The sequence below is a fragment of the Panicum virgatum genome, chromosome 1N (assembly GCF_016808335.1).
Source record: "Panicum virgatum strain AP13 chromosome 1N, P.virgatum_v5, whole genome shotgun sequence".
In the NCBI taxonomy this organism is placed as follows: Eukaryota; Viridiplantae; Streptophyta; class Magnoliopsida; order Poales; family Poaceae; genus Panicum; species Panicum virgatum.
In genome coordinates, this window is record NC_053145.1 from 13,045,949 (window position 1) to 13,117,649 (window position 71,701).

At 45.8% G+C, this 71,701-nt stretch overlaps 3 protein-coding genes and 1 long non-coding RNA gene across 6 annotated transcripts; all 4 read left to right on the forward strand.

Moving 5' to 3' along the window:
* Positions 1-22,805: 22,805 nt before the first annotated feature.
* On the forward strand, positions 22,806-24,384 carry LOC120655217 (peroxidase P7-like). Its single transcript, XM_039932967.1, has 3 exons — positions 22,806-23,140; positions 23,278-23,469; positions 23,569-24,384. The coding sequence occupies exons 1-3, from the start codon at positions 22,928-22,930 to the stop codon at positions 24,130-24,132; spliced, it is 969 nt and encodes a 322-aa protein (XP_039788901.1). The 5' UTR covers positions 22,806-22,927; the 3' UTR covers positions 24,133-24,384.
* Positions 24,385-31,883: 7,499 nt separating this feature from the next.
* On the forward strand, positions 31,884-33,644 carry LOC120655219. The gene is made up of 3 exons (XR_005667374.1): positions 31,884-32,513; positions 33,010-33,085; positions 33,330-33,644. It is a non-coding gene; the product is annotated as an uncharacterized LOC120655219 (long non-coding RNA).
* Positions 33,645-33,844: 200 nt separating this feature from the next.
* LOC120655220 lies at positions 33,845-36,511 on the forward strand. 3 transcript variants are annotated; one of them, XR_005667375.1, is made up of 5 exons: positions 33,845-35,617; positions 35,708-35,818; positions 35,887-35,918; positions 36,045-36,189; positions 36,263-36,511. XR_005667375.1 is itself a non-coding variant. In XM_039932968.1 (5 exons), the coding sequence occupies exons 1-5, from the start codon at positions 35,445-35,447 to the stop codon at positions 36,280-36,282; spliced, it is 522 nt and encodes a 173-aa protein (XP_039788902.1). In that variant the 5' UTR covers positions 33,845-35,444; the 3' UTR covers positions 36,283-36,511. The 3 variants fall into 3 exon arrangements, 1 of the variants encoding a protein (XP_039788902.1); XM_039932968.1 differs by having other exon boundaries at positions 35,887-35,959; XR_005667376.1 differs by lacking the exon at positions 35,887-35,918.
* Positions 36,512-40,087: 3,576 nt separating this feature from the next.
* On the forward strand, positions 40,088-42,576 carry LOC120655221 (peroxidase 70-like). The gene is made up of 3 exons (XM_039932969.1): positions 40,088-40,343; positions 40,420-40,611; positions 41,808-42,576. The coding sequence occupies exons 1-3, from the start codon at positions 40,131-40,133 to the stop codon at positions 42,369-42,371; spliced, it is 969 nt and encodes a 322-aa protein (XP_039788903.1). The 5' UTR covers positions 40,088-40,130; the 3' UTR covers positions 42,372-42,576.
* Positions 42,577-71,701: the final 29,125 nt, after the last annotated feature.

Below are 71,701 nucleotides of genomic sequence, written 5' to 3' on the forward strand. Positions count from 1 at the left end.
GCCTGTCGCTCCCCCGCGGGCGACCGGGGTCTCCCCTTATAAAAGCCCCAGCCCTCCCATTCCCTCCTCATTTGAGCCCGAAAATTCCACCAAAAATCCAGAAAAAAAAGAGAGGAGTGAGGAGAAGGAAAGCGGCGAAGTCCTGCCGGATTCAGCACTTGTGATCTGCAGGTTAGTACATTTAGTTTAAATATTGTTATATTTAAGTACTACGTATTTAAATATGAGTAATTTAATTTAATTAGTGCTATAGTAGATCCATTTAAGTAGGAGTTCAATGATACTTTAGTTTGTAGTTACGTAGTAGTAAATTAGTTTAGAAAATTAGTTCTACGCTTGCCGTGGTCCACTTTGTAGGTTGTCAAGGAGTGGCTTGCCGTGCTCTGATGATTGGCTCACCAAGATCCAGCCGTGGGTGGACCAATGGGAACAGGCAGACGAGCACTTGGTCCATCCAACAGGACCACACACAAATAGCTCCTTTAGGGCTTACCTCACCTGGTACTTACCCCGGACTCGGGCTCGTCTAGTTTTTGTTGACACTCACCCGCAGCCACACCAGGCGAGGCCTCAGGATGGCTATGCCCGGCACCACGTGGAGGCACTAGCTGGCGCGGTGAGTCTCTTGATCATATTTGCATATATATATAATCATATTCATAAGATAATTCATGTGTTTGTAACTTTACTGAATTGATGCAGTTTCGCCTTTGCAACATGATGGAGACGGACTGCTCGACTTACCTGACGAGGGTACGTGCCGGATCCCCAATGACCCAGTTTGAGCAGATAGAGGCATGGTCGAGGCAGCGTGATCAGTTGCGTCAGGTAACGCACAACTTCGGAAGCCGTGTGCAGTACGAAGACAGCCACAGGTCGTCTCAGGCGTCGTCGTCGTTCCCGTGTCCAGTCGACCATACACGGGCCGACGTCGCAGTTCTTCCCAAGTACAGGTAACGTACATATCTCTTTAAAATTACATCAAGTGTTCCTACATATTTACTAATATCACATACATAATACGATCCAGCTACTGCGTTCGGCCATACTGGAATGTTTAGAGGGACAGCACCAGTTGGCGGACCGTATCCAGGGATGGTACCGGGGCCACAGATACCGGCGTGCACAGGTTAATTTATGTTTCGTATTTCGGTTTTTACATGTCATTACGAAATATACGAGCGTACGCTAACATCCATATTTTTTGCGTAGGATTCTACCCCGATGCGGGCGCAGACCTTCTTCTTCCTCCTTTCGACCAGATAACGAGACATTCACCTTAGACGACTTCGACAGCTTGAGTCCAGAAGAGCCTGCCGCGCAAGGTGACCCCGATGTCTTAGGGTATTCACAGTTAGGAGGAGCACCACTTGGGATCTCTCAGCAGCAGACACCGCAGCCCCTTGCGCGTCCTGAGCGACAGGTGAGGTCTCCGGATGTTCTCACCTACTCCGAGGGACATGTCCGTGCCCAGCAGAGGGCTAAGAGGGTCCGACGCCCTAGGGGTGGTTAGATGTATATGATGTTTATTTGTAATGAGATAGCTGTGGACCGCTTATTTGTATCCGATGTTTATGATTGTGGTAGGTTACTTGTCATTTGTTTTTATAGATATTATTTATGTGAACTTATTATGTTTGTGGGTTCCATAATGCTCGTGAAATAAGGGAAGTTCTTGCGATTTTTTTCCGTGATTTAATGAAGGACAAGTTACGTGCGGTAGGAGTTAGCGGCCGAGATCTTGCCGACGATGATGACGAATACACGCTCGAATAGCTCAAAATAGGTCCCTGCAAAAATAAAAGTCCGAGAAAAAAAAAGGGGGGGGGGGGCCAGTCGCCCCCCCAACGGGCGACAGGGCCCTGTCGCCCGAGGGGTGGGCGACAGGCCTCTGTCGCCCGTTGGGGGGGCGACAGGTCCCCTTTTTTTTTCTCCAGAGACTTCATTGCAAATTTGAAAAAAAAATTACACATTGGGCCTGTCACCCTATGGGAGGGCGACCGGGGTATATTTTTGAAATATTTGAAAACAGACATATATTTTTGAAATTTTAATTTTTAAAAAATATAAAAATGAAAAAACCGCTGGTTTGGGCAAGTTTCGGCCAGCGGAGAAACACGAGCTGCTGACAGAACAAGTTTGCGGTCCATGTGTGGATAGCCGACGGGCCAATTTAAGCTTGTATTCCGCTTTAGCACGAGAGATATATAGCTACGAATTTCGATGATAAATTTGGACCACAGCCTGACAGCCATTTCTTTGCTCAATTACTCTCACTCTCACTTGTTAATTTTCTAACACAAATACTCAATATCCATATAGAGATACACTGTACTTTTTACCCGATTGTGATACCCCAGCTCAGTTGTAGTTTTTTTTTTGCCATTTGCGTTATAGTGTAGTCATTTATTTTTTTTAAAAAAACAAAGAAGTCGATACAAGTAGAGAATCAATGTAAGCATATCACAACTTACCACTCTGTTCGCTTGGCTTGTCAGTCAATCAGCCAGCAATATTTTTCTCTCACGCCAAATCAGCATCAGTCACCAGCCAACCAGCAGTACTTCCATAACAAATCAACACCAGCCACTAGCACAACCAAGCGAACAGAGTGAATATTTCGTGCAAAATATACTAAACTTCTCTAAAATAACAACCTACATAATCATTTTTTATGTAGTATTAACATTTTTAAGTGGATTGTTATTGTAAATTATCTGGTCCATATGTGACTCACTAAAAAGGAAACATCTTTCATACTTCATAAACCATGAAAATCGATAGTGCTCGTCATTCCCTGAATGCATGCACATATGGCAAGTATGCTAGCTAGCGCGCATGATGCATGCATATATACTTTGATGGCGTGTTTAGATGAAACAATTTTTTTTTGCGATGAAATCTTGCTAATTTAAAGTACTAAATGAAGTCTATTTATAAAACTTTTTGCACAGATAGGTTGTAAATCGCGAGACGAATCTAATGATACTAATTAATCCATGATTAATCCATAATTAGCAGATGGTTACTACAGCATCACTGTTGCAAATCATGGATTAAGTAGGCTCATTAGATTCGTCTCGCGATTTACAGCCCATTCATACAAAAAGTTTTGTAAATAGACTTCATTTAGTACTCCATGCATGTGTCCAAACATTCGATGTGATATTTTTTTTTGCGTTTACGGGGTTTACGGGTTGTGATCTAAACAGGGCATGAGTTACTTTCTTATATATACATTTATAATTATAGAAGTGAGTAATTAGAAGTTTGTATATGTATATGGTGCTTTAGGTTATTTTCATATATAGTATTGAATGTTGATAGTTTAGATTTAAATTTAGAAGGTTAGTGTGTTATTTTTTATAAGCTTGCATGCATTAAATTGATAGGTGCCTATTATCATTTGTTATTTATTTTTTTTCTTGAATAGCCGGGTAACTTTTACAAAATCTTTTGGGTAGTTTGTTTAGTTGTTGAATACTGGTTATGGGTGGTTTATGAAAACAATACTTGAGACATGATACAATACTTTTGGAACAATAAGATGTATTGGTGAAGTTAAATAAAATCAACTATGGAGAACCACCCGAAAAAACAACGCAACCACAAGGACAATATGGTTCTGGTCTTGGCTATAGTTAGATATCTCTAGCTTGTTAGTAGCTTACCCAAAAGTGCAATAGGGGGGACTAGGTTCGAGAGGGGTATTCTGTCTGCCAAGGGTGCATGCATATGTTTGATTTTTATCACGCTTTGGGAGATGTACACCCACCTAGCGGCTGAAATCTTGGAGGGCTATTACTTGTTAGAGAGTCTGTGTAAAGACTTTGTAGTGAATCTGTACTACTCACCTAAGAAAGTGTTTAAAATAGCTACCTACCTTGGGTATCAAGGAAGACATGACTTGTGGATAAAGTAGGCATAAACTAGTAGATTATAATTTCTATGGGTTGATATATTGCTGCTCACCGGCTTACGGATTGGCACTGTATGGTTTTCCAAATGGGCGGCACGGCACTAGCCCAGCCCGAGCACTAAGCAGCCCGACACGATCAGGCACGTCACTATTAGGCGTGCCGTCGTGCCTGGTTCGCGGCCCAAGCACGGCACTAAGAGCAATTTTTCGTGTCGTGCCGGCACAAAGCACAACCAGGCACGACGGGCTGTCGCTAGGCTAGTGCCGTGCCAGGCACTATCAATATGCCACAACTCATTCTCATCACCAATTCACAAGCAAGAATAATATGATCATGGAAATAAGATAAGAGACCCAAATATTTTCAAAAGTTTGAGCTGGTGTAATGGCTGCCTCATTAAAAACCTATCTAGGTAAAACTCACACCTCGTGAGAAACCCTGGATAGGAAAAAAAGTACAGCCTAGCTTAATCAATTCAAATATAGCTCAAAGTTATTATAGACCACGTTCATGTTCAGCTACAAGAATTAAGTTCAGCAGGCACATCTAGATACAACTCAGAGTAGCATTCTTCTTCAAGGGCAAGGGACTTGTCCTCCACTTGTTGCTGAAGCCTTGCAGCCTGCCAATCCTTGGTGCAGGTGAGGATCTCCACCATCTCCGAGCTCAATCGTCGCCTCCGCTCCTCAATGATCCTGCCTGTAGTACTAAAAGCAGATTCTGAAGATACGGTGGAAACAGGCACAGTCAAAACATCTCTAGCTAAGATTGAAAGGACATGATAAGTAAGTTTGTGTTCATGCCACCAGTTGATGATGCTGAAGCTATCATCAAACTGAGAGACAGTGTCACTGTCTGTAAGCATCTAGGCCCTCAAGGTATGTTTCGGTGATTAATGACAACCATTATTGTGACTAATGAGTTTGTGCAGCTTAATAGATCATTATCGCTCATTTGGTCATATGTCAAAAGAGGCCCCTCAATTTCGGTTATTCTAAAAGGCGATCTCGGTTTTCAACTTATATATGTCAAGGCTAAGGATCTTTCTAGTCCTAAGTGTCACAAGGTTGAGAAGGACACTTAGGTTAGTATAGGTTTTATAGTTTTGTAGTGATCGCACTATTAAGAGGGGTTAAGGCTTAGTAACTTGAGCATGGACATGGTCATTTGAAAATGGATGCACACTATGGTCACTCAGGTTTCTAGAAGTTCAAATAAGTGGTTCTCAAACTATATCTCAAGAATATTTGGATTTCATTCAAGACTCAAATCAGAAAAGACAAAATCATAAAAAGTCTATACACCGGTTTAACCGACGCTCTCAATTTTCTATACGTCGGTTAAACGAAGTCAGCAGAGTCTGGACAAATTCAATACACCGGTTAAACCGACGTGTTTGAATTTAACGTCGGTGCATTAGTCCAGAGTTGGTTTTTCCAGGGAAATTCAAGTTCTATTCACCGGATTAACCGACGCTGTTTGAATCAAGACGTCGGTGCAATTGACCAGTGAGATGGTTTTTCAGAGGAATTTAAAAGTTGTACTCACCGGTTAAACCGACGATAGGTTTGAGTTAACGTCGGTGCAGTTGTCCAGAGACTTGGTTTTTCAGTGGTTCAGTGGACAACTACACTCACCGGTTAAACCGATGCTACGTCGGTTAATCTGCCCCAGTTGTAACGGCTAGTTTTCAGAAGAGGCTGTTTACATTCACCGGTTAAACCGACGATGACAATTGGAGGGACGTCGGATTAACCGACGCTACGCAGTTTTCTGGCAGCTTTTCTCCAACGGCTCTATTTGTGTGAGCTGCATATATATACCCCTCCAATGGGTCATTTCACCCACTCTTGACACCAGGCAACATCCATACACTCATACTATAGTCAAGAGCCACCTTGAGCTTCATCATTCACATACTTGTGCATTCAATCAATCAAGAAGCAAGATTAAGGACTTGGGTAGAGAGAAGCTAGTGTGCATCCGTTCTTGGTGATCGGTTCTTGCTCAAGTGAAGGCCTTAGCTTGTTACTCTTGGTGATTGGCATCACCTAGGCGATCTTGGTGATCGAGGTGTTTTCTCGCGGAGCTTGCCAAGGATTGTGGGAGCCCGGAGAAGAAGATTGTACGTGGCTTGATCTCCACCACGCCGGGATGGTGAACGGAGACTCTTAGTGAGCGCCCTCGTCTCGGTGACTTGGGAGGTGACAATACTCTTTGTGAGTGTCACAACGTGGATTAGGGGTGTGTGCCAACACATCGATACCACGGGAAAAAATCCGGTCGTCTCTTGTCCACTCTCTTTATTCAAGCATTTTCTTTCATGCAATTTACTCATGTGCTTGACTTAGAGATCATAACTTAGCTCTACCTTGCTAGGCTTTACTTTGTTTTTATCTCTCTTAGCTTGTGTAGGTAGCTTAGTTATCCGGTTGGTGAATTGGTGCCCTACTAGTATTGCATAGGTTAAGGTTGCTTTACCTTGTTTTAGAAATTGAAAAAGGCCCAATTCACCCCCCCTCTTGGTCCATCGATCCTTACAATTGGTATCAAAGCCTCGTTGCTCATTTGGATCATTAGGCTTCACCGCCTAGAGCTATGGCCAAGATGGGTGGTTCGCCGCCCCACTTCGAGGGCAAGAACTTTGCTTATTGGAAAGTTCGCATGGCCGCATATCTTGATGCGATTGCCCCCGAAGTGTGGTTGGCCACTAAGACCGGATTCACCGGAACTCCCACCGCCGAACAATTAAAATGGAATGCCAAGGCTAGAAATGCAATTTTCGAAGCCATTAGTGAGGAAGTCTTTGCTAGAGTTAATGGCATGGACTTAGCAAGTGATATTTGGAAGGAGCTCATTGAAATTCATGAAGGCTCCACTAAAGTTCGTGAGCAAAAATATCACTTGTTTAGAGCTAAGTATGATTCTTTTAAAATGCTAGCTCATGAAAATTGCAATGATATGTACTCTCGCTTGAATGTCATTGTCAAGGACATTAATGCACTTGAAATATCCAAAATTGACAGTGCCTCCATCAATCGCAAGATTCTCATGCTCCTCCCGAAGCCCAAGTATAACATCATCAATGCTATGCTTCAAAAGGAGAATCTTGACACAATGGAAGTAGGAGAACTTGTGGGCGAAATTCGCGCTCATGAGATGAGTATCCTTGGTATGTCCGAAGAGCCAACTTCAAGCAAATCAATTGCTCTAAAGACCAAGGCAAACAAAGCCCGCAAGCTCAAGATGATCAAGCAAGATTCAAGCTCAAGCAATGAAGAAGATGATCATCATGAAAGCTCATCCGATGTTGAAGATGATGGAGAGCTTGCTCTCATGATGAGGAAGTTCACCCGCTTGAATGACAAGATCAACAAGAAGGGTTTCAACTTTGACTCAAAAAAGGGAATGTTCCGGCCAATGGATGTCAAGAACAAAATTTGCTACAATTGTGGAGAAAAAGGTCACATCCGTCCAAATTGCCCCAAGCCGGACAAAAGAAACAAGGACAACAAGAGCAAGCATCGCCATGATTCAAGCGATGATGAAGAAGAAGAAAGGAAAAACAAGAACAAGAGACTTGGGAAGAAAAAGAGCCATGACAAGAAGACCAAGCTCTTCCCAAAGAAGAAAGGGCACACCAAGAGAAGCTTCTTGGTGGAAAAACAAGAGTGGGTGACCGATGTCTCGTCAAGTGAAGAGTCAAGTGATGAAGAAGACATAGTCACCATCGCCCTCACAAATGAAGAACCATCACTACCTCCACCTCCAATGTGCCTCATGGCCAAAGGTAACTCTAACGTATGTGAGAGTGAAGATGATAGTGATGATGAGCTTGACCCTAATGAGTTTGCTAACCTCATTAATGAGTATACATCCGTTATCAAGAGGGAAAAGGGCAAAGTCAAGGTTCTTGAGAGCACTCGTGCCAAGTTAGAGCTTGCCCACTCCGATTTGCTTGGCAAGTACAATGACTTGCTTAAAAAGCACAATGAGTCACTTGTACTTGCTAAGCAAGTTGAAGAGAGCCACAAAAAGCTTAAACAAGAGCATAGGGAGTTGGCTCACAAGTATCAAGAACTTGAATTTGCCTATGAAGCAATTGACCCAAGTCTTGAAAACTTTGCTCATGAAACTATTGAGAAGGTCAATGCTTCTACTTCATGTGATGACCTACTCATTAATGCAAATGCTACTAATGCTTTGCCCGAGCTTGCACCTTCTAGGGAAAAGGAATTGATGGATCAAGTTGCAAGCCTCAAGAGTAGTGTGGAGAAGCTCTCAAAAGGAGAATACATCCACAAAGAGATTCTCTTCAACAATGCCCGTGACTATGGCAAGAGAGGTCTTGGTTCATTTCCGGAGCCAAACATAGCTACTACTCCTTCTCCGGAGATCAAGATTAGCTTCATCAAGGAAGTTGGATCATATTGCCAACATTGCCAAGTCACCGGGCACCACACTAGGGAGTGCACTTTACCATCACGTCCTCTTCCTAAATTACCCAAGAATTACTCTTCAATGTTTCAAAATAACCATTTTCTCTTGAGTAAAGTGAAGGGCAAGGTGAAGGCCAAATTCATTGGTAAACTCACTAAGGAGTCAAAGAAGAAGCTCCCCAAGCAACTTTGGGTCCCAAAAGCTCTTGTCACACATGTGCAAGGCCCAAAGCTTGTTTGGGTTCCTAAAACTCAAAAGTGAATTCTCATGTGTGTAGGTGAACTACAAAGCCGGTGGAAAACATTGGGTACTTGATAGCGGTTGCTCTCAACATATGACCGGCAATGATAGCATGTTCACCTCCCTTGAAGACCCGGCGATCATGAACATGTCACCTATGGTGATAACTCAAGGGGAAAGGTTTTAGGTTTGGGTAGAATAGCTATCTCTAAAGATTTATCTATTTCTAATGTTTTGTTTGTAGAAGCAGTTAGTTTTAATCTCATTTCTATTGCTCAATTGTGTGATCTTGGACTAACGTGTACCTTTGACAAGAATGGTGTTGTAGTAACTCATGAAAAAGACAAGTCTTTGGTATTCACGGGGTTTAGGCATGGCAACATCTATTTAGTGGACTTCTCTTCAAAGCAAACAAGCACCATGACATGCCTCTTCACCAAGTCTTCTCTTGGGTGGCTTTGGCATAGAAGAATTGCTCATATTGGCATGAGCAACCTCAAGAAAGCCCACAAGAGAGGGATGATCACCGGCTTGAAGGATGTCACCTTTGACAAGAACAAGCTATGTAAAGCATGTCAAGCCGGGAAGCAAGTTGCAACACATCATCCCATCAAGACGATGTTGTCTACCTCCAAGCCGCTCGAGCTACTACACATGGATCTCTTTGGTCCAACTACATACAAGAGCATTGGTGGTAACCTCGATTGCCTAGTAATCGTTGATGATTTTTTACGTTACACTTGGGTTATGTTTCTAGGCGATAAGGGTGAAACTCCGGAACTCTTCAAGACATTTGCAAGAAGAGCTCAAAGGGAGTACAACTCCCCAATTGTGAAGATCCGGAGTGACAACGGCACCGAGTTCAAGAACATGAAGATTGAAGAATGGTGCGATGAAGAGGGCATCAAGCATGAGTTTTCCGCCACCTACACGCCTCAACAAAATGGAGTGGTGGAAAGAAAGAACAAGACACTCATCACCCTAGCTAGAGCAATGTTGGATGATTATGGCACGTCCGAGAAGTTTTGGGCGGAAGCAATCAACACGGCGTGTCATGCATCCAACCGAGTATATCCTCACCGACTCCTCAAAAAAACTCCATATGAGCTCATCACCGGGAAGAAACCAAATATATCATACTTTCGAGTCTTTGGTTGCAAATGCTTCATCTACAAAAAGAAAAGGCTCGGTAAGTTTGAAAGTAGATGTGATGAAGGTTTCTTTCTTGGTTATGCATCAAACTCCAAAGCATATAGAGTATTCAATCAAACCTCTGGGTTAGTTGAAGAAACATGTGATGTGGAGTTTGATGAATCTAATGGCTCCCAAGAGGAGGTTGTTGGCTATGAAAATATAGGTGATGAGGAGATTGATGAAGCTTTGAAGAATATGTCCATTGGGGATATCAAGCCGGAAGAGGTGCATGAAGACAATGATCAAGGGGGAGGACCTTCCTCATCTACACGAAGCACCTCCACGGCGCCCCAATTGGATGAAGATCAAGAAAAAGATGATACACAACCTCAAGAAGATGTGCCAACGCCAACACCCCAAGTTCAAGAACAAGAAGAGCAAAGTGTTCCACCACAAGCACAAGTCACCCATGATCCACCCCAACAAGCATCCACGCAAGTACCGCTAGTGAAGCATAGTCGCATCTCCAAGGATCATCCAATTGGTCAAATCATTGGTAGTCCATCAAAGGGAGTAAGAACTCGCTCTAAACATGTTTCATTTTGCGAATATCACTCGTTTGTTTCTTGTATTGAACCCACTAGCGTAGAGGAAGCGCTTGAGGACTCGGATTGGGTGATGGCCATGCAAGATGAGTTGAACAACTTCACCCGCAATGAAGTTTGGGTCCTCGAAGCTCCTCCGAAAGACAAGAACATCATCGGCACCAAGTGGGTCTTTCGAAACAAGCAAGATGAACATGGGGTGGTGATACGCAACAAAGCAAGACTTGTGGCAAAAGGGTTCTCTCAAGTCGAAGGTTTGGATTTTGGTGAAACTTTTGCTCCGGTCGCAAGACTTGAAGCTATCCGTATCCTTCTTGCTTACTCTTCACATCATAACATTAAGTTGTATCAAATGGATGTGAAAAGTGCATTCTTAAATGGCGTTATTAACGAACTTGTTTATGTTGAGCAACCTCCCGGGTTTGAAGATCCGAGGAATCCTAACCATGTTTATAGGTTGCACAAGGCACTCTATGGGCTCAAACAAGCTCCAAGGGCTTGGTATGAGAGGCTTCGTGACTTCCTAATCATGCAAGGCTTCAAGATCGGGAGGGTGGACACCACTTTGTTCACTAAAGACGTCAACGGGGATCTTTTTATTTGTCAAATTTATGTTGACGATATTATCTTTGGCTCAACTAATGATTTACTAAGCCATGAGTTTGCTACCATGATGTCTAGGGAATTCGAGATGTCCATGATTGGCGAATTGACCTTCTTCCTTGGTTTTCAAGTCAAACAAATGAAGGAAGGGACATTCATCCATCAAGAAAAATATACCAAAGATATCTTGAAGAAGTTCAAAATGGATGAGTCCAAGCCAATCAAGACACCCATGGCAACCAATGGGCATCTCGACTTGGATGTGGACGGTAAACCGGTTGATCAATCCCTCTATCGTTCTATGATAGGGTCTTTGCTTTACCTTACCGCATCTAGGCCCGATATAATGTTTAGTGTGTGCTTGTGTGCCCGCTTTCAAGCTAACCCAAAGGAATCACACCTTTCGGCTGTGAATAGGATCCTTCGGTATCTCAAGCACACCCCTAGCATAGGCTTGTGGTACCTCAAAGGCGCTAGTTTAGATCTCTTGGGATACTCGGATTTGGATTTTGCCGGAAGCCGTGTGGATCGCAAGAGTACCTCCGGGGGTTGCCACTTGCTTGGGCGTTCTCTAGTTTCTTGGTCGAGTAAGAAGCAAAATTCCGTGGCTTTGTCCACCGCGGAAGCGGAATATATAGCGGCCGGTGCATGTTGTGCCCAAATCCTATATATGAAGCAAACCCTTTTGGACTTTGGTGTGAAACTAGATAGGATCCCACTCCTTTGTGACAATGAAAGTGCCGTAAAAATTGCCAAGAATCCGGTTCAACACTGTCGCACAAAGCACATTGATATTCGCCATCACTTCTTGCGCGATCACGAAGCCAAAGGAGACATATCTCTTCAAGGTGTGAGATCTGAGGAGCAATTGGCGGATATCTTCACAAAACCTTTAGACGAGAGTACCTTTGTTAGGCTAAGGAATGAGCTTAATGTGTTAGATGCGGCAAACATCATGTAAGTTGCCATGTCATATAGAAAAATGCATACATATAGGACACTTGTCTAACCATGGTAAGATAGTGATGAGCAAGGGTTTAGCTAGAGGTGGTGGTCCACTTGTTTTCCTCTAGGCTTGTAGAAAGGCTCATCATGAAGAAGCTTCCCGTGGGTTCAAACTTGACAAGTAGATCTTAATTTCTTGTTATGCATTTCTTGTCATATAGATGTGCACTTCATGTTTACTTTACTTTCGCATGTGGTTGTAGCTTGCATTATCATTGCATGCGTAAGGGTCACAAAGGAGGTCACTTGATGAAAATAAGACTTGTTTCATATACAAGATCTTAATTCATGAAAAGTGAAAAGAGCAAAGTATTAGGTGCGTTATTGCCTAGTGAGCAATGTCATGATGAGTTTGAAGTTTTCTATCTTCAATATTCCTATGACATGGCTCATACATTTTATTTGGCGCTTTGTCTCTCTTGCGGCTTTTCCTTGTGTTTGAAAAGAAATTTATTTAAGCAAGTGTGCTATCCTATTTATTTTGAGGGGTAAAGTCGCCTATACAAGTCCATTAACTTGAGTTTATTTGAATCTTATAAGTTTATTGGACTTAGCATAGAAGAGTGAGTTGAGTGTGGGGTTTTTGGCTTCACCGGTTAAACCGACGTTCAAAGGATCTATACCCATCGGATTAACCGGCGTTACTAAAGTTTGTCTCAGCTCAGTCAAGTTTCAGGCGTTCAACCGGCGTATACAAAAGTCAGAGCATCGGATCAACCGGTGATAGTAAATGCAAATCAGACCTAGCAATCAACCGGTGTTTTGATCAATCAACCGACAAGTACACTCTTGACAGCATCGGTTCAACCGGCATTCAGTTTCAGATCTGCAGAAGCCTCGGGTGAACTGCACCGACGCAATCAACCGGCGTTCAAACCCTACGCGTCGGATCGACCGGTGTTAAAGAAAATCGCGGGTCCCACCTGTCATATATGTGTCTTGTGCGGGCCGCGGTTTCTTCTTCTTCTCTGTTTTCGCCCGACTTCAGCCGCCGCCGCTTGCCCTCGATCGCTTCACGCCGCCGCCTTCACCTCAAGCCGCCCCCCGCGCCGCCACCACTCGCCTGCAAGCCGAGCCGCCGCCGCCGCTCCTTGCTCGCTGCCACGCGCCGCCGTTCCAAGCCGCAGCCGTGCGCCCTCGCGCCCACCCGGCGCCGCTTCTCACCCGCGCCCGCACCGCCATCACGCCAGCCGCGCGCGCCGCCGTGCTCCACGCCTTCCACACCGCAGCCGCAGCACCACGCCGCAGCAGCAACTCCACGCCGCAGCCGCATCCGTAGCATCCTTCTCGCCAAGTGCTCGCCAGGTGCTCAACGTTTTGCCTGTGCTGGTACTTTCGCGCCGCGTTCGTGTTCCGCACACCGTCAGTCAAGATGGGTCGCGAAAAGAGGAAGGGGAAGGAGGTCGTAGTCGAGAAGCCCGCTCGCAAGCGGACTCGTGCAGAGAAGGAGGCCGAGAGGGCCGAGATGGTGGCCAAGGCCGCCGAGGAGCAGGCATCAGGCCGTGCTCGTCCGTTCCAGATCAGGGAGGACCCCAGAGGCAGAGGCAGAGGCAGAGGCAGGGGCATGGGCAGAGTGAGAGGTGCCAGGGCCACCAGAGCCGCGACGGCAGCAGCAGCAGAGTCAGATCAGTCAAATACAGCTGCAGATTCAGATTCAGAGGCAGAGCAGTCTGAGCAGTCTCAGGGGCAGAGCACACAGGAGTCATCGACTCTACGACGGTCTGGCCGCACTCGGCAGACATCCCCAGCAGCAGAGACTTCACCAGCGACCGAGCATCGCACTGGACCGAGGACGCGAGGAGGTCACCAGCCACAGGAGCCTCGCAGGTCCACAGCTGCAGCACCAGCAGCTCGTAGAGCCGAGGCCCTAGAGGCCGAGCGCGCAGTGTTCCGTATGGACACTGTTGTGCGTCTGGAGCCAGGTGTGCTGCTCCAGAACTTGACCAAGGCCAATGCGGCAAAGGTCAAGAGGCTCAGGTGGAGTGTTCAGGAGGAGGACTGGTTCCCCGTGACCCGTGACAGTCGAGTCGACCGTAGGTTCTGGACGCTTCTTCAGGCCAGTTTCTACGAGACCTACCAGAGGCGGGGTCACAGGATCTTCCCGCACAGAGTGCTTGACTGGGTGTCTCTGAGGACAGCCGCAGGGGGAGCAGATGTCAGAGAGCACTTCGCTCACTTCAGGGGCCTGCCCAGGTTACTCCAGATTGAGCAGAACAGATATATTGAGGACTGGGTCAGAGTCTTCTATGCCACGGCCTGGATTGCTCCCGAGCGTCGAGCAGTACACTTTGTTTATGGAGGCCAGGTCTTTGGTTTGTCGAGAGCGACGATAACAGGGATTCTTGGAGTTGACTTAGTTGACGTCTCCCTGCACGAGATGGTTTACGGAGATGCAGATCCACCGCGCAGAGCGATGATTGGCGGGATTGCACCTTCTCATGAGGCGATCTCTCAGTGTTTCCGCCAGCCGTTCCCTGCCTCCTACGCCAGAGTTCCCAGCCTGCTGACCCCAGAGGCATACGCAGTACACATGGCACTTCGGAGGACTTTGCTACCGAGGAGTGGCTACCCAGAGGGGTTTACAGGACTGCAGCAGCTCCTGCTTCTACACATCCTCACTCACGAGCCGTTTGACATAGTTGACTTTATTCTGGCTGAGATAGAGGATGTGATCACAGACGGGATGGGTGTGGTGCGACAGTTTCCCTTTGCACACTGGATCAGCTATATATGTTCTATGATTGTGCCAGCAGAGTCACCCATCAGCGCTCCCTACCGTCACGACGAGGCTCCCCGGTTCCCAGTTTACCGACCGACAGCTCCACAGGACCGGAGGAGGGGCAGACAGGCAGAGAGAGCTGCCATGGCACAGTTGTCACCAGAGGCACAGGCCCGTGTGGCACAGGAGGACGAGGCACATGCTTGCCGCCGAGGCACAGCTTCCCGGAGGAGAGGATGAAATACACTGGTCTGAGCTTGAGTCAGACTCCTCCGAGGACGTAGAGTACTTCCCTGCAGCAGCCCCAGCTAGTCACGACCACGAGGCAGGGGGGTCTAGAGAGCCAGCTCCAGAGTCACCAGCACCTGCTACAGTCTCTGAGTCCCAGGTGTCTCAGCCGTCCGAGCTCACCGCACTTCTACAGCAGCTCGTGACTCAGCAGAGAGAGGACAGGCTTGCACAGGAGGAGGCCAGGAGAGCCCATGAGGCTCAGCTTGCTGCTATACAGAGAGAGGCCGCCCGAGAGCGGGTTGCGACCGAGGAGCGTTTTGTCGGCCTCATTGACAGAGTTTCACAGAGGACAGACGCTCAGTTCCAGCAGATGCAGCAGGGCATGATGGCGATGTTCGGGATGATCTCCCAGCTTTACTCTCACACCGGACTCGCCCCACAGCAGCAGCAGCCCGGACTTCAGGGTGTAGGAGCACCTCAGCTTGCTGTCACACCAGCTTCTCCTCCTCCAGCCCCTACTGCAGCCCCAGCTACTACAGCGACACCGGAGACCACGTTCTCGATGTCAGCACTCTTTGGGTCTGCCGGTCGTCCGCTCTTTTCACCACTGCCGGCGACCACACTCTTTCAGGACTCACTGTCAGCGGTTCAGTCGGTCGCCCTCCCTTCCTCACTTCAGGCAGCACCTTCAGGGGGAGGAGCAGTAGAGGAGTCCCTGCTTCCACAGTCGACACAGCCGGCAGCCTCAGCAGTCACCTCTTCAGATATTGATACTTCTTCTGCTGACCCGATTACGACTTCTACGGATCCTCTACCAGGCAGTGCCAGCACGAGAGCCTCCATGACAGTTACTCCCCCAGTGAGCTCAGACCCAGACCAGCAGCTTCCGTCTGTCACCGAGGGTGAGAGTTCTCCGTCCGACGACGACGACCCGGACCGCTTCGTCGCCGTACCACGACAGCACGACCTGTAGCTTGCCTTTTGGTGCTTTGATGCCAAAGGGGGAGAGGTGTTAGGGGGAGCACCAGAGTTAGGGGGAGGGTAGAGCTAGAGAGAGCTCGTAGTTATCAGGACTTTGATTCTTTGTATCACATTTGGTGTTAATTCATGGATATGTACATTTGTCGCTTGAGTATGCCGTTCTTTGAGACATATCTATGGATTTCATTTGAGCCGTTGAGCTCTTTGGTCCTGCTTTCGAGTTTGCTTGTGTTTATCCTGCTTTATCTTTCTCGCTCTCTCGTTATTTATGTTTGTGTTGTCATCAATCACCAAAAAGGGGGAGATTGTAAGCATCTAGGCCCTCAAGGTATGTTTCGGTGATTAATGACAACCATTATTGTGACTAATGAGTTTGTGCAGCTTAATAGATCATTATCGCTCATTTGGTCATATGTCAAAAGAGGCCCCTCAATTTCGGTTATTCTAAAAGGCGATCTCGGTTTTCAACTTATATATGTCAAGGCTAAGGATCTTTCTAGTCCTAAGTGTCACAAGGTTGAGAAGGACACTTAGGTTAGTATAGGTTTTATAGTTTTGTAGTGATCGCACTATTAAGAGGGGTTAAGGCTTAGTAACTTGAGCATGGACATGGTCATTTGAAAATGGATGCACACTATGGTCACTCAGGTTTCTAGAAGTTCAAATAAGTGGTTCTCAAACTATATCTCAAGAATATTTAGATTTCATTCAAGACTCAAATCAGAAAAGACAAAATCAGAAAAAGTCTATACACCGGTTTAACCGACGCTCTCAATTTTCTATACGTCGGTTAAACGAAGTCAGCAGAGTCTGGACAAATTCAATACACCGGTTAAACCGACGTGTTTGAATTTAACGTCGGTGCATTAGTCCAGAGTTGGTTTTTCCAGGGAAATTCAAGTTCTATTCACCGGATTAACCGACGCTGTTTGAATCAAGACGTCGGTGCAATTGACCAGTGAGATGGTTTTTCAGAGGAATTTAAAAGTTGTACTCACCGGTTAAACTGACGATAGGTTTGAGTTAACGTCGGTGCAGTTGTCCAGAGACTTGGTTTTTCAGTGGTTCAGTGGACAACTATACTCACCGGTTAAACCGATGCTACGTCGGTTAATTTGCCCCAGTTGTAACGGCTAGTTTTCAGAAGAGGCAGTTTACATTCACCGGTTAAACCGACGATGACAATTGGAGGGACGTCGGATTAACCGACGCTACGCAGTTTTCTGGCAGCTTTTCTCCAACGGCTCTATTTGTGTGAGCTGCATATATATACCCCTCCAATGGGTCATTTCGCCCACTCTTGACACCAGGCAACATCCATACACTCATACTATAGTCAAGAGCCACCTTGAGCTTCATCATTCACATACTTGTGCATTCAATCAATCAAGAAGCAAGATTAAGGACTTGGGTAGAGAGAAGCTAGTGTGCATCCGTTCTTGGTGATCGGTTCTTGCTCAAGTGAAGGCCTTAGCTTGTTACTCTTGGTGATTGGCATCACCTAGGCGATCTTGGTGATCGAGGTGTTTTCTCGCGGAGCTTGCCAAGGATTGTGGGAGCCCGGAGAAGAAGATTGTACGTGGCTTGATCTCCACCACGCCGGGATGGTGAACGGAGACTCTTAGTGAGCGCCCTCGTCTCGGTGACTTGGGAGGTGATAATACTCTTTGTGAGTGTCACAACGTGGATTAGGGGTGTGTGCCAACACATCGATACAACGGGAAAAAATCCGGTCGTCTCTTGTCCACTCTCTTTATTCAAGCATTTTCTTTCATGCAATTTACTCATGTGCTTGACTTAGAGATCATAACTTAGCTCTACCTTGCTAGGCTTTACTTTGTTTTTATCTCTCTTAGCTTGTGTAGGTAGCTTAGTTATCCGGTTGGTGAATTGGTGCCCTACTAGTATTGCATAGGTTAAGGTTGCTTTACCTTATTTTAGAAATTGAAAAAGGCCCAATTCACCCCCCCTCTTGGTCCATCGATCCTTACACTGTCCAAATAGTTAGTGAGTTCACTACCAACACCCAAAGAAGCTCTAGCTGTTGCACTAGTGCTTGCTGCTTGCAGCAAGGTAGAAGCACTAGTTCTTCTAGAGAGAGAGAGAGAGAGAGGAGGGGTGCAATAAGAGTTACCATGTCCAGGAGTTGAAAACATATCAGATGTATCATCATCATCATCATATGCAAAAATGTCATCCCATGCACTCTTTTTCTTACTAGCAGTGGGGGGTTGTGTAGGTGTTCTCCTCTTAACTGCACCAAACTTGTCATCATATCGCTTATACATGATATTAAGTTGAGCTCTTACCTCAGTTAAATAAGAAGAATAATCAACACCAAGAAACTTACTTAACAACCTGAGAAGCTTATTAAAACCCTTCAATTTATCTCTATGATCCAAGACGAAAGCAAAAGAGTAAAGCATAGGAATATCCTTCCAATACTTAATGTCAACATCTTTCATGCGAGTAACCACAGGTCTAAGCAATGCATCATTCTCATAGCACTTCAAGTGCTTGCATATCAAAACCATATGATGCAACATAAGTGGAGATATAGGATAATAAACACCAGAAAGTGCAACTGTAGTATCATAAAACAGCTCAAGGATCATCAGTTAAAAGTCGAGGCTCATCCTCACCTCTAGGATCGTTGCTGTTAATGAAGACAGAAAAATTATTCTTGTAAGGGAGCAAATGCTTAAGCATGAGATATGTGGAGTTCCACCTCACATCCATATCAAAACCAAACTTTCTGGGACGAACATCAACAGCAATGCAATACCTCTTAATGTTTGCAATGTGCTGGTTAGAAGAATTCAAAAAATAAACAGCAGAGCGAATGTCCTCAAGGTAGTGCTTGATCACATCCAAAGCACTTTTAACCATAAGGTTGATGATGTGACAAGCACAACGCTGATGCAAGAAAAGAGTGCCAACATAACCAGAAAGTCTAGGAGCTAGAGATTCAACGGTGACAACATAAGATGAAAGTTCAGGAGCTAATGTTGCAATGGCTTTAGTATTAGAAGAAGCATTGTACAAAGTGACAGAAAAAACCTTAGCCGTTAAACCATAATCATCTAAGACAGCAGAAACACGCTCATCAATGTTATCACCAGAATGAGATTCATTAATTAGCCTAAATCCAATGATTCTTTTTTCCAATTGCCAGTCAAGATTAACATAGTGAGCAACAATACTAAGGTAATCCTCCTTAGCATTGTCAGACCAAATGTAAGAAGTAAGAGCAACAAATGAAACACCAACAAAAGTCTCAATAAGCTTATCACGCAAACCAATATGGTACTTCACCAAATCTCTAGATGTAATTTGTGCAGAGATAGAAGTAAATCTAGAATTATGAGCAAGCCTTATATAATCCTCAAAAGCAGGAGATGCACCAACACAGAGAGGAAGATCTAGTCTATCAATCATGCGACATAGTTGAGTACGAGCTACCTCAGCACTATACTCCCAGTGACGAACACTACCATCAGAACTGAACGAAAGCACAGACTGAGACAGGCGCATGTTTGCCTTTCTCTTATCGCAAACCTTAACATGCCGCAACAGATGGCCAGTGCCAATAGCATAACGTCCAGCATAAAGATGGCCACAATTAAAGCACTTGGCACCGGTTCTTACCTGCTTACCGTCAATGACCTCGAAGATCTTCTCAATGTCGAGCCAGGCGTCAGAGGTAAGCTTTCGCTTCTTCTTGACGCCAGCATCAGCAGTGGTGGATCCATCACCGGCAGCGGCGGCGGCCTCTCCATCACCGGCAGCAGCGGCGGCATCACCATCACCGGCATCACCATCACCATCAGCGACCTTGATAGGTTCAGTAGCACTGCCAAACAACTCTTCCCGATCGGCATCGAGATCACTCTCGTCATCTCCACGCATGCCAGTCATACGAAGGTCATCGTTGGTTTAGTGACCCAGGTCCTCATCGTTGCTGGCCATCGCCGGAGCCTGGTCCCTCAACGGCTTCGCGGTGGCCGGTGACCTCCAGCAGACAGAGCAAATAGGTGAAGGTGTGAGAGTGAGACAGAGCAAAGAGGTGAGGGGGAGAGAGAGCAGAGCAGAAATCGAGCTGAGAGACTTACCTCCTGCGAATCTGGAGCACCAGAGGTTCCTCAACGGCTTCGCGGTGGCCGGCGACTTGCAGGAGGTACAAAAAATCAAGACCATGAACCCACAAATCTAGATCTAGGGTTAGGGTTAGAACTTGGATATCTTACCTGCGAATCCGGATCCCTAGAGCGGACGGCGAGGTCAACAAGGAACAGAGGAGACCAGAGTGGCCGATGATGATCGCGAACAGAGGCTGAGGCCGGAGGTCTCGGCCCCCGAGTCCGGCGTGGAGGAGGAAGGGAGAGATGGGGAGGACGAGTCGTACCGGGCAATCCAACGGTCAGGGGAGGAGCGGATCCGCGGAGGGCTGCTCGTCGCCCCTGTCACTGGAGAGGAATGATGCGAGGACGAGGTGCTGAAGTGAGAGAGCAGAGAGGATCAGAGGAGAGACAGATGGACGAGCGGCTGAAGCGGCCAGAGAGAATGGGGGCGGGGGGTCGGGCGCTAGGGTTTGGGCGACGGGGATGGGGAGACGGAGGGGGTCGGCCGCGCTTATATATGCCCCGCCCCCAATGGGCGACTCCAATGGTCGGCGGCGGGCATCCAACGGTCGGGAGGAGCGGGGGTGGGGGCCGGGCCGCTATCGGGCCGGACCATAATCGTGCCGTGCTTCGGGCCGGCATTATGGGCCAGGGTAGCGGCCCAATCACTAACCCCCTATCGGGCCGAGCCGACTCTAGGCACTATGGATCGGGCCTAGGGCCGGGCTAGGGCCGTGCTTTTTAGGGCCGGGCTTTGGGCCGCCCATTGTGCTCAGCCCATTTGGAAATCTATAGTTGGCAGTGAAGAGGATCAGAGTTATTTTGGGTTTTCTTTAATTGCTAGTGGGCCCTAGCGATGCTTATTTGCTCAACACTGTGGCACGAAAACAAAATGCAGCACGGGCGGTGAGGTGATACTTTCTGGCACCGATATTGCATTGCTCGCTATGGCTGCCCTTAGTAATAAAAAGTGGGCCAACGCTCTTAAGATGATTGATGAAGTCACCACGTGCATTTTGCTCTTACTGGCACCACCTGCTGCTTGCCAGATTGATTGGAATGCTAGCTTCCCTTCCAAAGAAAAAAAAAGATGTGTTGTTATTAGTCAGCCAATGATAGGATCGGAACGGGCAAGAATAGGTCGCGCGAGGCGAAGAAGTACTCGAAGTTGTTTAGGATAGCGACACGGTCTCCAAAACATAATTTTGACTTTTTATTTTATAAAAATATTTATAGAAAAGTGATATACTTAAATTTTTATAAAAATATTTTTCAAGACAAATCAATTCATATAATTTTTACATTTGTAAACTTAACAACTTAAAAGTTATTGATAATTTATATTATCAATGTTTGACCCAAACCTTATCCAAAACGACTTTCTTTAATAATATACGGAGCGGTTACGTGCTACCGGAGATGCCCCAGCTGGAGCGAGAGCTACCTCCGTGGACGCAATAACTGTCAGTCAACGACTGCATGCTCCACTGCAAGTAGCAGCAGGGAATGAGACAATCAAGCAGCAACCGGACACGACGGCGTGCCAACCTCTTGTAGTCCCCCCAGAGCCCATACCGTTTGTCACCTGTTGGAAAATTCAGAAATACAGTTCGCAGGCAGATCGATGCCGATCGGCACATCCTAGTTGATGACGGATGTAGAAGAAGGGAAAATAGGACAAGCAGGGAGTACACGTACGTAGGACCTGAATGTCCAATCAAGACACTGCAACGAACTCTGCAAGTACGTGTGTACAACAGCTACACCTCTGACTCCCATGGTAGCTGCCAATGCAACTAGATCGACTAGTGTACCAGCAGGTCGGCCGTGGTGCCCCTACACGTTGACCCCAGGCATGTTCGTTTCGGTTACTGCCTCGTGTTCAGGCCGGGTGGTTCTGACTTCAAGCGCGCCGTTCCTGCGCATTTCGCGCCGAGTCGTCTCTCAACTACTGCATGTGTGTGTCTATCTCGCATGCCAAACTCGCGATCATCATCTATCTCGATCGGTCTCCTCCGATCCGATCCCTGGCGTGTCCAGAATTTCAAAAAATTCAGAGCTAGCTGGTCGATCAGTCTGTGATTGCACCGATTAATAATTGGTCTGATGTGTATAAGCAAATGTTCTCCAGCTAGCATGTACTGCTGCATGCGCACGTGTACTGACTCTCACTCTGTGATTGTTGATTGTTACCGTTTTAAGTACACGAAATACTAAGTGCTGACACCTTTCAAAGATCACGCGTGCATGGACTTTTCCTGCACCACAAAAAACTGTCGGCGATGGTCAGTGTGTATGTGTCAATGCGAGGACCCATTTCAGTTAGGTACAGTGCTTATCACACCACTAATTTCAGTCAGTTAGCTAGCTTGGCCTCTCGTGTCTCACCATCAAATTGAATCGTGGGACACATAGCTTAATAAAACTGGCAAAGATATCTTTAACAAAACTAGTTCACACACGCACAGCAGCAGCAACAGCGAACCTTTGGAGGCATGCATGCATCGGGACGGCGCGCGTCAGGCCTGATCCAGAACAGCTGTCTGAATGCGATCTCTACCCGTAACGACAGGCCACGCTTCAACTCGCATTGTTCATCTGCGAGCACGACATGCTCGTGTTGGGAGCACTGAGGAAACTAAAGGAATGTGCAAAAGACACGAGCTTTGTCAACCACCAGAGAATGGCCCAAGAACTCGTCCTGATTTTTCCACGCCTCCAGCGGCCTAACTTTGACCCCGGTGCCGGCATGGAGGGCTACGCTTTTGCATGCATGCAACTGCCAACGGCGCTATAAATAGGCAGCTAGCTAGCTCGTGTCTGTCCCAGTTAAGCAAAGCAAGCAAGCTACTGATCGAGCTAGCAGCTGGCTAGTCTGCTAGTGGTCCTGGATCAGTTACCTATTAATTAGCTGCTATAAATCTGGCCATGGCGACTTCGTTCCGGACATGGCATTGCTTGATGCTCGCCTTGCTCCTGCTCGCTCCGGCGGCGAACGGGCAGCTCTCGCCGTCGTTCTACGCGAGGAGCTGCCCCACGCTGGGGCTCATCGTGCGCGCCACCATGATCAGGGCCCTCCTCGCCGAGCGCCGCATGGGCGCCTCCCTCATAAGGCTCTTCTTCCACGACTGCTTCGTCCAGGTACTGCAATTTGATGTGTTGGCCATGAACCAGAATCGTGTAGATCATCAGAGACTACCTACACACGCATTTGTATGCTGAAATAATTAATGGTGGGCAAATAAATAAATAAAATTTTGGTCTCATCACTTCATCAGGGCTGCGACGGCTCGATTCTTCTTGACGACGTGGGCAGCTTCGTCGGCGAGAAGGGCGCCGGCCCCAACGTCAACTCCGTCCGCGGCTACGAGGTCATCGACCAGATCAAGGCCAGCGTCGAGGCCGTCTGCCCCGGCGTCGTCTCCTGCGCCGACATCGTCGCCCTCGCCGCGCGGGACAGCACCTTCCTGGTACGTCACTGCACACACTTGCGTATATAAGTACGTACGTGGCTGTGGATGAATCTATAGGCGCACTATAGCTAAGTCGCGACCACTCCCTGCATGTAGCTCGGAGGACCGACTTGGGCGGTGCCGCTCGGCCGGCGCGACTCGACGACGGCGAGCCAGAGCCTGGCGAACAGCGACCTCCCGTCGCCGGCTTCCGACCTCGCCACCCTCATCTCGGCGTTCGGCAACAAGGGCCTGAGCCCGCGAGACCTGACGGCGCTCTCCGGCGCGCACACCATCGGCTTCTCGCAGTGCCAGAACTTCCGCGACCGCATCTACAACGACACCAACATCGACGCGGCGTTCGCGGCGCTGCGCCGGCGCACCTGCCCCGCCGCGCAGGGCTCCGGCGACGCCAACCTGGCGCCGCTCGACGCGCAGACGCAGCTGCTCTTCGACAACGCCTACTACCGCAACCTCGTGGCCCAGCGCGGCCTGCTGCACTCGGACCAGGTGCTCTTCAACGGCGGCTCGCAGGACGCGCTGGTGCGGCAGTACAGCGCCAACCCGGCGCTCTTCGCCTCCGACTTCGCCGCCGCCATGGTAAAGATGGGGAACATCAGCCCGCTCACCGGAACCGCCGGCCAGATCAGGGCCAACTGCAGGGTGGTCAACAGCAGCTGATTCAATTGATGTTATTACTACGTAGAACTATTGGATGTGTAATTAAGATGCACAAGAACGACACCGCTATAGATATGATCGATACTGTTTGGTACTTCGGTTGGCTACAAAGGTAACCAGCCGTTGAAAGGGAGAATAAACACTTCACAAATAAGTCGTCTGTAAGGCTAAAAAAAGTGAGTGATTAATCAAGCTCTCGGATCATTGTATTACGGAATATAATACTAGATTCCAAATTCTGTGACTGATGCATCTGCACTGTACAGTTTCAATATTATTAAATACACCCAAATTTATTTTTAGTAATTTCCTATCCACTACTAGAATAGTAACCACCACGGAAACCGCTCATTTGCCGTGTGCGTAACATTTTGCCGTGTGCATTATGCACTACTACAGAACAGACCTTTGTTCCAGGCCATTTGTCTCGTCTGCCTTTGGGCCCAGGACTAAAGGTGACTTTTGTCTCGGGTCCAATGGTTAGCCGGGCTAGCGGGGGACAGGGGCCTTTTTGTCATGGTTGAAACTACCAATTGGGACCAAAGACCACCCTTTTGTCCCGGTTCGTGGCTCCAACCGGGACAAAAGGCCCCACGACCCTTTTGTCCCGGTTGGAACCACCAATCAGAACCAGGTGGCCTTTGGTTCTGGTTGGTGGTTCCAACCGGAACAAAACTCCATGGCCCCCTTATCCCCTTCCCTCTCCCCCCGCCCGAGCCATTCACCTCACTTGTTCTTGCTGTTCTTGGTTCGGGGGAAGGGAGTTCTTACTCATTTCTTCACCACATTTGTTAAGATCTTTGATCCCCCCTTCCATCCATCGGCGCTAAAGGTTTAGGCCTTGTTTCTCTCTTCTTCCATTGCTTGTGTAGCTCATTTCATGCTTTGGAAATATAGAAAATGTTTAACTCATTTCTTGGACATTTAGATTGCATATGTAGGTGTGATTTACTTGTTTTAATTGATCCAAAGAAGTGTAGTATACTTGTTTTAGTTGATCCAAAGGATAGTAGAAATTTTTAGAATAAGTGTAGACACTTCATGTGATTTACTTGTATATATGACCATATTGTGGAAAGTTGATTTTTCTAATGAATTAATGAAAGGAGTATAATAAAATTTTTGTTTTATGAATGGATTATTTTGACACTCTGGTGATGCAATGTTTTTTTATACATATATACTTGTTAACACCAAGTGTGAACTGTAAACAAATTGGTGTTGCTATTGGGGCATTAGTCACATCGTGCCTGCAATGTCATAACTTTTTCTAGATCCTTCATTATGTAGATAGGGTGAGGCTAGGAGCGATGAAGAATAAGGATTTAGGCAGAGCTGCAACATTGCACGACACACAATGATGACTAATACCTCAATAGCAACTCTAATTTATTTACATTTCAGACTTGGTGGTAACAAGTATTGTTTTATTATAATTGTAATTGGCAGAGTAATTAATGATGTAATTGTGAGAGCAATTATTGTCAGAGTAATTGATGATGTAGTTACTGATGTAATTGTAATTGTTTTATTGTAATTGTAATTGCCAAAGTAATTAATGATGTATATGTTTTTATGGTAATTGTAAGAGTAAATTTTCTTGTTAATGAGGATCTAATGAGCTTTAAGTAATATTTACTTTTTAGAAATGTCTTTGCAACATGATGCCTTTGATCGTGCGTCCGCTCGGGGGGCAGTGCGCAATCAATTGAAGCGCAATGGACATTCCCTTGAGTTCCGTCCTGAAGAGCGTGTTGGTCTTGTGAGCGGTTGTATTCGTTGTTGGATTAAGAAAGCATTTTACTACTTCACAATTTCAAAAGCAGATCGCAAATTTCAGCGTGAGTTTAATGTTGAGTTGCACGGTACGGATGATGATTGCGAGTTGAAGGCTCGCTATAATGTAGACGTGAAGAGTCAAGGTTGGCAGAATTTGATCGTAACGTGTTGAGACTTCGGGAGGCGGTTAAGAAGACATTGGTTGATAGGTCCCCTGAGTAGGATGTATCATCCTGTATTTTAATTTGTACTATTTACTTTGTCAAGTTTTGTAATGGATTAAGTACTCCTTTTAAATAATCATGATGTATGGAGAATTAATTATCTACATTGTATGATGGATATTGCAGATCTTTTAATTATTCATGTTATGTTACATTTAATTTAATTTATTCGATACGTGCAAAATCCCTTTAAAATGCAATGTTACATTTAATTTAATTTATTCGATACGTGCAAAATCCCTTTAAAATGCAGATGGACCGGCAATGGATGTATAATTCTAACCGACGTTCTAACGAATTCATTGAAGGCCTGCATTATTTTTTGTCTGTGGCTGAGGCAAACAAGCAGAATGGTTTTATGTGCTGCCTGTGCGTTAATTGCAAGAATAACAAGGATTACTCCTCTTCAAGAATCCTACACAGCTACATTTCGTAAATGGTTTCATGGAGAAGTATGTTTGTTGGACGAAACATGGAGAAAATGGGGTTACCATGGAAGACAATGAAGAAGAAGATTTGGACGATCACTTTCCCAGGAATGCTGGATTCGGTGCATTTTGATGACGACATTCCCATGGAAGAGCCCGAAGCAGATATAGCAGAAGATGATCCCGGCGATGATCTGGGGCAGGCACTGCACAATGTGCGGGCAGACTATGAGAGTGAAAAGGAGGGGTTGAAGTTCCAGAAGATGTTAGAGGACTACCGGAAGTTGTTGTACCCAGGCTGCGAAGATGGATTGAAGAAGCTTGGCACCACCCTAGAGTTGCTGCAATAGAAGGCGACAAATGGTCTATCCGATAAAGGGATTTGGTGAATTACTGAAACTTGTTAAAAAAAATACTTCCTAAGGATAACGAATTGCATACCACAACGTATGAAGCCAAACAACTTGTTTGCCCTCTAGGATTGGAAGTGCAGAAGATACATGCATGCCCCAACGACTGCATCCTCTAGCGAGGCGAGTACAAGAATTTGGATGCATGCCCCGTATGCAGTGCATTGCGTTACAAGATCAGAAAAGATGATCCTGGCGATATCGAGGGGGAGCGTCCCGGGAAGAGAGTTGCTGCCAAGGTCATGTGGTACTCGCCTATAATACCACTGTTGAAGCGTCTGTTTAGGAATAAAGATAATGCTAAGTTGATGCGATGCCACAAAGAGGATCGCAAGCAAGACTCGATGCTGAGACACCCCGTTGATGGGTCGCGCAGTGGAGAAAAATAGATAGAACCTACCCTGAATTTGAATTGGATGCAAGAAACATAAGGTTCGGTTTGAATATAGATGGCATGAATCCTTTTGGTGAGATGAGCAGTGGCCATAGCACTTTGCTTGTGATTCTTTGAATGTACAATCTTCCACCATGGCTCTGCATGAAACGAAAGTTCATCATGATGCCAGTGCTTATCCCGGGCCCAAAGCAGCCCGGAAATGACATTGATGTGTACCTAAGACCATTGGTCGAAGAACTCTTATTGCTCTGGCGCGATGAAGGTGTACAGATGTGGGATGAATACAAACAAGAAGACTTCAACCTACGAGCATTGCTGTTCGTAACGATCAATGACTGGCCTGCTCTTAGTAACTTGTCAGGACATTCGAACAAAGGGATATAGAGCATGCACACACTATTTAGATGATACCAATAATATATGGTTGACTCACTGTAAGAAGGTTGTATACATGGGTCATCGTCGGTTTCTTCCCATCAGGCATCCGGTTCGAAAGAAGGACAAGCATTTCAAAGGACAAGCGGACCACCGAACAAAGCCGATGCACCGTAGTGGCAAGGACATCTTTGACATGGTAAAAGATCTAGAAGTTGTTTTTGGATAGGGACCTGGGAGCCAACCTGTTCCGAACAAAAAACGAATGGCGCCCATGTGGAAGAAGAAGTCTATTTTTTGGGAGCTACCATATTGGGAAGTCTTAGATGTTCGTCATGCAATTGACATGATGCACCTCACGAAAAATCTTTGTGTCAACCTGAAAGCATTCTTGGGTGTTTACGGAAAGACAAAAGATACACTAGAAGCACGTCAAGAATTGCAACGTATGGAAGAATGAGATGCCTTACATCCATAACACCGAGATAATGGACGAGAGTACTTAAGTCCTGCCAGCTATACTCTTAGCAAAGAAGAGAAGGAAAGCATGTTTGACTGCTTGAGCAGTATCAAGTTTCCATCTGGATACTTGTCTAATATAAAAGGAACTTAAATTTGGCAGAGAAGAAATTAACAAATCTAAAGTCCCTTGACTGCCACGTGCTTATGACCGAACTTCTTCCGGTTGTGCTGCGGGAGATTCTGCCTGACAACGTCCGGTTAACCATCGTGAAGCTATGTGCCTTCCTTAACACAGTTTCTCAGAAGGCAATTGACCCTGACAAACTGATAAAGCTGCAAAACGATGTGGTGCAATGCCTTGTTGGCTTTGAGCTGATATTTCCACCCTCTTTCTTCAACATCATGACACATCTTCTAGTGCATCTTGTGAAATAGATTGATATCCTCGAACCAGTATTCCTACACAACATATTCCCATTCCAAAAAGTTCATGGGAGTACTAAAGAAATGTGCTCGTAATCGAGCTCGTGCAGAAGGAAGCATCGCTAGTGCCTACGGAATTGAGGAGGTCATTGACTTTTGTGTTGAATTTATTGCTGACCTTAAATCGATTGTGGTCCCTGAATCGCGATATGAGGGGAGACTAAATGGAAAGAGTACATTATGAAAGAAATCATATGTCTGCTCATATGATTTCTCATTTAAGAAAGCGCATTATGCGGTTCTTCAACAATCATCCTTGGTGGACCCGTATATCGAGGAACACAAGAAGATTCTGCTCTCCGAAATCCCGAAAAAGTCTGAGGCATGGATTACACGTGAGCACATGAATATTTTTGGCAGCTGGTTGCGAAAGCATCTAATGCATAACTTGGATATAAGTGAACAACTGTTCTTATTGGCTAGGGGACCATCTTGGAATATCTTAACATACCAAGGGTACGAGATAAATGGAAATACATTTTATATGATAGTCCAAGATAAAAAGAGTACCAACCAAAATAGCAGTGTCCGTATTGATGCCATGAACAATAATGAAAAAAAAGGACACATATTACGGCTACATTGAAGAGATATGGGAGCTGGATTACGGTCCCAATTTTAAGATGCCTCTATTTCGTTGCCAATGGGTTAAGCTATCTGGAGGAGGGGTAACAAAAGATGAGTATGAGATGACAATAGTTGATCTCAACAATCTTGGGTATAGAGACGAGCCGTTTGACCTAGCCCAAGATGTCGCTCAGGTTTTCTACGTTAAGGACATGTGTAGCAAGCCAAAGAAGGGGATAAACAAGCAAAAGTATGAGTCTAAGCGACACATAGTTCTATCAGGGAAGAGAAACAATGTTGGAGTGGAGGATAAGATAGACTTGTCAGAAGAATATAATAACTTTGTTGCCATTCCACCTTTCGAAGTAAATGCCGATCCATGCATCCTGCTAGCCAATGATGATGCTCCATACTTGCGCCGTGATCATAATCAAGGGACATTAGTGAAGAGAAAGTCTGTTACCATACAGTAGTTGCTGATCATTGATGTACTTGAATCATTTTATATTATTCTATAAAAAGGTAATGGCAATTTGAATACTTTTATTATATATGTACTGTACCATTATCCTTTATGTGTTATATATATATTATTTTTTTATATTTTTCACTTAATTATCAGACTCATATAATTTTCATACAATGATATCGATTACTCAACTAATTATATTTATTTCATAAAATTACATTCATATTAACATACTATACTCTCTCACTAACACACACAATCTCACTAACACACACTCTCACAAACTCACACACTACTTATTACTCCCATGAAATGGCTTAATTTTATGTAAAACTCACTTTTTAAACGTTAATATCGTGATAGAATCCATTTTCTGTCGAAAAGCAATAGTTTGAAAAAATTTATTCACCTAATACATTTTTGCATGGTCAAAATAAAAAATATAATATGAACAAATTTATATATTTCGTTGACCCATTCACTTGAATGAAAATTAAACATTTTCGTTGTGTATATCAAGTCTATATACAATAAAAAATTTTGTTCCATAATTTTTGGATCCATAATTTTTTTAGTCAATTAACAAATGAAAGCCTATTTTAAAAGAGAAGTAAAAAGAAACAAATGAAAAAGAGAAAGATTTGGCGGGAAGGAGAGAAAATGTGCCCCTTTTTGTCCCGGGTGGTAGATCCACCCGGGACTAAAGGTGGGCCGCGGGCTGGGAATTTCCCGGCCAGCCAAAAAAATACCTTTTGTCCCGGTAAAGCCACGACCCGGGACAAAATGCCCTTTAGTCGCGGGTGGTGGCTTTACCCGGGACAAAAGGCCCCCCTTTTTGTCCCGGGTCGTCACCCGGGACAAAAGCCCCCCATATATCTCCCTTCTTCCTCCCCCGTCCCCAACACTGGTGATTTTCTTGATCTGCACCGCGTCGCCGTCGTCCCCTGCTCCCACCGCGCCTCTTCCTCGCCGCCGCCGCCGACCTCCGCCGCCCCACCGCGTCGTCGGTCCTGAGCTCCGCCGTCCCCGAGCACCGTCAATGTCCCCCATCCCGACCCCGAGCGCCGCCCGAGCTCCACCGCCCCGAGCGCCGTCGTCCTCCTTCTCCCCTCGCGTCGCTTGCGCCATCGTCCACCGTCGCGCGCCACTCGCGCCGTTGTCCACAGCCGCGCGCCGCTCGAGCCGTCGTCGTCCTCCTCTGAGCAAGGTCCCGGCCGCCATCGTCCTCCTCTGAGCGAGGTCCCGGCCGTCGTCGTCCTCCTCGTCGCGCCGTACGTGCGGGCTGTGCCGCCGTGCGCCCAGCCGTGCACCGCCGGCACCGCCCGCATCCCTAACGACCTTATTTTTTTAACTGCAATTTTGTTTAACTAAAATTTGATTAACTGCAATTTTTTACTGAAATTTGATTAACTGAATATTTATGTATATGAAATTTGATTAGCTGAATATGTATGTGTATGAAATTTGATTAACTGAATATATATGTGTACGAAATTTGATTAACTGAATATGTATGCGTACGAAATTTGATTAACTGAATATGTGTGTGTATGAAATTTGATTAACGGATTTTTTAACTGAAATTTGATTAACTGAATATGTATGTGTATAACATATGTGTATAACATATGTATGTGTATGACATGTGTACTGAGCACTAAATTGATTTGTCCATCGATCGGTACTTAGTTAAATTATTGATAGAGTATTTCGTATATTGAATATTTCATGTATATTTCTTGAATTACTTAGAGAATATTTCTCGACTCCGTCCATCGATCGGTACTTAGTGAAATTATCGATAGAATATTTTATGTATATTTTTTGAATTACTTAGAGAATATTTCTCGACCTCGTCCATTGATCGGTACTTAGTAAATTATTGATAGAATATTTCATATATAGAATATTTCATGTATATTTTTTAAATTACTTAAAAAATATTTTTGACCTCGTCCTTCAATCAGTACTTAGTTTTTTTTGAACAAATAACCCTGGACGAGTATATTTCTATTAATATAATATTAATAGTAGAACGTCGAACGCTCGGCAGGCCTGACGCTCGGTCGGTAAAAGTATCTCATACCCAACCCGGACCTGAAAAAACAATTGAATTTGCTGGAGGGGGATCTTACATCCGCCCGTCCCGTGCGAAGTCACATGTCCGAACCCACACATTCGCTTGTCCCCCGTCCCCGTCACTCTGGTCCTCGAGTTCCGTGCGGACCCCGGAACCCTAGCCGGGCGCCGCCGCCACCGCAGGCCAGCGAGGGCCGCCGTCTCCCACCCCTTGCTCGCCCCCTCCCGCGTGGATCCGAGTCCCGCCCCTTCCTCGCCCCTGACTCCCGCCGCCGGCCAGCGAGCGCAGCCCTCGCGCGAGGCCGCCGTGCTTGCGCGTCGCGAGGGGCCAGCCAGGGCAGCCGCGCCGAGGGCACCGCTCGGCCAAGGCACCCCCTCCCTCGCTCGTTCCAGGCTTCCAGCCCAGCGGCTAGCGAGCGCCGCCCTCGCTCGTCCGCTCGCCCCTCCGAGCCGACGCGGGGATGGACGCCGTGCAGCGGCGGCTCATGTTCGAGGATGAGTGAGTTCCCTTCATCCCCCCTATCTTGTCAATTTTACTAGTTGCGCGACACAGCCACGCACAGATCTGCAGGCACCTTCACCGGATCTACCTATCTCCAACCTTGCTGGGTCAACACAGCCTCCAAGCTCATCACCTTAAGCGCCAATCAATTCCTGTGAAGAGGTGAGCAGGACCGGTGGCTTTGCCCTTCCGCAGGATCTGTATAGGTAGTGATTTATTTGTGCAACTCCACATTTTTCCACTGTCAAGATTTTGTCCTAGGGATTTGGTAATTTGCAGATGTATTTTTTCCATCCTAGATATTTTTTCAGTCCAGCCTTTCATGCAATATATCTTTATATAAGTTAGCATCTTTCAGCCTTTACTGCTGCTTTAACCTTTTCAGTTCCCGACTTCCTGTGTTATGGTACAGAGATATAGATAAAAGTATATTGTAATAAATAAATTAATAATCTGCACAATGCCTATGCAACCCATGATTCTGAAACCCAATTTGGATCAGAATCAGATGATCTTCAGATCTGTTTCTTTTTATCTTCTTAGTTTCCTGGCATGTTTCTGATTCTAACAATACAAATGCATGAATGGTTGCCGAATGCAGAATGCAACTTTGAGTGCCACATTATTACAGTGCTTATAAGTAGTGCTTTCTTGTGTTATTAGTTAAGCCACATTTGTGTTGTTTTATTGTTTTTTGTACAGGGCACTGAGGAAGGCCTGATACTGGATGGAGAAGCTTTCGTTACGGATAGGCTATGAACTGGAAGATGCTCCACAGGTAGAGGAGAAAAAAGGATGTCCTATTTGTGTGATATATGGTCTTATGCTGCATAGATAATGACTAGTAAATATGAAAAGTAGTCAGATTTAGTGCATAATATGGTGATGATTTACAAAGTTGTCCTCTTTTATGTGTCTATAGTAAAATGCCAGTTTCTATATGTATGTCTTCTAACTGATTGTACTTTTCATTTCTAGGTGCTTAATTTCTGATTGTGTTATTTTTGATTTGATGGTTGCAGCATCAGGTGGCTGCCGGCCAATAGCTAGCATTCCCATCTCCATGGCTCCCTCTCCAAGCACCAGGTCGAGCTCAAGCCTCCAGCATGCTGCAAGCTACTCAACGTTAATGGTGCCAGCTAATTTCTTTTGGACTCTTTTGTACAGCAGACCTCATTCATTGGTAACATTTGTATTTAGTCGTTAAGTGCTATTTTGGAGTTGTACTCAATGATGACCAATGTTTGTATGGCTAACGTGATAACTTATATCACTCTGATTGTTTGGATTTAGTCGTGAATGAATACGGTTTGTTGGCCTACTGTTGATGTACTGAACTTACATCTAAATAGCAGTCGAATGCATATTTATTTTTTTTTAATTTTTTTGAAATTATCTCGATGGATGGTTGGTAAAAAAAACATTTAACATCAAACTATCTGTCGGAAAAACATGTTAAATGCGGAGAGTCTGTCAGTAAAAACGTTTACCGACGGGACTTGCACTGACGGGATTTGTCCGTCGATATACCTTTATACCGATTGACTGTCCGTTGGTATATCGACTTATACCGACAGTCTATCCATTGCTGTTGCGGGGTTGTGGTGTAGTGTCCTCTCACACGATTAAAGACTGGCGGAAGAGGTTCAACGCCAAGTGGCCATAGCAATAAGCCAGTAACAGCAAGCGCAAGCGGTGTCTCCAGAGCCTAATTCCGCAGCTGATCGTGTATCTCAGCGGAAAAGCAGCTGCGCTTCCATAGACGTCCCCATCGAGACAACGGGAATCTAGCCCGCGGTTGAAGCGACGGCCCCGTAGCGATTTCTAGTGGATGAGATCCCCAGCGAACACCTTGCGAACTACAGACTGCCATCAAGAACTTAACATTCACAGTTGCGTACAGTACCGCCATACCAACCCAACCAGGCGACGTGTACCACGGGTAGCAAATTCCGACAGGATACGCTAGAGTTGGCATGGAGTAGGTGTGCGAGGGTTGGGAGACGCTTGAACTTGATATTCCTGGAGGCAACGGGGAGAGGACACTAGCAGAGGCCATTTATGGCTACATCCTATGGGATAAGCGCTACATTGTCCTAAAGTCGGATGATCGAACACCAAGACCGGCATCTCAGCATGCCTCTCCAAGGTCGTCATCTCCGCAAAACTCCCCAAGGGCAGCATTGTCTCCTCAAGGTTCACCGGAACATTCTCTATCACCATCATCTCATGCGCCGATGAACACTCAAGCATCACTGTCGCCTCCATGGTCACCTCCTCCGTCGCCGGCAAAGAAGCAGAAACAGCCGCCGGTAAAGAAGATAGTTGCACCGGCTAAGGAGCCTCCAAAGAAGAAGGAACAGAAGAAAAAAACCAAGGAGACTCCTATTAAACCCTGGGACATGAGTCTTGAAGAATGTGACCAGATAACTGCTGAAAGGATTAAAGAGCACTTCAAACCGAAGCTGAAAAAGCAGCAGGAGAAAGTAATAAATCCGGAACAACTGAAATTTTTATTGGAATGTGCGAAGCAAATAAGAGAAAATTTATTCCGAAAGAACCGCCCTCACACTACGACCGCCAAATTATGAAGAGTTACGCGAAGAAGCATAAACAATCACGGTCGTCGTCATCCGACGTTCCACAACTCGGAGCCCAAAAGAACCAAACAGTAGAGCCTCTCATTGTGGAACAGACGACGAAACAATAAGACTTGATTACATTTTTGAAAGAATCAAACCTCACAGCGGCTCAAGTTGCAGGGGGAGAGGATATTCCAAAAGCCCAAGTGATCGCCAGATGACAGTTTCAGTTGGGCACATCTCTTGTCCTCCCCCCCGAAGTCGTGTCTTTGATGCCAAAGAAAATGCGAAGGCTACACAACCGATACATGATGTTGATGTCCCAGTGCGTCTTCATGAGTGACGCGAAGATTAAAGATGATGACTTGCTTCGGGGCGAGGCTATCATATGATTAATTGGGAAGAAGTTTACCAACTATACCATCAGGATGCCCTCGACATCTCTTTGGTCGGCTTGTGGGTTCTGTAAGTGGGGTTCGTTATATTTTAATCGTTACGTATTGTATTGCATGACCTCAAGCAGCTGATCCTTTGTTTTGTTTTGTACAATGTAGAATGAAGATTCAAAATTGCAGGAGGAAAGGGTACTCCGACCTCAGCTTCATGGACCCAACTACTTGTAATTGTAGGCTTCTACGAGACAACCCCGACGAGATATTCCAAAACTTGTACAAGTACTTCGCCGTCCAGCACGACAAGTTCAAGATATTGTTTCCTTACAACTTTGCGTGGGTGTTTTCTACCGGCTAACTCTTTCTAATTTTGTATAATTGAATTCTTTAAACCCTACCATGCACTTCCTCCGTATAATCTTGCAGTGATCACTGGATACTACTAGTCATAATTCCCGAGTTCAGCTTAGTGATTGTTATGGACTCATTGAGGCGAGATCCACAACAATACAAAGACCATACAGACATGTTGAAAAGGTAATTCTAGCATTACTCACTTTCAAATAATTCTTTACTTCATTCTAATTGTTCTCAATCATGCACAGTGTTTGGAAAAAAATCGTACAAAATCATAAAGGTAATTACAGCCAGACATTAAAAATTAAGACAGATTTTTCGGTACGTACTCGAATATTCTTTGCTCGTTTAAAGATCTTTTAGTATATATTCATATAGATACCTGATAATTTATTTTCTCTTAAAGTGTATGAGGCAGGCACAAGGAACCAATTTATGTGCATACTTGTCAATGTACAAGCAAGGAACCAAAGATCTTTTAGTATATATTCATATAGAACATGCACAAGCAAGTTGGTCCTCGGAAGTGCTTAGCAGAATGGCAGTAAGAAGTAAGTAGAAAACTTGTCAATGTTTCAACTTTTATTGTAAAAAGTCATATTAAATATTACCACTTTTCCATAGGCCGAGAAGATGCGCAATGAACTTATACGAGAGGAAATAATTCTGGCGGTTCAAGAAGTCTTGTGCGGATTTATTAATGATGAGGTCCTCGACGTAAATGGCGAATTCCACTACGACGGCGAGTCGTACATCACCAATAAAAGCAAATATGATAACATTTTGTAAAACTTGTGAGGCATTTTGTGAATTTGTAATTAAGAATATATGTAAATATATGTGTATATGTCAATGCATTTCTATTTATGTGTATGCATATATTTGTGAATTACTTTATATATGCAAATTATTTGGGACCAATATGATGCAGATTAATATATATTTACATTTGTTAGTGTAATTGAAATGAAAGTATAACTGAAATGAAAGTATAATTGAAATGAAAAAGAAATGAGGATTGGGAAAAAAAATGGACCTTTGGTCCCGGTTGGTAACACCAACCGGGACAAAAGGGTGCGTCATCCACGTGGCGCTGGCAGCCCCTTTTATCCCGGTTGGTGTGCCAGACCCGGGACAAAAGTGCATCCCCTTTTGTCCTGGCCTGGCGGTCTCGGTTGGGAACAGGGACAACAGGGGTTTCTCAACCGGGACAAATTTGATGTTCTGTAGTAGTGATGTCGGGCACACGGCAAAATACTGTGTGCTGGACAGAAAAACTCACGGCAAATATAAAGCGCACGGCAAACTCGTTGAATCCCATAGTAAACTTTAGGTCCTGTTTGGCATAGCTTTCTGGAACAGCTTCACCAACAACTATACCAAAGAGGCATTTTACAAACGGCTTCATGCATGAAGAACCTTGTGAAGCTGGAAACGGCTCACACTACGCAGGAGGAGCAAAAAATATTAGGTTTACCTCTTCTATCCACACATGAAGAACAGAATAAGCTATTTCGTTGTTGGTGTGGCTACACGGCTCGCTCGGTCAAGCTCGGAGGGCTCGCTCTCCATTGACGCCGCACGACCTACTCCACGCACCCACGCTCCGTGTCAGGCGCGCTCCACAACGCCCGCTCTGTGCCGACCGTGCCCATTGCACCCACACCGCACATGGCCGCGCCCACCCACGCATGCCGCACCTATACTGGCTCAAATAGCCCTGTTGTACAACTATAAAATCCATTCTTTGTGATAAATACAATTATTGAGGTTGATCCGATCTCCTCTCTATATGGTATCAGTTACCTATTGATCCTAAATTCTAGCTCCCGCTCCCACTCCTCTCTGTGTACTGCGCCGCCATGGCGTCTCCGGCGAACTCCTCCAGCTCTTTTGCTTCTTTCGAGCTCTTCCTCAATGCTCCTCAGCCCGCTGCTGCCACTGTTGTGCAGCAGGTAAACATCCGCTCACATGTTCCCGTCCTCCTCGACCTACGGTCGGCGAACTATGCGCAGTGGTGATGCCTCTTTGAGTCTGTCCTCGGGAAATTCGGCCTCGATGACTTCGTCCGCTCGGCACCGCCCATCGCTCAGCGCGACGCCAAATGGTGGCAGATCGACCAGACAGTCGTCAACTGGATCTACACCACCGTCAACAAGAGCGTCTTCGACATCATCCACAAGTCGCGTCTCTCCGCGTTCGTCCTCTTGGGCGACATCGAGGGGCTCTTCCGCAACAACGAGATGCCCCGCGCCGTCTACCTCGAGGCCGAGCTGCACTCCGTCACGTAGGGCGACACCAGCATTGACGAGTACTGCACCACCCTCAAGCGCATTGCCAACAAGCTCTGCAACATTGGACAACCCGTCTCAGAACCGAGCCAAGTGCTTAATCTCCTCCGCGGGTTCAATCCCAAGTACCGCCACATCAAGCTGGTGATCACCTCCGATCCAAGCGCCCGCCCCACACCTTCTAGAGCACGCGCTCGTTCTTGGCACTCGAGGAGCTCCAGATGTAGCACGACGAAAAGATGGTAGCCGACCAGGCATTGCTAGCCGCCCACGGCGGCCACGCCGCGAGCATGGCCTCCATGCCCTCCGGCGGTGGCTCCGGCTCCAGCTCATGCTCTAGGCAGAAGTCCAAGCCCAAGTTCAAGCGAAAGTCCTGCGGTGGTGGCGGCAACTCCAGCGCGTCCTAGCAATAGCAGCAGCAGCCCCACGGGCAGTTCCCCAATGCGCCCTGGCAGGCTGGGTACAACCCATGGACCGGCCTCGTCCAGGCCTGGCCCATGCCGTTTCGTGCCCCGACTGCGGGCGTTCTGGGACCGCATCCCCCGTTCCAGCCTTAGCAGGCCATGATGGCCCAGCAGGCGTTCCAGGTGCCGTTGTACCAGCTCCCCGCACCGGCATACCCATCAGCGTCGTCAGACTCCTCCAACAACGGTGCATCGCCCTAGAACACGAACGCCCTGTACACCACACTCAACTCGGCCGGCGTCGCCACCGCTCCGCCGAGCGCTAGTGATTGGTATCTTGACACTGGTGCCTCCGCGCATATGACGTCCAACGCTGGTGATCTTACTCACTCCCGTCCCCTTCAGCTCTCCAATTTCATCACCGTCGGCAATGGTGCCCAGCTCCCGGTGTGGTTCAAATGAGCACAACAAAGCAACTTATAGTGCTGATGTAGATGTTGCGTCATTATCAACAAAGAAAACTGCATAAAAAAAGAGAGTAGGTACATATTTTAAAAATGCTAAACAACTAAGAATTTCATAAGGTTATAAAAATATTAATTTATTTTTATGAAACTGTTGGTCAGGAAACAAAGAGGATTTCTACAAAGAGTAAAACAAAGAAGCAGAAGATAACTGAAAAAGATGCAAGTGAAATTGAATATATCATGAGCAATGTAGTTTGATTATCTGCATATGATTTTTTTTCTTTCAATTAGTTGGTACAATCTCATTGCTCAAAACTTTGTATACTTTAATTAAACTTGTGCTTGTGGTCATCAGTTTACTAATATATGATTGATATATGCTTGTACATGTACATCACTATATCAGCATTATGAACATCTTATAGTTATTTGATTTCAACTGAAAGTTACACTATTTACCTTACATAATTACAGAACTACAATTAACTTGTAATGTGGAAACTGTAATAACGACAAATCCTAAGGAGTAGAAGGGGGGAGGGCCAAAGCAGTAATAATCAAACAGACCAGTAAAAAAAAAGAGAGAATTGACAACATACCTGGAATATGTAGGATGGGGAACAAAAGAAAATAAGGCCCATAAACCAATAAGACATTGTAGAAACAACCAAAATTGGCCCAATTTATAAGCCATAAATAACTGATTGGGCCATTACCCCCCCCCCCCCCCCCGCCCCCCCCAACTCATCCGAAGCATGGGATGTCAAACTTAATTCGAAGCAGCTCTTTGTTTTCGAGCAATATACAATTACAAGTTCCTGGCATCTGTGTGGTTTAGTGGTTGATCCTTGTTAACCACAAGAGAAACGCCGTGGAACTGGCCGCAATATTTTCCACATCTTGTGGCCTAAACTCTGACCCGATTCTGCCATGGCCTTTTGCAAATAATGTGTAGGTTCATGAATACTGTTCATAAACAAATAGATATGGAAGATTGTGTGTGTCAGGAGCATATAATTGACTTATACGGTGGCATATCAGGAGCGCATAGTTTAGTAAGCCGCGCGTCGCACGAGCTAGTCAGCCTTTGCAAAAATGCATGCTAGCACGTTAGAACAGGAGGCGACGACCTGCCGTGATGGCACTACTAGCTAGCCAGCTTCTAGCTAAAACGAGGACTGCTGCCATGGCCTCTTGCATACATGCAACGCCCCTATAAATATGATGCAGCTCGTTCATATATTCCATTCAAAGTTAATCATCCGGCGAGCTACTGAACAAGCCAGAGCTAAATAAAGGTTACTTGCTGCTAGAATAGTGAGATTTGGCCATGGCTTCCAGCAGCTTCAGGGCCTGGCATTGCTTGCTTGCCTTGTCCCTTCTGTCCTCGGCGGCGTGCGGGCAGCTCTCGCCGACGTTCTATGCATTCACCTGCCCGATGCTGGAGCTCATCGTGCGCGCCACCATGATCACGGCCATCATGGCCGAGCGCCGGATGGGCGCCTCCCTCCTCAGGCTCTTCTTCCACGACTGCTTCGTTCAGGTTCTGAATTACCTGCTTTAACCAGGTAGAGTGTGCACAGATGCTCAAAGAGATTTGTTTTTTTCTTTTGTTTCAGGGTTGCGATGCTTCGATTCTTCTGGACGACACCGGGAGCTTTACCGGCGAGAAGAGCGCCGGCCCGAACATCAACTCCGTCCGCGGCTACGAGGTCATCGGCCAGATCAAGAGGAATGTCGAGGCCGTCTGCCCCGGCGTCGTCTCCTGCGCCGACATCGTCGCCCTCGCCGCGCGCGACGGAACCTTTCTGGTACACTAGTTATATATACGCACACGGCACATATGCATCGTGATGACCACGCGCACAAGCAGTAGCAGCTGATATGGGATTCGCTAGTTTACGGACGACCGTAGGAATCACTCCTTACACTTACAGTGGATCTCCGACCACATGAATTTCCACTTTAAGCCATCTTACCACCCTCCATCGTTCCTTTTATGGACTCTCCCCAAGTCCAGCATCCCGCCCAACCCGTCATCAGCTAATCACTATACATGCGCACCCCACTACCAACCACGCCTCATCCATTACCGTGCGTCGTGTTTTTCTTTTTTTTCAAGACACATATGAAATTTTTATATAACTTATTTAAAAATTTTGTTAGAAAGGAAAAGTTTGAGCGTGAGAAATTTATAAGAAAAGTTATATAAAACTCAGGAACACAAAATATTTGGAGAAACTAGGATCAGAAGTTTGGGGACAAAAATTTTGAAAAAAAACTTAGGAACCAAAATTTAAGAGACACAAAACTTAGGGACAATTTTTGAAGAACAAAAGAGTCAAAGAAAATTGTTAACAAAATTTCAATTAGAAAAATATTTTGTGACAAAATTTCTATGGAGAACAAAATTACACAATGTTTAAGACAAAATTTCTACTAGTTTTTGAAAAAAAAGTCCAAGAAAAATTTTGTAGACAAAACTTCTACTAGGAAAAGCAAAAAAATAAAGAAAATAAACTGCATACGCTGCTGTGGTCTGGCCACTCTTTTGCTGCATGGGGCAGTGACTCCTACAGGGACTGGGACCTCCTTCTCCCGCACAGGCAGGCGTGTTGACACTATTCTACGCGGTGTGCGGCCAGCCGGCGCGAAGCTCAGCTACACTGCTCGAGCAGCCACGCACATAATCTTGCATCTGGGCCATCGGAGATTGGAGTTAGGAGGAGGACAAAGGATGCATGTGTGTGCATCAGATTAGGATTTAAGCGGAGGTGAGTGAGATAGGGGAAGGGGAAGGGGAAGGGAAGCGGAAATGATATGATCTAAGAAGGAGGGATTGGTTCGATGAAAAAAAAAAGAATGGGCGGAGGGCTATTGGGCTAGCACGTGGATACACTGTGAGGTCCATCCACGTGAATCCACGGTGCATCGACTGATGTGAGAGCTGCGCACGGTCAACCGTAAAATCAACTTCCGGAGCTGAGCGATCTCGATCCTTGTGCAGCTTGGCGGACCAATCTGGGCCGTGCCACTCGGCCGGCGGGACTCGACGACGGCGAGCCTGGACAAGGCGAACAGCGACCTCCCGGCGCCGACGTCCAGCCTCGCCGCGCTCATCGCGTCGTTTGGCAACAAGGGCCTGAGTGCGCGCGACCTGACGGCGCTCTCCGGCGCGCACACCATCGGGTTCCTGCAGTGCCTCAACTTCCGCGACCACATCTACAACGACACCAACGTCGACCCGGCGTTCGCGACGCTGCGCCGAGGCAGCTGCCCCGCCGCGCAGCGCTCCGGCGACACCAACCTGGCACCGCTCGACGCGCAGACGCAGCTGCTCTTCGACAACGCCTACTACAGAAACCTCCTCGCCAGACGCGGTCTGCTGCACTCGGACCAGGAGCTCTTCAACGGCGGGTCGCAGGACGCGCTGGTGCGGCGGTACAGCACCAACCCGGCCCTCTTCGCCGCCGACTTCGTCGCCGCCATGATAAAGATGGGGAACATCAGCCCGCTCACCGGAACCGCTGGCCAGATCAGGGCCAACTGCAGGGTGGTCAACAGCAGCTGATAGACTGCTGATTCAATTGATTCAATCCTAGTTGATGACTGTAGAAGAAGGGAAAATAGGACAAGCTGGGACTGGGAGTACACGTAGGACCTGAATGTCCAATCAAGACACTGCAACGAACTCTGCAAGTACGCGTGTACAACAGCTACACCTCTGACTCCCGAGGTAGCTGCCAATGCAACTAGATCGACTAGTCTACCAGCAGGTCGGCCGTGGCACCTACAGGTTGACCCCAGGCATGTTCGTTTCCGTTACTGCCTCGTGTTCAGGTCGGGTTCGGACTTCATGCGCGCCGTTCCTACGCATTTCGTGAGAACCGCCTAATTTAATACTATTTTAAACGAACCGCCAGTCATTATCTTCCAGATGAGAGTTAACACGTACCTGCCAGAGAGCGTGCCTCGTGTTACCTCACATCTAAAGACACGAATAACCGACACGTCATTCGCCTAAAATAATATTAAATCCGGTAGTCCCGGTATGTGCTCCAACATACGCCCAGAATCAGCATATACACATACCGTATACAATCGAATACATCGCCAATAAACCACAAAGAACAATTTTACATTACCAGAGTTCAAAACTTAACATTACAAGTTCAACATAGGAAGGTTCAAACTAAACTCCATTACAAGCCTTGGGCTCACGGAAGCCATATTATTCAGAAACTTAAAAATTATTATATTTACATGCTCTCACGGAGTTCGATTACGATAAAACCTACTACGATGATGATGTCTTGCTCAAGGACACCATCCCAGCCTCAACGACCTACTCCTCCCCCGCACCAGGATCGGCGGGGTAGAAGTGGCCGAACACCACCTCGGGTTCACCTGCAACTAAGTTTAGAAGCAACCTGAGTACAAAGGTACTCCGCAAGACTTACGCGAATAAATAAACAAGGATCATGCAAAGGCTCAAGTAAAGGCTTTAGGGTTAAGTAATTATTGTATAAGCAGGAGCTGTCTAGACTATCACCTAGCAAATTTAATTAATCTTGTCCAACTCCCAGAATATTTTAATTGATTAAGAGTGTAACATAATAAACATAAGGTCATTACTATGACATGAATCCAAAGCCAACAACACCGAAACTCTCTATGAAGAATTCGACAAACCAAGAGCTTGCTCATATCCGAGTGCGCGGCCATTCGAATTGATTATAACCTTGCAAGGGTGTACTACTTTACCCATACGACGCGAGGACCATGCGACTCACCCAACCGATCACGTCGGGCAAGAGGGTACTGACGTCAACCGTTCCCAACAAGGCTCAACCGTTGAGGGTACGCCCAGCTTGCGCGTGGATACTTAGTTCCACCGAGGACATCTCTAAATTTTCCTATACATAGTTCCACTCGGGGACCCGCTAAGCCTCCCTGCATAGCCCTTGGCCACGTATCTGGGACCGGGCCCCAATGATCAAGTCAAAGAAGGTAATTGGCTCATCCGTATCATTATATTAGATATATAGTAGCACGGAAAGGTGCTCAAGGCCGATGGCATCCACTCGGTCCTTAATCGATCCAAGCGGACTATGCCCATGTGACTTCATTCCCTAGGCCCTACCATTCCGCTCGAATCTCGGTACTACCACTTCACTAACAACCAAACCAAACCAGTGCGATCAAGGGTAACCGGTAAATGTGATACTCCAGCTGTTCTTTCTAGTAAGTAAGATGAGTATTCTAAGCAGAGCTAAGCATCTAGTCAAGTAATTATCTGACTAACAAGTGACAAGGACATGGATAAACCAATCAAGGAAGGTCAATGCATTAAAGTGGGTATAAGAATGCAATATATATACCATATAACCCAACATTACCAGGTTAGATAACTAACAAACTCAGATTAAATAGGTGCAAGGAATTATGATTAGCTGCTTGCCTTGGCTAGCTTCGGGCTCGATCGCGAACGGGACTCCAGGCTCAGGCTCAACGGACTCGGTGGGCTCCACGGGTTCGTTCTCTGACGATTCAGTCACTATGATGCACGAATGCAATGCAAGGATTAGCTCGATGCCATGATTGTGCATTAACTAAAATGCATGGAATGATATGCGCGAAAAGATATACATGAGATAACATTTTGGATATGCAATCCTGACAAAACCGGAAGTTCCGGTTTTAGGCACTTGCTAGGCCAAAACCGGAAGTTCCGGTTTCTAAAACAGGCGGTTCCGGTTTCAGCCGGACTTTGCCAAGGCGTGCGCGGCGTGGACGCGGCCACGGCGCGCGCGTGCGTGCACGACGCGCATGGCGATGGTGGTGCGAGGCGGGGCTGGAGAGGGGTAGGGGGCGCGCGCACGGCGTGTCCCAGGCGGCGGCGAGTCTCACCGGTGGTGGCTCGAGCAGAGGGGAGCAACGGCGGGGCGGCACGACGACGAACAGCGGCGGCGGGTGAAGGCGCTTGCCGGTGGGCCTACACGGCCAGAGAGAGGGCCGGATGAGGAGGGGAATGGGTCGAGGAGAGGGAGGAGATGCTCCCCACGTGAGGAATCGAGCCACGGCTCACCAGAGACAACGAATCGATGGCGAGGGCAGAGCTCGGACGGCGACGACAATTGCGGGTGGGGGCTAGGGATAGGGTTAGGGTTTGAGGGGAAGGGGCCGGTCGGGTCTTAAGGCGAGGAGAGGAGTTAGGGGGCGGCACGACAGCCGTGGATGGCCGGCGCATGTCGCGAGGATGGTCGGCGGCGGTGGCGACGTGCGGCGCGCCGCGATTCGTGCTTTGCCCACCGAAGCATAGTAAAACTGGAGGTTCTGGTTTTTGAACCCGGAACTTCCGGAATTTAAAATTTTCAACCCGGAATGTTACAATCTACCCCCCTTAAAGAAATCTTGTCCCGAGATTTAGATAGACAGAGATGAAAGGGTAAAACTCCAAGCTAGACGAGATAAAGATCTAGGAGATGATGTACTAAGGCATGGATGTGGTAGAGATAGAACTTACTCATTAGAGAAGAATTCAGGGTATTCTTGACGTATCTGATCTTCATGCTCCCACGTGGCTTCATCTTCGGAATGATTGCTCCATTGAACCTTTATAAACTTCACCATGTTACGCTTCACCTTTCTTTCATCTCGGTCAAGAATGGCAGTTGGGTGTTCTTCGTAGGTAAGACCCGGTTGAAGGTCAAGTGACTCAAGGTCGATGGCGTCAGTTGGAACACGATGACACTGCTTCAATTGAGAGATATGGAAGACATTGTATACTGCGGAGAGTGATTAAGGAAGTTCCAGTTGATAGGCCACTGCTCCTACTTTCTTGATGATCCGAAAAGGTCCCACATAGTGTGGCGCTAGCTTTCCTCTTACTTGAAAACGGCGAGTACCTTTGAATGGAGAAACCTTGAGATAAACATAATCGCCAATCTTAAGATGGAGTTCTCGGCGGCGACGATCAGCATAAATCTTTTGACGAGATTGAGCAATGCGAAGATTCTCACAGATAATTCTGACTTGTTCTTCGGCATCTTTTACCAAGTCAGGGCCAAAGAAAGATCTTTCTCTAGATTCAGACTAATTAATAGGAGTTCTGCACCGTCTTCCGTAGAGGGCTTCAAAAGGAGATATTTTGATACTTGCTTGATAACTATTATTGTAGGAGAATTCTGCGAATGGCAAGCAAGTAACCCATTTCTTTTCATATATGAGAGCACAGGCTCGTAGCATGTCTTCTAAGATTTGATTGACTCTCTCGGCTTGACCGTCAGTTTGGGGATGATAAGCAGTACTATAGGTGAGATCAGTTCCCATGGCTTCATGAAGACTTCTCCAAAAGTGAGCGACAAATTGAGGGCCGCGATCTGAGACAATTTTCTTAGGAACACCATGAAGACAGACAATGCGAGTGAGATACAACTCCGCATATTGCTTGGCATGATAAGTAGTCTTAACCGGAAGGAAATGAGCTGATTTTGTCAAACGATCCACAATTACCCATATAGAATCATATCCTTTGGAAGACCTGGGTAACCCGGTGATAAAATCCATTCCAATTTCTTCCCACTTCCACGATGGGATAGGCAAGGGCTGAAGGGTACCGGCATGTTTGAGATGTTCGGTCTTAACCCTTTGGCAAACATCAACACTCAGAGACGTACCGAGCAATTTCTCGCTTCATGCGAGTCCACCAAAATCTTTGCTTGAGATCTTGATACATTTTAGTACTACCTGGGTGAATGGAAAAATGAGAACTGTGGGCTTCATCAAGGATAATTCGTCTGAGGTTATGATCCCTTGGCACCACAATTCGCTTCCCAAAGAATATAACTCCTTGATCATCCGTAGAGAAACACCGAGCTTTGCCCTCCTTCATTAATTCCCGAATTCGAGCCATAACCTTATTCTTCTTTTGGACCTCCTTAATTTGATCATAAAGATCATATCTGACTGTGAGAGTAGCAAGATAGCCTTCTTTGACCATAGAAATTCAGAGTTTTCGAAGATCATCACAGAGAGTATTCACAGGAGGAGCTATGGTCAAGCAGTTGCATTGAGCCTTCCGGCTTAGTGCATCAGCGACGACATTCGCCTTACCAGGATGATAGTGCACTTCAATGTCATAATCCTTGATTAATTCAAGCCATCGACGTTGGCTCATGTTAAGATCATATTGAGTGAAAATGTACTTGAGGCTCTTGTGATCGGTGTAGATATTGCAATGATTGCCAAGCAGATAGTGACGCCATATCTTTAGAGCATGGACAACATCCACAAGCTCTAAATCATGGGTAGGATAATTTTCTTCATGTCGCTTGAGTTGTCGAGAAGCATAGGCCACTACTCGGTCTTCTTGCATAAGAACACAGCCAAGGCCGATGCGAGAAGCATCGCAATAAACATCAAAGCTCTTGGAAATATTTGGCTGAGCAAGAATAGGAGCGGTAGTGAGACGATCCTTAAGAGTTTGGAAAGCTTCTTCACAAGCTTGAGTCCACTCAAACTTGACTCCATTTTTCAATAACTCAGTCATTGGCTTCGCAATTTTCGAAAAGTTCTCAATGAACCGGTAGTAATATCCGGCAAGTACAAGAAAACTCCGAATCTCAGAGATATTTTGAGGTTGCTTCCAATCGAGGACATCTTGCACCTTGCCAGGATCCACAGCAATACCATCCTTAGAAAGAATATGACCGAGAAAGGATACTTTTTGAAGCCAAAACTCACATTTGCTAAACTTGGCATAAAGACGATGTTCTCTCAGTTTTTGAAGGACAATATGGATATGACGAGCATGATCTTCCTGGGTCTTGGAATAAATGAGAACATCATCAATAAAGATGATCACAAAGACATCAAGTTCCTCCATGAAGATGCTATTCATCAGATACATGAAACAAGCCGGCACATTGGTAAGGCCGAAGGACATGACAGTGAATTCATAGAGACCATATCTAGTAGAGAAAGCCGTTTTAGGAATATCTTCCTTCCGGATCTTGATTTGATGATAACCTAACCTTAAATCAATCTTAGAAAAATAACGAGCTCCCGAGAGTTGATCAAACAAGATGTCAATCCAAGGAAGAGGATATTTGTTCTTTATGGTGACCTCATTCAAAGGACGATAATCAACACACATCCGCAAACTACCATCTTTCTTTTTCACAAAGAGAGCCGGGCATCCCCAAGGAGAGGAGCTCGGACGAATAAAACCCTTGTCCAATAAAGTCTTGAGTTGTTTCTTCAATTCCTTCAACTCATTGGGAGGCATTCGGTAAGGCTGTTTAGAGATAGGAGCAGTCCCGGGCATGAGCTCTATGATGAACTCCATCTCTCGATCAGGAGGCATACCCGGTAATTTTTTCCGGAAAGACATCTAGATACTCAGACACCACAGGAATATCCTCCAACATAGTGACTTTGGTACTCGGCAAAGCATATAAACCAGATTCCATGTTGTCAAGAGAGAGTAAAACTCTATTCACGGAGGAATGCAAAAGATCGATGGTACGGGGCCCACATTTAATAACTCCATCATGCTTACCCAACCAATTCATTCCAAGAATCACATCTAAACCCATCTGATCTAGGACGAGAAGATTAGCTTGAAAAGTAGCTCCCTCAATGAGAATTGGAACCCTATCCACAAAGATTCTAGAAATGATCTATCCACCCGGTGATTCTATATGGTACGTCACTTGTACGTTATGCACCTCAAGCTTACTATGCAGCATAAATTTCTTATTGATGAATGAAAAAGTTGCTCCAGAATAAAAAAGAACCATCGCAGGGTGAGAATTGATTAGGAGCGTACCCATGAGAACTTCGGCATTCTTCGGAATTTCCTCAGCGGTGGTGTAGTTGAGACGGCCATGCTTAGGAGCTTGTTGTGGCTTGGCTTCTTGGCACTGTGCTTGTGGTAGAGGGTTATTGGGCCTGGGTGCATTGAAGGCACCACCACGCCTCGGAGAGGGGCAATCCCTAGAGAAATGTCCTGTGCCACCACAATTGTAGCATGGCCCCTTTGCGGTAGCACCTGGGTTGCTCCAATAGACATTGACTGGCCTAGGAGCTTGTCCTTGAGGAGGTTGAGGATTACGCACAATCCACATAGGACGGGGAGGTTGAGCTCCCGGCGCCCGAGGTGGATGAGGAGAAGGCCCCAGATGTGGACGTGAGGAGCTACCGCCTGCCGAGGTTGGAGCGGGACACTTGTTCTTGACCTCAAGATTCTTCATCTTATGCTCAGCCCTGATGGCGATATTCACCAAGTCATTGAAGTCTTCAAACTTGGTAGTGGAGAGCTTGTCTTTCAATTCTTCAGAAAGCCCATCATACAGGCGTTCTTGCTTCTTGGCATCGGTGGCCACTTCTTCAGGTGCATATTGGGAGAGAGTGTTGAAGATATTCACATATGCCATCACATCACGATTTCCTTGAGTAAGATTCAGAAATTCTTTCTTCTTGATATCCATTATGCCCTTGGGGATATGGAAGGAGCGAAAAGCTATCCGAAATTCCTCCCATGTGAAATGGTGGTTAGCAGGGTGAGAGGCTTTGAAGTTCCTCCACGAAACCCCAGGGGCGTCATGCAATTGATGAGAAGCAAATAAAACCTTCTCATATGGCTCACACTCAATAAGACCAAGCTTCTCTTCAATGATGTTGAGCCAGAAATCCGCATCAAGAGGATCTTTGGAGCCACGAAAGATAGGAGGATTGGTATGGAAGAAATCCCCGAACTTGTTCACTTGAGTCTCAGCTCTTGGGCCATGATTGCCGGCATTGCCCATTTGATTGACTATGGCCGCCATAAGTTCAGTTTACCGGGCCAGGACATCCACGAGGTTTGGGTGAACGGGAGGATTTTGAAGGGGAACCTTGTTGTTGCGGTTGTTATTGCCACCCGAACCATTAGCACCATCCCTCTCGGTTCCCGTGCGCAACACCATCCTGTTAATAAACAAAACGGTTAGCGGTCAGGAATGAAAGTGTTAATAAACAAAACGGTTAGCGGTTAGGAATGAAAGATAGAAAATGATACTCAAAGGCCGGGTGGAAAGACAATGTGTAGATAAAAATCTAACACATAACCAACACTAGGATAACATATCTAAGAGAAAGGGTAGATTTGGCCCACTAAGATTAACAAAAACCGACTAAGCAAGATCTTGACAGTAGCACACTAGATTAACTAAGTACGTATTTGGTGGCCAGAAAAGAGAGTAGACATGCATGCGAGATATGAATGCAACATGACATCTCCTCACATCGTGAGCACGCCTTAACGTTCTAGCGCTCACTTACGACCCGAAACAACCGCATTGCCCAGCAGCGCTACAACCCTCCTACTAGCACTTAGGACAATGGGTGATTCCCACCTTCTCAACCCCGGTAAAAGGCTCAAAAGGTTTCCAACAGGTAAGGGTTTTCCTATGCTCCCACTACTCATACAGACAAGAGGGGTTAAGCATATCTTAATTAAACTAGTGAAGCAATATGGAAGAAATAGCTCTAAGACGAAGGAAAAAGGGTAGCAACCAGCCTTAAGTTCAAAGTTTTAGCAAAAGTAAATATTAGTGCAAGTACTCAAATTTTATTTGACTCTCAACCCACTAAACAAATTTTTAGATTCACTTCATGGAACCTCAGCTCTGATACCCGTTGTGAGAACCGCCCAATTTAATATTATTTTAAACGAACCACCAGTCATTATCTTCCAGATGAGAGTTAACACGTGCCTGCCAGAGAGCGTGCCTCGTGTTACCTCACATTTAGAGACACGAATAACCGAAACGCCATTCGCCTAAAATAATATTAAATCTGGTTGTCCCGGTATGTGCTCCAACATACGCCCAGAATCAGCATATACACATACCGTATACAATCGAATACATTGCCAATAAATCACAAAGAGCAGTTTTACATTACTAGAGATCAAAACTTGACATTACAAGTTCAACATAGGAAGGTTCAAACTAAACTCCATTACAAGCCTTGGGCTCACGGAAGCCATATTATTCAGAAACTTAAAGATTATTATATTTACATGCTCTCACGGAGTTCGATTACGATAAAACCTACTACGATGATGATGTCTTGCTCAAGGACACCATCCCAGCCTCAACGACCTACTCCTCCCCCGCACCAGGATCGGCGGGGTAGAAGTGGCCGAACATCACCCCGGGTTCACCTACAACTAAGTTTAGAAGCAACCTGAGTACAAAGGTACTCCGCAAGACTTACGCGAATAAATAAACAAGGATCATGCAAAGGCTCAAGTAAAGGCTTTAGGGTTAAGTAATTATTGCATAAGCAGGAGCTGTCTAGACTATCACCTAGCAAATTTAATTAATCTTGTCCAACCCAAAGAATATTTTAAATGATTAAGAGAGTAACATAATAAACATAAGGTCATTACTATGACATGAATCCAAAGCCAACAACACCGAAACTCTCTATGAAGAATTTGACGAACCAAGAGCTTGCTCATATCCGAGAGCGCGTCAATTCGAATTGATTATAACCTTGCAAGGGTGTACTACTTTACCCACACGACGCAAGGACCATGCGACTCACCCAACCGATCATGTTGGTCAAGGGGGTACTCACGTCAACCGTTCCCAACAAGGCTCAACCGTTGAGGGTACGCCCAGCTTGCGCGTGGAGACTTAGTTCCACCGAGGACATCTCTAAATTTTCCTATACATAGTTCCACTCGGGGACCCGCTAAGCCTCCCTGCATAGCCCTTGGCCACGTATCTGGGACCAGGCCCCAATGATCAAGTCAAAGAAGGTAATTGGCTCATCCGTACCATTATATTGGATATGTGGTAGCACAGAAAGGTGCTCAAGGCCGATGGCATCCACTCGGTCCTTAATCGATCCAAGTGGACTATGCCCATGTGACTTCATTCCTTAGGCCCTACCATTCCACTCGAATCTCGGTACTACCACTTCACTAACAACCAAACCAAACCAGTGCGATCAAGGGTAACCGGTAAATGTGATACTCCAGCTGTTCTTTCTAGTAAGTAAGATGAGTATTATAAGCAGAGCTAAGCATCTAGTCAAGTTAAGTAATTATCTGACTAACAAGTGACAAGGACATGGATAAACCAATCAAGGAAGGTCAATGCATTAAAGTGGGTACAACAATGCAATATATATACTATATAACCCAACATTACCCGGTGAGATAACTAACTAACTAACTCAGATTAAATAGGTGCAAGGAATTATGCTTAGCTACTTGCCTTGGCTAGCTTCGGGCTCGATCGCGAACGGGACTCCAGGCTCGGGCTCAACGGATTCGGTGGGCTCCACGGGTTCGTTCTCCGATGATTCAGTCACTATGATGCACGAATGCAATGCAAGGATTAGCTCGATGCCATGATTGTGCATTAACTAAAATGCATGGAATGATATGCATGAAAAGATATACATGAGATAACATTTTGGATATGCAATCCTGACAAAACCGGAAGTTCCGGTTTTAGGCACTTGCCAGGCCAAAACCGGAAGTTCCGGTTTCTAAAACCGGCGGTTCCGGTTTCAGCCGGACTTTGCCAAGGCGTGTGCGTGCGCGCACGTCGTGCATGGCGACGGAGCAACGAGGTGGGGTTGGAGAGGGGCAGGGGGCGCGCGCACGACGTGTCCCAGGCAGCGGCGAGTCTCACCGGCGGCAGCATTAGCGGAGGGGAGCAACGACGGGGTGGCACGACGACGAACGGCGGCGGCGGGCGGAGGCGCCCGCTGGTGGGCCCGCACGGCCAGAGAGAGGGCCGGATGAGGAGGGGAACGGGTCGAGGAGAGGGAGGAGATGCTCCCCACGTGAGGAATCGAGCCGCAGCTCACCAGAAACGATGAATTGACGGCGAGGGCGGAGCTCGGACGGCGACGACAATGGCGGGTGGGGGCTAGGGATAGGGTTAGGGTTTGAGGGGAAGGGGCCGGTCAGGCCTTAAGGCGAGGAGAGGAGTGAGGGGGCAGCACGGCAGCTGAGGATGGCTGGCATGTGTCGCGAGGATGGCCGGCAGCGGCGGCGACGTGCGGCGCGCCGCGATTCATGCTTTGCCCACCGAAGCAGAGTAAAACCGGAGGTTCCGGTTTTTGAACCCGGAACTTCCGGAATTTAAATTTTTCAACCCGGAATGTTACACATTTCACGCCGAGTCGTCTCTCAACCACTACATGTGTGTCTACCTCACACGTCAAACTCGATCATCATCCATCCATCCATCCATCTCGATCGGTCTCCTCCGATCCCTGGCATGTCCAGATTTTCAAAGGATTCAGCTAGCACTACCGGAATCTGCTACTTCACCGTGTGCTTGAGGCGCACGGCGAAGGCCTTCTAACACGCGGCCAAGCTTTCGCTGTCTGCCGCACCCGGTGAAGCCAGCACGACACACTACTATAGAAACAGTTTCTTGGGGAGGGCAAAACATTATTTTTAGGGGTGGATGACACAGCCACCCGTGCTTTTCACTGCTAAAAGTGGCAGTTTGCAGGATCGGGTGGGGAGTCACCCGCCTCTGAATATCGATTTGTAGGGGCGGATAACCCCCACCCGCCCCAAAAAATCCATTTGTAGGGGTGGGTAGAGGGGTCACCCGCCCCTACAAATAGATTTTCGGGAACGCTTGGGGTCACCCGCCCCTAAAAATCGTTTTCCCGCACCCAAAAATATTTGAATTCGCAATTTTGTTCTATTAAAGCATACAATCACGTCCTAACTATTATACATATTTTGTTCCATTAAAGCGGGCCGTCACGTCCGAGCTATTCCGCTAGTGCTAATTCGTCCAAACTTCAACCTTGTCCGCGATCGAGACGTCAAATATGTTACACATAAAATACTTACGCATACAAAATTAATATTAGATGAAAATAAAATATCAATAAATTACATCATTATAGTTCACATTGAATACATGTTTTTCACCTATTCACTAGGGACATTACATTAGCGTTAACGGTGCCCTTGATTGTGCCACTCACGAAGTGAAATTTATTTATCGTCCGTTGCTAATTCTTGTCTTTCGTTAAAAAAATTGCCTTTCACGTCCACCACTTCATGCGGAATAAAATGACACAAATCGTCGACTACATTTAGAAGTTGTCTCTCGTGGAATTGGCCTCCGTGTTTCTCCGGGTGAATCTGCAATTATTGAATCCATGCTAAAATTAAGCAAGTGCTAGTTATAGTAAAAAACAATGTACAAATATGCATTTATCCCTAATAAAGAGTAGCCAATTACGCATTCGTGATCAGTAGTATATCTCCCTTGCACCCTTATATTCTCGCACATGTAGTACCCACAGTACACGGAACCCGCTGGTTTGCCCAGATTATCCAGCAAATTCGACTCATGCCAATTTTGGGTGTCAACCCATTGACCCCAGTACCGGCATGGAGGCCTATTTTTATTGGCCTACCATGATGTCTGATTGTTTCAAGTATTATATATGGTGTGAATAATGTCAGCGGTTTGGTGATTTACAGTTGGTACCCGCTGCGTTGATGCATCCTATTATTTAGCCATGACCGTTCTGAGATTGGGGTTTGGATTTCATTAGACAAATTAATCCTCCATCTTCAAAGGGACATCGTTTCATGTTAGTTGCTATAGATTATTTTACTAAATGGACTGAAGTGTTTCCTTTGAAGAGCTCGGTGCAGCGCTTCCTGCGTGGAACCGGTCAGATCGGTCGCCGGGCAGAACCAGTGAAGTCCAACGAACGCTCGCTCGGGAGGGCCCCCATCTGGGCAAGCACACGTAGGGTTGTTCTAGGATCGGCAGGCCACCTAGAAACCCTTCAGATGTCGCGGAGATGAAGGAAGAACAACATATGGAGGTTGGAAAAGCTAGGGTTTGGAGAAAATGATAAAGATAATAAAAAGCAAAAGTTGTATTGATTTTGATCGATTAGATCCCTCAATCGGTCGTGACCCGTTATATTTATTGGGTGGAGTGGACTTATCCTGCAAGAAATCCTATTTATAGATCTAAATCTATAAAAAAATTTAATTGTACTTGGACTCCTCATGGACCGGTCAGGCCGCTCGGCTCCTGCCATACCGGCTATAGCGCCCCAGACCGATCAGACCGCTTGGTCAGTCCGGTCAGACCGCTTGGTCAGACCAATCAGATCGGTTGCTGCCAATTTCGGTCGTCAACAGTCATCGAGCTAAGGAAGTGCGCCACCTGTGCACCCTTGAGCGCAAATAGGACCTGAGCCTTCCATAGTGTGTGGTTGTTGCGGGAGAATTTCTCGGTTACAGGATAGCCGACAGAGGGAGCAGCAGCAAGCACGGGGAAGGACTCGCCATGGACCAGTTCAAGAAAAAACCGAGCTCCGATACCATATGAGAAATGGTGGAACGAAATGCCTTCTCAGGCTCTCGGTTATGTGTTAATATAGGCTAGGAAGAAAAAGCCCCTAGCGTGGCATATACATCTTCTACAAGAAGTTACACAACTTGATTTACAAGTCAAGAATGACAACAACCTTTAGAGCCTATCTATCCTAACTTCTAGGATATACACGAGATGTATCTTAACAGTAAAAACTGCAAACATAGTTATAGTATCCATTTTTTGTAGTGTTTGCAAAGTGTGTAGATAGGTCCAGAGTTTGTAGTTTCCTTCAATTCGATCCCTTTGCTGAATCGAGATGGAACCCTAAGTGAAATGGCCGATAGATAGATCTCCTTAGATTAGCGGATCACATTTTAAAATCTCAAGCGTGTGTTGTTCGCTGGTGTAAATCTCAAGCACGTCTTCTCCTCTTCCATCAATTCAGGGTTTGTTCCGCGTGGGCTTGGGCAGTTGGCGGTTCCTCCATAGTTGCAGTCAGAAACCTAGCTGCCCTTAGGGGGCAATATTTTTTATAGGCCCTCATGATGCACTGCTTGGCCATCTTTCGCTTCTGCAACCGGATCTTTTACTAGTTGTAAATTAGCACTCCATCCGTCCCAATATATTAGAATTCCAAGGATTCAAAAGGGAAAATAGCAGGAGGAGAAAATGACATTTCTGCTCTTGAGGTGGGTGAGATAACAAGCAAGTGCCACAGCTCCCGGGGACACCGCCGCACCTCTCTCCAGCACTGGAGCGGCTCCCGCTGTCGACGCTGCTGCCACTCCCAGTGATCCTGACGCCACCGCACCGCCCATCAATGTTGCTGCAGCTCCCGTCGCAGCTGGCACAGCCACGGCTCCAGCCACGAGCTCCGGTTGCTGTACCTCCCAGGAGGCCACCGCCGTATCTCCCGTCAGGGTCGCAGCAGCTCCCGCCTTCGCTGCCGCCGCCACACATCCCGCCGCAGTACCATGCGCCGTCGCCGCACCGGATGCCACCGGATGGGCCAACGCTCCCGCGCGTGTCGTCCCACACCGGCCGCTGCTACCATGCGGAGGGGAGGATGGTGATAGGGTAGGCCCCCGTGCGGAGGCCAGAGGGGGGGAGGGCGGGTGGGGGACGATGGCAGCACAATAGGCTCTCTCGGAGGGCGACGCGGCGGACTCCGCGCGGCGGATGAAGCAGGAGCGGAGGAGGGCCATGCGGCAGACCCCGCGTGGCGGCCGGAGCGGGAGTAGAGGAGGGTGGGGAGGCGGACCCGCGCAATGCTTGGAGCGGGATGGGAAGGCGGTGGGTTGGCAGGCTAGGAGAGCCAGGAGATGCGAAGTAGGGAGGTTAAGGATGGGATGGGACTCACATAAGTCTAGGAATGCTTAAATTGTGGTAAAAAATTTGAATGTTTGGAATACTTATATTTTGAGATGGAGGGAGTACATGTGAATTGACTTGTTCCATCATGTTAGAGCATCACTATGTATGCGATCGTCCCCGCCCTTAGGGTGCCTCCTACTTATTTTTGACACCAACACCGGCCTTTAGATGTGGATCCCATTTTACAAAAACAATGGGAAAGGACCAACACCATCGCTATCTCATGCACACTGTCTCCCTCTTCTTCTTTCGATTTCTTTATTCCTTGTAGCCGGATCCTAAGCATAAGGTGGGTCCTCAAGGCTTTTCGTTTAAAGACTTCCTCTTAGTACCTCACCTGTACTCAATGCCGGCGTCGTGCTCCAGGTTAATGGAGCCAAAGGGAATGAGGCGTGGCACAAAGGGGGAGAAGGGCGTGGGAAGAAGATGGCAACGGAGAAAAGAGCGGATGGGGAAAGACGGAGGCATGCGTAGTTTTACGCACAAGAGAGTCCAGTTTGTCAATTGTTAGTAGATGGGGAACTTGGATGTGAAACTATTGGAGAGAGTTTTGTTCATTTTTCCCAAAAAAACAAGGATGAGGGAGATTGGGAGCTGTTGGAGATGCTCCAATGTACTTGCTCTTATATGTATTGTCTGTTACATTGTCTCAAGATGATATGGCAATGTATAAGACCGCCTATTAGACTAACCAATGTACTTGCTTTATATGCTCCTAAGATCTAACAACGACATCCAGCAAGGGCAGCCTATGACAAGCAGCAGGACATCACAACGTCCCCAAGCTCACCGTGATGGCATCGTGAGAGGCGAGAAAGATGATTTAGGCCTTGGGGGGATGGCACTCGGGGTCGGGGGTTAAACTAGGAGTGGGAAGAGGTGCCGACAGAATCATTTTCCATTTTGGAGCACAGGGATTTCAGGCAGGCCAGCAATTTTCGGCTTTTGGAGAGGTCTGGCCCCCAATTTTTGATGGCGTCAAAACACGCTAGCCTGGAAATCGATTCCCATGCATTCATCCTATTTGCGAAGATCCAAACAGACCCCAATGTTTATTCAGGGGCTGAGGATACTCAGGGAGTGATGACCAGTGAGGACGACTGTGGCATATATACTGGCATGAGTGGGTCTGGTGGAATGACGATAGGCCAAAATTTGTAGGATATGGTTTGGTCAACCGGGCTGCAGTTGTACTACTGATTTGGCTGAGGTCAGAGTTACGGGCGCACGTCGCAACAACGAGGTACTAAAATTTGGTGTATCGAGAGGAGCAGTAAACAAAATCTTTTTTTTTTCTTTGGTAATGCTACAAATTGGTTGCCCGATGTCTGTTCACCGGTCAGACACTTGCAGATGTTGCAAGAGATACGTATCAATATTGCAATCATTGTTTCTTTATGTTTCATAGTAAATGTTGCACGAAATATGGTGTTAATGTTAGGGTGGAAATTTCCATCCTCGAATTGGATGTCGGAACTATTAGTATACATATTTTTCTTGATGTCAAACGTTGATTTCTAATATTGCAACTATTATTTTTCAATGTTGAGATAGATCATCCAATGAAAAAAAATGATCGGACATCCTTACACTAATAATATAACTGTTTTTCTTTCAAAATACATAATAGCAGCACTTCCATTCCAAAATAAATGATGTGATTTAACCTGACACGGATGCTATGCTTTGGCTGACTATATCTTTTCTATATTATATTATTGGTGTCATGTAACACTGAGTCTTCATTTCGTTGAATAGAGCCCTATGTTAGCATTGTTTATGAGGTGACAAACAAATGGTGAAGAGAGAGAAAAACAAGTCCTTGAGAAGCTAATTCTGTGAGCAACCGTCAGCCAGGAAACTTTCGGTTGATCATTTGTCCCGCACAGCTCCTCCTTCCACCCACCAGTCAACCTTATCTCTTTCTTATTTCCAATTTTCTTTCACCCCACTTTTCTCCTCTCCTCTCTCGGTCTACAGACAACTCCGATTCTTCTTCGTCCGCTGGCCACCGAGGCAGCTTGGGCCTCAGGCCCTCAACCTCCGCGCCCTTGCACCTTGCCGCCGGGAGGCTGCCCTGGGCCCTGGCTGTAAAACCCTAATTTTCAATTTAGAAATTCAAATAAATTTAATTGATTTAATTATAGGTTCGATAAGGTTTTATTTAAATTTATCTTGTTCTTAGAGCATTTATCGAGGATTTAAATAATTTCTTTAGCCATAAAAATAAATATAAGTAAAATAGGTTTTGAGCATCCATGTTGCATGCATTGTTTTATTTGATTCAGTTTTGTTGAATTCAAATTCAAATTTGAATTTAAATAAATGTGAACAAATCAAAAGGCTTTTCCCTATCCTTTTCCTCTTTTGGCCCAACCCAATCTCCCTCTCCCCTTCCTTTTTTTTTCTTCTCTGCAGCCCAAACTTGGCCGGCCCACTTCCCCTTCCTTTCTTCTTTTTCCCTCCCGCAGGCCTGTTCCGCCGGCCCAATCTTCTTTACCGGCCCAGCTTCCCGCGCTCAGTCCGCTACCGCGCCCCCCCTCTCTCTCTCTCTCTCTGATCGGCATGCCCCACCCGTTAGCTCCGCCTTCCTCGCCGAGCCAAACTCGGGTGCGAGCCCGAACCGGCCATGGCTCGGACCACCGCGCCTGGGCCCGCACGCCGAGATCTCTGACCCAATAAAAAGGACCCCCGCGACCCCCCTTGACCTCATGCACTGCAGCCGCCATCTCGTGCCTCGCCAAACCCTAGCTCACGACTCCATTTTCGGAGCTCGGAGCCGCCGTGGCCGTCACGCCGTTCCGCCGGCGGTCCGCGGCGACATCACCGCCCCGAAGATTCGCCGTGTGGTATAGACCCTCGCCGGCCCCTCCTTTCCCATTTTCTCCCTCTAACCCGCTTGGGATTTCTCGCCGGAGCAAGCTTCCTCCGCCCGCGCCGCCTCTCACCGTCGCACGCCTCGTCCCGACCCTTAATCCGACTTCTTAGGCCCCTAGATGAGTTCGCGGCCTCGCCCTCGTTCTCCCTGTCCAAACTTCGCGCAAAATGGTGATCGGAATCGCGCAAACGCGATCCTCCGGTGAGCCCGCCGCCGCTCGCCGCCGGGCGCCATCGCTAGCCTTCGTCGGCGCCGCCACCTAGAGCCCCCAATCAACCCTGACCGCCAGATCCAGATCCAATTGTCCAGATCTAATCTGACCCGAGTCAACCAAACCGGATACCGGTTATCCCCGGTACTTTTTGCAAAAGAGCCCGTCGGCTTTTTGGAAATCACCCGCCGCCCACCGTAGTTCAAAAATAATTGCAAAATAGCCATGTTATTTTCATTTCAGCCCCTGTAAAATAAAACCCGCCGTCCATGACGTATGTTTTCACATGCTAGCCCCTGTAAATTAGGTTTATTTATGTTTAAGCCGTTTCTTTTACCAGAGCCCCTGTTCCTTTAAATCTTCTACAGCTAAGCCCCTAGAACCTTGTTTTGGCCATAACTTTCTCGTTTTAACTCCATTTTAAGCGATTTTTGCGCTCACGCGATCCTTGCAATGTGTACAATAGTTTTGTAATTTCGTTCTATACTATTTATACTGATTTCTGTACTGTTTCTTATTTATTGCATTTGTTTGCTTGTATGTACATGTGTAGTAAACGATACGCAGTTCGAGCAGCAGCCCGAGCAAGGATTTGAAGACGCGAAGCAGCAGCAGTTTGAGGAAGGCAAGTGGCCCTTGATCATATTTGGTTCCAAATAATTCACATTTACTTTATTGCATGCATGAGTCTATAATATGATGGGAATCCAATTAAGGATACGCCTACTTTACTTTATCCATCTTTGACCGAAACTTGGGTTACTTTAATTATGTTGGGTAGCTTTGCTAGTTGCTTATACTTGGATAATGGTTAAAGATACTTGAGGCACATGGTACATACATTACTTCATGTTCTTTGGTTAATGTTGTTAAGCAAGATCATATGCTTTAATTGGAACATGGAGAACCACCCAGAAAAACAGTGCAACCACAATAATATATGGCTTTGGTCTTGGCTAATTAATTAGAAACTCTAGTTTATGATGATTTTACCGAAAGGGCAAGAGGGGTTGCATCAACGGGGTATAGCTCGGTCCTCTTGGGGTAGCGACCTTTGCTAAGGAGCTGACCATTAGGGAGGGTTATGACCGCTTTGACATGAAACTTTAGCAGGTTGTCATGAACTAGGGAATCTTTGTAAATGCCTCGTAGTGAATCTCTCGCCATTCACCAAAGGAAGTGTTCAAGGGCTTTGCAAACCCGGGCGACATAGGGGAACACGAATTGTGGGTAAAGTGTACAACCTCTGGAGAGTGTAAAACTGATATATCAGTCGTGCTCACGGTTATGAGTGGCTTGGACCCTCACATGATAATTAAACTTGAAGATGATCTAAATCGATGGGTTACTTATGATGTTACTATTGTTACTCTACTCTTACTTGGGTTAATGGTATAAACTTATACTTAGTTAATGCTTGGTAATAACACTTGTCCAATTAAAATTGCTCACCACAGTCAAACCATGTCAGTCTTACCCTACCACTTGTTGAGTACCAACCACTTGTGTAGTCACCCTTGCATAAACGTTGTTCAGACCAAGATAATAATTGCCCGGAGTATCCTGAAGACTTTGAAGATTTCTAGGCGTATGTCTCCTAGGCGACTGCCTGGGATGAAGATGATTCCGCTATTACTCTGAGACGCTATTTATTTGCTTAAGATTAAGACTATCGGTCATGTAATAATGTTTTTATATACTCTCTTTTGTATGGCACTGTAATGGTATTTCACTTTATTTGTCTATCGTGTGTATGGAACTTGATTCTGGCATACATACGAGATGCATTTTGGTTTCCCTCATAAACTGGGTGTGACACTGGCCTCGAGCGCCTCGCCGGGGCCGCGACGCCGGGCCCTTCGTGCTTCTCATCAGCCACCTCTCATCCATCCGTCTCTCCTCCACGAGCATTAGGGTTTCCTGGCCCCGCGTCCACCGCTCATTGCCGGCAGGTGGTTCACGCCCGTGTCCGACGCTCGTCTAGGAGGCAGCTCAGGGCCTTGTCCTAATGTGTGCCTATTCTGTGGCGGTGGTTCTAAGATTCAGCCGAGGGCGTGTCCTGTCCTGATGCTAGATATGGTGGTTGGAGCGCGGCAGAAGGGGCAGGGCCAACCTTCGGCGACCCGCGGCTTGAGCGAGGTGACAAGAAGTGAGGCGTCATGAGCACAGCTTGGAGCGGCGGATCCGTGTGGCGTCACGTCAGAGAATCGGATCCGAGCGGGCACAGCCGAGCTCTGGAGCCGTAGATCCCTTGGAGTACTAGAGGCTGCAGTGGTGTGGGATGCCACTGCCGGCAGCAAGACATCCCGGCAAACTACTTCACAAAAGTAAACACTCTGTTCTTCCCATCTGTCCCAAGGCATGCCCTTATTTGCTCCGTGAAATTACACTTTGCTGCATTGGTACCGGCATTAATAAGTAAACAATGGATAAGATGGTCAAGTCATTGGAAGGCTTTAGTGTTTGATGTTTGATCCATATGAATAGCTCGTAGAACATTTGGGTTGGTCATTCTTCTAGCGTCAGGTCAATGTACAGTTCTGTTTGACTAACCTTCGACTCAAATTATGTTACTGGTGGAATTGATGGTATTGAACTAGCTTACCCAATGACATCTGCCATTAGGGATTGAGCACACAGAAGTTCTTGAAGAGAAATAAAATAACAATTTTCAAGCCAGAAAGCGGTCCAGATGATTTGTAAGAAATTTGTTATTTTTATATCTCACAAACGAAGTCGAGTTTGGATAAGATATTTTACAAAGTTGTGTATCATTATATCATCTACAAGTGTGATTTTTTTGGTGAACTTAGACGAGTTTTTTTGCCGTGGTATGCACGAGTTTTCACGAAGGTTGCGGTTTCCACCAGATATGTTCCTTTCTATTATTCAAGTAGCTGTTGATGTTATAGTTGTTCAGACTTTTATTAGTCCAAAACTTATATACAGTAGCCTTAATATAGGCGATGAGTGTTTCCTATACTATTATGCTTCCACTTTTTTCTTGGTATTATACTACTAGTTGATTTACGTGCTCGTTACTAATGTTAATGATTTGGTAATCACTTGTGCGTACAATCTTAGGCCAATTATTTTCAGTAAATTATTTTTGTCTAGAAGTTTTTTCATACAAGCTCTCTAGAAAAGTCTTGTGTGAAAGTTACTATGTATAAAGCTCATAGAGTACATGGTATCAAGAAATATTTATAGTAGAAAATTTGTTAACAAAAGTTTAGTCACAAGTTTAATACAAAAAATTGTACAGAAAGAGAAAGGCTATATAGAATTTTTTATATTTTAGATAAAATCTTAAATTTTTCTACAGGAGTTTTCTATAAAATTTATATATGTAGAAAAGATTGGATATGTTATCAGTTTACTTTAAGGAAAGTTTTTTCAACATAGCTTTTTATACAAAATTTCTCTGGAAAAATCATCAGAAAAGGTCCTCTGGAATGTTTTTAGGAAATATATACTTTTGTCTGAATAAGTTTTGAAGATTTTTTTTCAAAAAAGTTTTTGTAGATTAAATTTTTTCTACATAAGTTCTGTAAATTAAATTTATCTACAAAAGTTTTGTAGACCAATTTCTTTCTGCATAAGTATGTTTTCAGGAATATATGTTGTACGTAAGAGTTTTATGGGAAATACTTCCATTTTATAGTTTCAAAGTATTTTGTATACTAAAAAGTTATATACAAAAATTTACTTATGATAAGTTGTATAGAAGAGTTTTATGAATAAGTTATGTTTCAAAGTTTCATGGAAATATTTTATGTTACGCTGCCAAAAAAGTTTATGGAAAAGATATATACATAACTTGTGTATAAAGATTTCTTATACAGAGAAGTTTGTTGTGCAATTTGTACAAAAGTTATCTTAAAAATTTATGGAAAAATATGTATAAAATTTTTTGGTAGTTAGAAGTTTGTTGTGCAATTTGTACAAAAGTTATCTTAAAAATTTATAGAAAAATATGTATAAAATTTTCTGGCAGTTGGAATATATGTCCCAAAATTTTATTTCATAACCTTTTTTTATTTTCCTAAACTTGTGCACATAGTTTTGTATATAACCTAGTTTTAAATGTTGTTTTTCATAATTTTTATTTATACAATCATGTACGCATAACTTGTTTACACAATATATATATATATTTTGTCTTTACATAACTTTTTTATTCTAAATTGTTCTTACATAAATTGTCTAAGTTTTTGTATATAAATTTGTTTATATAATCTTATGTATTTTTTTTGTTCGGAATTTTTTTCTACAAATGTTTGTTTGAGTATCTTTTAGAAAATGAAACAAAATTAGTCTTATGCTCCCCCAAACACTACTAAAAAACGGGCCATCGGTCCTGGCCAAAGGTACCAGCTGCTGTTGCAGCCGGTACCGATGGTACCCATCGGTTACCTTTGGCCATCGACGATCTAGTGGAGGAAAATTGGCACCGGGTGGTGGTACCAACCGGTTCCAATGCGTCACCATAGGAACCGGTCTGAACCACCACCCAGTACCAAATGAAGGCGGCGCTAAAGGCACCGGTTTATAGGAATAACCGGTTCCTATGGAAATGAAACGTGGCAGCTGCCATGAACTCGGGCCTAAGGCACCGGTTGGTGCCTTGACCCGGTTCTATTGAATTAATTTTAGCGCTGGGTCATTGAAATCAACCGGTGCCTTTGGCCCGAGCCTATAAATACCCCAGCCCCTCCCCCTCTCAAGCTGCCGTGAACTCACTATTCATGGCAGCTGAATGAGGTGAGGGGAGGCGAATTTTTGCTTTTTTGTTGAAAAAAAGGTTAGTTATTTTTTTTATAACTTAGCAATTAATTTTTAGAAATAGTTATTACTTGATTTAGTTTATATATGTGATAATTATTTTTATTTGTAGCATCTTATTGTAGTTATATACGTTATCAATTTATTTGATATTTGAATACTATCAAATTATTGTATTTATATTTTTTTTCAATTTATTTGATAAGTGAATAGCATCTATTTATTATAGTTATATGCATTATCAATTATATAAATATATTGTTATAAATTGGTAGTATAAATGAACTATTTGTACAGTACAATGATGTATATAAATGTATTGTGGACCCAGATGAGTCGGCAATGGATGTACATGGCCGACCGGCGTTCAAAGGAGTTCATGGATGACGTGCATGAATTCATAGAAGCGGCCGAGAAACACAAGTATGGCGGTTTCGTTCGTTGTCCATGCAAATTCTGTAAGAATGAGAAGGATTACTCATCATCAAGAACCATCCATAGTCACTTGTTCAATAGTGGTTTCATGCCGAACTACTATGTTTGGACCAAGCATGGCCAAAGAGAAATTGTGCTGGATAATAATGTAGAAGAAGAGGACAGTATTTCTGACTATGCAGCCAATTATAATTCCTTTTTCAATGACACTGCAATGGGTGAGCCTGAAGAAGATACTGAAGGATACATTGTAGAAGATGATCTTGGTCAGATGCTGCGCGAAGCTGAGGAAGGTTGCGAAACAAAATAGGAATCGAGAGATCTGAAGCGTATGTTGGAGGACTACAGAACATTGTTGTACCCTGATTGCAAACAAGACCAAAAGAAGTTGGGTACCACATTGGAATTATTGTAATGGAAGGCATCAAATGGTTTGTCTGACAAGAGATTCGAGGAGTTGCTGAAACTTATAAAAAACTTACTCCCTGAGGGTAACACCTTGCCGGAGACAACATACGAGGCAAAAAAAGTTGTTTGTCCTTTAGGATTAGAGGCACAGAAGAAACATGCTTGTCCTAATAACTGCATCCTATATCGAGGTGAGTATGAAAATTTGGATTCATGCCCTGTATGCAACGCATGCCGGTATAAGATCCCTCGAGATGATCCAGGCGACGTTGAGGGGATGCGTGTCAAGAAGATGGTGCCTGCCAAGGTGATGTGGTATTTTCCTCTAATACCACGTCTGAAACGTTTGTTCATGAACAAAATGAATGCTAAATTGATGCGATGGCACAAAGAAGAACGTAAGCAAGACAATATGTTGAGACACTCCGCTGATGGGTCGCAGTGGAGAAAAGTGGACAGAACATTCCCAACATTTGCAAATGAAGCGAGGAATATAAGGTTTGGCTTAAGTACGGATGGCATGAATCCTTTCGGTGAGCAGAGTAGTGGCCATAGTACCTGGCCTGTGACACTCTGTATATACAACCTTCCTCCCTGGTTGTGTATGAAGCGGAAATTCATTATGATGCCGGTGCTTATCCCCGGCCCGAAGCAACCCGATAACGATATAGATGTGTATCTGAAACCACTGATTGAGGATCTTCTATTGTTGTGGAAAGATGAGGGTGTTCGTATGTGGGATGCGCACGCAGAGGATCATTTTAACCTGCGTGCATTGCTTTTCATAACCACCAACGATTGGCCAGCACTAAGTAACCTCTCCGGACAATCCAATAAGGGTTATAGGGCATGCACCCATTGTTTAGAAGAAACCAACAGCATATACCTCAAGCACTGTAGGAAGATCGTGTATATGGGTCATCGTCGATTTCTTCTGATCAAGCACCCATTAAGGAGGAGGCATGCTCACTACGATGGAAAGATAGATCATCGTACCAAGCCTAGGCACCGTTGTGGGAAAATGGTGTTTGAAATGGTCAAAGATATAAAAGTAGTATTCGGAAAAGGACCCAACAGCAGATCAGTGCAGAGTGATGACGGACGTGCACCTATGTGGAAGAAGAAGAGTATTTTTTGGGAGTTACCTTATTGGGAAGTCTTAAACGTCCGTCACGCAATTGATGTGATGCACCTAACAAAAAAATCTTTGTGTGAACCTTGTAGGCTTCCTTGGTGTCTATGGTAAGCCAAAGGATACATTGGAAGCGCGGCAAGATCTTCAACGTATGAAACAACGGGCCGCCCTACATCCAGAAAAAAGGGATAAAGGACGTCATTATCTAGGTCCTGCGTGCTACACTCTTAGTAAGGTAGAGAAGCAAAGTATGTTCGACTGTTTGAACAGTATCAAGGTCCCATCAGGCTACTCTTCGAATATAAAGAGGCTACTGAACTTGAAAGAGAAGAAATTCGCACACGTAAAGTCCCATGACTATCATGTGTTGATGACACAATTGATTCCAGTTGCACTTAGAGGTATTCTACCAACTAATGTTCGAGCAACAATCATAAAGCTATGCGCATTTCTCAACATAATTTCTCAGAATGCAAATGATCCATCGAGTTTAAGCAGGCTAAAAGAGGATGTTGTCCAAAGTTTAGTCAGTCTTGAAATGATATTTCCTCCATCATTCTTCAATATTATGACGCATCTTGTAGTTCACCTGGTCAAAGAGATTGGTATTCTCGGTCCTGTTTTCCTTCATAATATGTTCCCTTTTGAACGATACTTTGCAGTACTAAAGAAATACATTCGTAATCGGGCTCGTCCAGAAGGAAGCATTGTGAAGGGTTACGTCACAGAGGAGGTCATTGAATTTTGTGTTGACTATGTGGAAGAACTCTGCCCAATTGGGATTCCAGTATCACGTCATGAGGGGCGGCTGATTGGAAAGGGCACACTTGGAAGAAAATCAGTAAATGCCACAGATCATGCCACGTTGAGCAAAACATATCTCACAGTTCTGCAACAATCAGCCTTGGTGGCTCCATACATGGTGGAGCACATGCAAATTGTGCGAAGTATATACCCTTTGAAGTCTGAGACATGGATTACAAAACATCATAACGATACATTCGCCACCTGGTTGCAGAAGGAAGTCATGGCCAATGATCAAATTCATGAGCAGCTAGCTTGGCTGGCCAGGGGTCCGGCAAATTCAATCCTGATGTACCAAGGATATGAAATTAATGGTTACACATTTTATACAAGAGCCCAAGATAACAAGAGCACCAATCAAAATAGTGGAGTCCGTATAGATGCCACCGACTCTAGTGGCCAAACGAACTCATATTTTGGTTACATTGAAGAGATCTGGGAACTCGACTATGGGCCGTTGAAGATACCTCTATTTCGTTGTCAATGGGTTAAACTCAGAGGAAAAGGTGTCGATATCGACGAGTACGGAATGACAACGGTAGACCTCAAAGAGCTTGGCTATCGAGACGAACCATTCGTCCTAGCTAAAGATGTCACTCAAGTTTTCTATGTGCAGAACATGTCTAGCAAAACGAGAAAGGACAAGTCCAGGAATAAATCAAGTTTTGTAGGTGCCGGAGATGAGGCAAAGTGCCATATTGTTCTGGCAGGAAAAAGAAAAATTGTGGGAGTCGACGATGTCACAGATGAAGAAGAATACAATAAGGTTGAAGATATGACTCCGTTCGCAGTGGAGGTTGACACAAGTATTCTTTTAGCCGAAGAGGAGGCTCCGTACACACGTCATGATCATAATGAAGGGACGATTGTAAAGCGAACCATCGTTAATATTCCCTTAGTTGAATGATTATGTCTTGTAATATTTTCTGTGAACATTATTAGATTTCTTATGCAATGAATTGATTTATTGGACAATTAAATGATTTATTATGCAATTATTTGATTTATTATGCAATTAAAATGATTAGTTATGCACCTAAATGATTTATCATGTAGTATATAGAATTATTTTGCATTTAAATAATTTATTATGCAATTATTTGATTTATTATGTAATTAAAATAATTAGTTATGCACCTAAATGATTTATTATGTAGTAATTAAAATTATTGTACATTTAAATGATTTATTTTTGTGCACCTAAAACCATAGTTAATATTTTCTTAGTTGAATGATTTACTAGGCAGTTAATAAATTTATTGAGCAAATAACAAATTTATTAGATAATTATTTTAACTATTAGACAATTATTTAAATTATTAGATAATTATTAGATTTTCTAGGCAATTATCAGATTTATTATGCAAATATCAGATTTATTATGAATTATGAGGCAATTAATAGATTTACAAGAGAAAAAGAAAAGGGAAAAGAAAAGAGAACTTTTGGTTCCGGTTGGAAAATCCAACCGGTACCTTAAGGTCCTATTTGGGTAAAAAAAAAGTGGGGCGTCGCGCGGGAGTCGAACCGTGGCCGCGGAGCCCAAATTACCGAGCGTTACCATTGAGATACTGAAGAATTCCATTCAAACTGGGTCAAAGATTTGTGAAAAGTGAACTTTAAATGGCCTAAGGTACCATTTTTGGATATCCACCCGGTACCATAGGGTCTTCTCATTTCCCGCCCGTTGGGCCCTCAGGCACCGGTTGTGCGGAGACCCGGTACCTAAGGCCTAGCCTAAGGCACCGGTTGTAGATGCAACCGGTACCTCAGGCCTGCCTAAGGCACCGGTTAGATTTTTTACCCGGTACCCTTGGCCACGAGTATAAAGCCGTTGCCTTCTTCCTCCCAAATCTCTACTGCTCATCACCTTCCTTCGGTCGACCGCCGCCGCCCTCCATCTCCGCGCGCGCACCATCGCATAGTCGTGCCGCCGCTGCCACATCGTCGCGCCGCTGCCTCTTCCTCTCTGCGCTCGGTCCGGCGGCGTCTGCCCGCGCCGGTGGCCCTTGCCCCTCCTCCGCTCTAGCCCCCGCCCCTCCTCCACTCTAGCGCCGCCCCAAACCCCGGTACCACTCCCCGCGACCTCCGCGCCGGAGCAGAGCCCCGCGCCGCCGTGGTCTCGCTTCTCCGCCGCACCGCAGCCTCCCTCAAGTCGCGCAGAAGCTCTGCAGTGCCGCTAGGGAGTTTCCCAAGCCGACCTGGCCCGAGCTCCGCCCGCGTAGCGCCGGAATTCCACCCGGCCGCCGCCGGTAAGTGCTCCGCTCGTGAAATTCCACGTCGCCGGCGCGATTCCGACCTCCCTGACCCCTACACCAGCTTCGCAGCTCGACCCCGATACTTCCCGTGGAGCCCACAGTCCCGGAGGACCCCTGCATCGACTCGTCCACGGGCAACGCACCGCCCTCGCCGCTCGCCTTCGACGCCACCGCCCCTGCACGGCCGCCTTGCTCGATTTCGAGCCTCGGTATGCCCCCCAAGCCCCCGCCATCCTTTTGCGCTAGATACCTTCGCTTGTGGCGCACCCTAGGTGCCCCGGCCACGCTCGCCGGCGTTTCCTACGCTGCAGCACCGCCATCGCCGCCGAGCACCTCGCTCCGAGCCTTCCCATGCCCAGATGTTGCCTCAGGTGAATCACGCGTGGCATGATGAACCTCCTGGGCCAAACCACGGCTTAAACCGAGCCTTGGAACCCCGGAAACGCCAAACTCTGGTCGAGCGCCGCCACGGGGCAGAGCTCCGGCGAGCCGCGCCGCCGCCCCCGCGCGCCCTTTGGCCCCGGGCCGCCCGATCTGAGTTTAGCGCACCAGATTAGATCGCGAACGTTTTTAATCTGAGCCGCGGGATTGTGATCCAACGGATCAGATCCGCGCGTACCCCTTCGCGCTGCCACTTTTGTTAAAGAGCCCCTAAGTTTTCTCTGAGTAAACTCGCAGTCCAGGCGCATTCAAAACTATTTCCAGTTAGGCCCAGAACTTTGCATGGACCCCCCTGAACTACTTAGAAATCGAACCCGCCATCCAGCCCTTGCCTTTTTGCGGGTTAGACCCCAGATCTAAGGTTTATTTACATTTAGGTCCTTGGTTTTTGCAGAAAACCCCCAGAAACTCTATTTTTCTTACAATTTAGCCCCTGGATCTTGTTTTAAGCGAAGTTTTCACGTTCTAGCTCCGTTTTAGGCGTTCTTTATGTCCACGCGATCGTTGTAACACGTAGAATAGTTGTAGCATAGTTTTGGTTGCTGTTTTCATGTATTGTTGTACTGTTTCTTAGTTTTTGCTATTATTTGCATGTATGTTTATGTTGTGTATTGTTTTTGGCCATGTGTTCGTGAGTAGACATTGATCCATTTGAGTAGCCCCAGTACCAGTACCCGGAGCAGCCATCTTTTGAGCAGTTTGAGCAGCAGGAGCAGTTTGAGGAAGGCAAGTATAACATGAACAACACCTATCACTTTAAAAATATTTTCATACTGCATTTTAATACTGTACGCCTATAAGGACTTTCCTAGCCACTTTATATCCTTTATATATAGTGTATAATTTAGTTATAGAATTTAGTTATTAGAGAGACTTTATTTAATCATGTATTTAAATAGAGAGTGAATAATGCTTGTATTTATGTATTTATCATGTATTTCTGTAACTCATGTATTTATCATGTAACTCGTGTAACGACGACGAGTAATTTCGTATTCGCTCTCTAACTCACGCATTCGCCATCCCTCGACCCTCAACTCTAGACCTCGACCCTCAACCCCGTTCCTCGACCCTCAACTCTCAACCCCGTTCCTCGACCCGGTTCCTCGACCCCGTTCCACGACACACACACACACACACACACACACACACACACACACACACACACACACACACACACACACACACACACACACACACACACACACACACACACACACACACACACACTGTCTAATACACTCTAACACACACACACACACACACACTCACACACACACACAGACACACTGACACACACTCACTAACTCTCTCTCTCTTTTTCTGTCCCTCTAACATACACACACACACTCTCTCTCTCAAACACGCATATTCGTTCAAAGAATTGAATTCTCCTGCTTCATTTAAGGATGGACACATACTCTAACACATTTTTACGGTTTCAGTTAAGGATGGACCACTTCGGTGATGAGCAGGCCGCCGGGCAATACATGTTGGACGCAATAAACGAAGATACGAGGGCCAACACCACCCAGCCAATCGCTGAAGAAGATGCTCGGATAGCTGATTCGTTCCTGAATATGTCTGGAGATGCCAATGAAGAAGATGATGACTTTGCGCTGCCGCCCAATCAACAGCAGCATGTTCCAGTACGAATCTTAAAACTATATGCATGGTGACTTTGGTAGATTAGTTTTGTGATTAACATATCTTTTCTGTAATTTAGTCGACCTCCGCATCGACTTCGTTGAGCCAGTCAAAAGGGAGACGCCGGCCAACCAAGAAAATGG

Bases quoted from the DNA above. Each gene is read 5' to 3' on its own strand.
- LOC120655217 (XM_039932967.1), top strand. From the start codon at position 22,928: ATGGCGACTTCGTTCCGGACATGGCATTGCTTGATGCTCGCCTTGCTC. The intron at 23,141-23,277 runs GTACTGCAATTT...TCACTTCATCAG, and splicing joins TCCACGACTGCTTCGTCCAG to GGCTGCGACGGCTCGATTCT. The intron at 23,470-23,568 runs GTACGTCACTGC...CCCTGCATGTAG, and splicing joins CGCGGGACAGCACCTTCCTG to CTCGGAGGACCGACTTGGGC.
- LOC120655221 (XM_039932969.1), top strand. From the start codon at position 40,131: ATGGCTTCCAGCAGCTTCAGGGCCTGGCATTGCTTGCTTGCCTTGTCC. The intron at 40,344-40,419 runs GTTCTGAATTAC...CTTTTGTTTCAG, and splicing joins TCCACGACTGCTTCGTTCAG to GGTTGCGATGCTTCGATTCT. The intron at 40,612-41,807 runs GTACACTAGTTA...ATCCTTGTGCAG, and splicing joins CGCGCGACGGAACCTTTCTG to CTTGGCGGACCAATCTGGGC.
- LOC120655220 (XM_039932968.1), top strand. From the start codon at position 35,445: ATGAAGATTCAAAATTGCAGGAGGAAAGGGTACTCCGACCTCAGCTTC. The intron at 35,618-35,707 runs GTGGGTGTTTTC...ATAATCTTGCAG, and splicing joins TTGTTTCCTTACAACTTTGC to TGATCACTGGATACTACTAG. The intron at 35,960-36,044 runs GTACGTACTCGA...TTTCTCTTAAAG, and splicing joins AAATTAAGACAGATTTTTCG to TGTATGAGGCAGGCACAAGG.